This window comes from Lissotriton helveticus, chromosome 3_1, assembly GCF_964261635.1.
Source record: "Lissotriton helveticus chromosome 3_1, aLisHel1.1, whole genome shotgun sequence".
Classification (NCBI taxonomy): domain Eukaryota; kingdom Metazoa; phylum Chordata; class Amphibia; order Caudata; family Salamandridae; genus Lissotriton; species Lissotriton helveticus.
Window position 1 is genome coordinate 1,573,621,270 of NC_136061.1, and position 72,089 is coordinate 1,573,693,358.

The window sequence follows — 72,089 nt, forward strand, 5'->3', positions numbered from 1 at the left end:
AGTCCCCCATGAGTTTGTACACCCTGGAACCTCCATGTTTTAAATCTAGGTCACAAACACATTTTTGACAGGGCTGGATTAGCCATTTATTTCAGTTGTCATTTCCTCTAAAGGCTGGAGATATTTGAGGCCAGTTTTTGAAGGTTGATGGGTGCTACTCGTATCCAGCTCCCCAGGATTTATGGCAGCAGCAAAAAAGAGAGAAAGAGACTGGAATGGAGGAGAAAGAAAGGGTGCTGATCTGGTTTCAACATTTTAGCCAGGCTGTTTCGGTTCACAGTCGAGCCCTGATTGTTCGTCCTTCCCTATCAAGTCCATATTGGCCGCAATTCTTCCCTCCCTACCTGTTCTCCTTCTGCTCAAGCTCCACCCTCTGCCCTTTTCTTTTCCACTTCTTGATGTCCGCTGCTGTTTTTCACTTGCCGGATATCCCTCCACATTTTCCATGAGAGCAATCCCTTCTCTGCAAATCTGAGGACATGGAAACGTTATATCGATGATGTTTTCATAGTGTGGCGAGGGGACCAGGAAACAGCAGGCAACTTTGTGGAGTGGATTAACACCAAGGATCGACATTTGAGATTCACTCACTCCATGAATAAGAACCATGCGGTCTTTTTGGACCTCGACGTCCCGATGAGCATTGAGGGCATCAGCACTAAGGTCCACAACAAATTGACTGATAAGAACAGCCTGCTACTGTATGAAAGCCAAATGCCCTGAGGGACAACCTACTGGTTAGCCAGTTTCTCAGGGTTTGCAGAAACTGTTCAGGGACGGAGAACTTTCATGTACAAGCGGAGGAGCTTGAAGTGAAACTACAAGACCGACACTATCCCAGGAAGCTGATCAGGAAAGCAAGGAAGAGAGCAAGGAATGTGAATCGCGATGCTTTACTGGAGAACTACGAGAAAGAGAAACCTGACAGAGTAGTGTGCGTCACAACATTCACACCGGTCTCCAATACTGTACAAAAAATAATAAGAAAAAACTGGCATATCCTCCAAGGAGCAGAGAAGCATTGGGAACCACCCCTTTGCGCATTCAAAAGAAGTAAGAACCTACGGGATGAGTTAGCCCGGGCAAAAGATCCCTAACCTAGAGAAGAGGATCAATTGACTTTATGGAATACCCAAAGACCAACAGGACACTATGCCCGTGGTGCTTGTGTTGCAAGCCCCCTCACCGTGACCACCAAGACGGTGGACAGTGGCAACACACGCCCCTGGACATTGAAACAATCCAGTAACTGTAATACGGAAAACGTGGTATACCTTCTCACATGCCCATGCAACCTCAGGTATGTGGGCATGACCACCAGAAAAATGAAGACCGGTATCAATGAGCATCGCAGCACCATTCGCTGCAATAAAAGCAACACTAAACTTACCAGACATTTTCTTGAACAGAATCATAGAGACACGAACCTAAAATGGGTGGTCTTGGGGGTTATGAAAAAACAAACAAAAGACAGATCTCAGCTAACCACTCCATGTGAGGGAACAGCGGTGGGTCTACCGCCTTCGCACATGGAAGGAAGGCTTGAAAGACGACATTCCTTGGCTTCAATTAGCCCTGTAAAATCAGATGTCACCTATGTGTACACGCAACATGCATCCAGTTCATCACGTTACACTAGACATCTTTTGGCTCCAAATAGCCTTCCTTAGCTTCAATTAGCCCCGTGAAAATCCGATGTCACTTCTATGTACACGCGACATGCATCCAGTACATCACGTTACACTGGACATCCCTTGACTCCAAAACGCCTACCATGGTTCTTCTTAATACCACACCACTAGGAATCAGGTCCACTCAATGTGTGCACAAATAGCGCTGGGAACTAGGGTATTTCGGGTAACATGACCACCAGATTACCTCTCCCCATACAGCGCTTCAGAAACCTTTATATACAATATGTCCCCCGGTTTTTATCATCTAACCACCGTGTCTGGCACATTTGGGCCATTAAATGTTTTGGGTCAACCTTATAGTATGTCACTTTATGATGTCTCTGTTTTGTCTATACACTTTAGATCGGAGCCTAACTTTCAGACCCACAGCCTTTACCGCGCAGGTGCGGTTGGACACTCACTTTCACCCGAGCATTCTCATGTCCTTTACGTGCATGTGCAGCGCATAACCGCTCTTTGAACCACACTGAGAACCCAGTGCCTGCTCACAGATGCCGGGCCATCTTTTCACGCACGCGCGGTTAAGCAGCTCTCTCAACACAAGCTACACATAGCTCCCTTCAAATGCATTTGCTAGATGCTTACACTGTCCATATGATGATGAGGACGCCGGCCCCACCCATGGCATTTACTTCCTGCCTTCCAACATGTATTGAATTTCGCCGTCTGACACATCCGCTACCCATATTAGGATGGTCGGGCAAATCTCCGGACCTCCAGCGCACAATTTCGTTGGGACACCGGATCTCACTCTGCGATTCCCAATTAGGCGGTGATTACCAATTTAATCTTCATGCTGACACTATAAAAAACTGGGCGCCGACTCACTCACTTCACATCAAGGAGCGGAGGTGCACAGGTCTAGGCGCAGAGGCGGAGATCATGTCCAGTAACAGTAAGAATATGAGTGATGGGGTGAATGGTTTTCTTTTCCAGGTTTCATGCCTTGGATACACTACAGAACCCCATGTGCTTTTGACAATACCTCAATTGGTTTTTAACATCGTATTTTCCTGTGTTTTCTCCTCATTTTGCTTTTCTAGCATTCTGACCTAAGGGGTCTCCTGCCCTCACCCTCCTATGGGGCATACGTGTCCTCATTATAAGGTAAGCATTTTGGAGAGACTTTCTCCTTAGTTGGTGCACAGATTCCTATCACAAAACTGTTGCACTTATAGCCACTCACGATAGAATGATGGGTGTATGTGGCAGATTTTTATGCTGTTTGTGTCCTATGCTACTTGACAGTTTGTTTGTACATGTTGTTTTTTTCCTTTCAGGCTTAAGAATCTAGCCACATCACGGTGGAGTGTGATCTACATCACCCCACTGAGTGGAAATCCTCTTACCATAGTTTGGTCAGAGTGGAGCCCGTTGTTTGTGTTTTCGTTGATCACGGTCCTGATGAATGCCGCGGACCCAATTGGGCCTTCAGGCACAAACATGTCGACCCCATTAATAGCGGTGGGGGGACAATATTATCCCCATTACTCTGATCACCCTGTTTTAAACTACCATATAGATGCCAGCACTATTAAATTTAAGCTGACACCTTTAATAGCCTTTTAAATCACTACCTTTTCCCATGTGCTCCCACTTAGTTTAGAAGTGCATCCCTGTCGTCAGGTATATGCCCGCCCTCTATTAAACCAAATTTTTAGAGGGCGACGACTGGTCAATGATGAGGCATGACACCAGGTGGTGTCTGAGATCAGTCCTTCACTTTTTGTGAGATGCTTGCACTCACAGACTAAAACTGCACTAGCACTAGCGACACCTCACTGGGAGCGGCTTCATTGTGGTACATAGTTTATGTTGGAGGCTGCCGACTCCCAGCACCCTGTGCCTCTGGTTCCCTCACCCCAGATTTGGTCTGGATATTGTGGTTACACATGGCGTAGAGTTTACCTTTCAACAACCCACTGGACAAAGTAAATGAAGCTGCAGGTGCCATGAATGCCTTCAGGCTGATTTCAAGGCTAGTGTCCCGCCTCCGATCCCTGCATTCAAAAATCGTATTCCTCGGTGGGCGTCTGCCGACCGGGACTGGTCTAATGAGAGTCGTAGTTATCACTGCCAGTAACCTGCTCCTGCAGGCCAGAGCACAGCATTTTTGTCACATGCTCTCTGTCTACCATAGCACTTTCTCCATGCTCCTCACAGGTAAGGGGAAAAAAATGTATCTGCATTTCTGATATCCGTTCCTGCAGCAGAACACTTTCAAGTCTCATACATGACAACAGACCCGATTCACGCCTCGATATATAGCCAATGGGAGAAATACATTCTCCTGATTATTTTTCTAAAATCTCCCACTTTCCTCTTCTAAAACTTTGGCATGTATACTCTAGGCGTTCCCGTGCGTAGAACAGTATGACTCTGGGCGTCATGTCAATCTTTTTTGGCAGATCCTACCTTTTCTGCGTTATCACATGCCTGCGTAATATGAGCCTGCTACACGACCCTTTGAGTCCTCAAGGCCTCTCCTCATCCTCTGGTAGTGCTGTTTACAGTTTGAGTCATACTGCAGGTGCAGTGGCACAGCACGGACACAGGGTTGTCCTAAGAAATCGGAACCAGAATACTGCCTTTTGGAATCGGTGTTTATTTCCACTCTTTCTGGAAAATGAAAGCTTACTGCAGAATGTATCAAAAGTAAAACCATTTGCATTGAGCCAATCCCAGGAGGACTGCTAAATAAATCGCACGCATGGACTGACAGTTAAAATGGCCACTTTCTTCTCGGTTTATCACATCCAGGGTACGCTACAGATATATGATGTAGGTAGGTAGAAGTGCTTGTTTATTTTCTGGGTGTAAAAGACAAACGTTGAAAAGAGCATACATTTCACTTCTACACTGCCATTCGACAACCGTTCCTAGGATAGTCTACTTATGTGCAGCTGAGTTTTGGATGCGGTACCCACCTAATCTTTTCATAATTGTTTTTGGGAAAGATAGATAAGTCATTGCTTCAAAATATCCTCATAATAAAATAACTAGCAATGCAAGAAACAACAAACAAATATGCCACTGTAAAGGCATCGGTGGACCGGCAGATTCTGGATCGTAATGTGGTGTAAATTGATTACTAGGAGAGATTTCCATGTCTCGCCCATTCTCACTACAACTTCTCCCCTTGGCTTTCCTGTCTCCTTTCTCCTTTCGCCCTTTTCCACTCTTCTCCCCAGTGTTATCCCATTGCCTCTGCTCAATTTGTTTCACTCTTAGCCTCTTTTGACTGTCTACATTTGTTTTCCACAGAATACCTTGTGCAATCTGCTTAATGTTTCATCTGTCCTCTACTTCCCCCGTGCATCCCATCTTACCTCCAACCCTTAAATTCTGCCAAGTTCTGGCTTGTTTTACCTCCTCCTTCCTCTTATTACTTGATTACTCTGAGACTCTGCCCTTTCTCCTTTACCCATGTACCATTATCTTTACTCTACTCCTGTCTCCGACTTCTTGTTTCCCATCCTCTTCTCTATGCAACACTTGTCTTATCACTGTCCCCAGCTCTCAGACCCTCCATTTTCTGCTACTTCTCTCCACTCTCAGGTTTCTCACCTATCTCAACCATTTTTATTATCAACATGTCACATTATGCTCTCATTTCTAAATATTTCATCCTACTTTCAGTTTTCTAGGTTCCACCTCTATTTTCTCTGTAGGACACCCTCCATTTCTCATTCTATGTCAAAGTCTCCCGCCAAAAACTAGAAACTGAGCAGTTATACTAGAAATATACTAGAAACTGTCCCAATTTGCCCATTATTTAAAAAGGAGTTCACTGGTCCCTCCAGGTGGCTAGGTGAGAGGAGGCTGGCGGGATATGCTTGCTCACTACACTCTTGTTTATCCTGAATTTGGGGTACATTCTGTGCCTCACCACTTCCAAAGTTCGCCAGCCGCCATTGGTCCCTAGTGTTCTGATACAGTATTAAAATCTTACCCTAGGCAATAATGGCTTCAATACTTAGATTTGAACAAGCAAAAATGTGCCCTTCTTCAAGACCCTCACACATTCTTAAATAAAAGTTCCAATGCTTTTGATTGTTCCTTTATTGCCAAAAAATAATACAAACCATGTTTTAATAGACAGAAATTTCCTGAGACCCTTAAAAGGACCAAACTAATTGTATTCTTTGAGTTTTTCGAAAAATTATGTTTTGACTTATGGCTTCCAGATTTGCACATAAAAAATAATGAGCCCCCAAATCAGTGATAAAATTCGAAAAGCATGAAGAGGGCAATTTCTGCCCACTTTGACCAAAAACAAAGGGCCAGATTTTCAAATAATGCACGCAACGCAGCACAGCCCCGAAAGAATGAGGCTATGCTGAGTTGTGTGACAGGCAGGGAGCAGGAGAGCACCATATCTACAGAGCTATGGCTCTCTCCTCTCTTCTCCCTAGCGCCGGCGCTGATTACAGATGACGTGTGCCTGGCACACGACCTTAGAGCCATAGTGCTAAGGAGCGCCGGTTGTCATGCTCCAGGCTCACACCATGCCTAAGTCTAGCATTCGTTTTGTCGAGGAAGGGTACTCTTTCAGCACAAAATACTATGCCTAGACAAGTTTAAACACTTTTCCAACTTTGTGTGTGTGCTGCACAGTGCAGCACGCATGCAAAGTAGGAAAAGAAAGGAGAAATGAAAACATTTCTCCTCTTGACACCTCTTTTCAGTGGGCGTTAACGTTTGGCACTAAACCCTGTCTACAATTGTTTGTAGATAGGGGATTTGCATTAGAAGGTGTGGGTGGTTGCATGGGATTGCCCATGTACCACCTATGTATTGCCCCTTTGGTGCTGAGGTTTGCGTTGCTTTGTGTTACTTGAAGGGTACTTTCTAAAGCAAAACAAGTTTTGCGCTGAAAAGTAAATTGGTAAAATAAAATGTTGTGCTGGTTAGCATCACTTTTGTGATGCTAACCCAGCGCAAAATGTTACAAAATCTACCCCAAAGTGTGCTCAAAATCTGCTCTTACGTGGTCTTGAATTTAGACAATGGTTTTCAGATTATATTTAGAATGTACAAAGTTACACAGTCTAGCTACTCAAATTCACATTTTGTATTTGAATTTGCTAAACTCAACGCTTTCAAAGTCTAAACAAGCATTGGCACAGCCAATTAGTCCCACAATTGAGATTCCTTGACTTTTCAGTGCTTTTTGGCAAGGTAAAAGACCATCAGTAACAAACATTTGCAATGCAATAGGTCTCGCATTTGCAAAATTTTAAGCTATTGGCATTGTAAATGACAGTGCCTTTTATTTATATGTTTTCAAACCCAACACATAAAGGGTTGTCATTTACAATGCGAGTATCTCAAAGTCTCGCAAATGCGAGAACTACTGCATTGCAAATGCTTGTTTAATTTTGATAAGAATGTATCATATTTTTACATGAGGTGTGTTGCTTGATTTACATTCTGAATGTTTACAAGGCTTAGTTTGTGCACACTCTTAAAGCCAAGCCAAAGCCTTGGATTGACTCAGGCTCTGCTCTCCCTGTTAATCTGTTGGTCTGCTACAGCGACACACACAACCTCCCCCCATGCGTCTGAAACAGCTTTACTCCCTTGGCGTTTGGAATCTCATCACCTGAGCAAGCATGCCCTTTAGGTCGAACATGTCCTGCACTCACTGCCAGCAGCACATGCTTTAAACCTCATGTGGCCTACAAGAATTTACTTTAGGTTGCGATCTCCTCATGCTGTGCTGACTGGCCTCCTGGGATTATGGGATGGTATCCTTCATTTGACCAGGCAGTCTGTCTTTCAATGGCCCCTGAGATGGCGACTGAGTAGCAGATGCCATGGCCAGATAGATCTTGACCTTCTTGGAAGACCACTCCCTAATGGTTCAACAGGCAATCTTCAGCTCTGAGTGCTGGATGGTGCACTGGAGTGTCCCGTGGAGTTCCTCCGGGCCCTCATCACACTTTTGTGTACATGCACTGCTTGTCAATGTAGCTCCAGTTGAGCCGGTTTGGTCACAAAGGGAAATCTTTTTTTGTGACTTTATTTAGCAGAGAAAGTTTAGTCGGGCCTACAGTACTTATCACCGTTTCTGGGTTAGCCGGTGTTTGCAGTATTTGGGTATAATGTTATGTTCCCCAGGAGAAGTAGGGTCTCTGAGTTGTTTAATTTGAAAAAAGCAGATTGAATATAGCGCATTGAATATAGGGCAGCAGCAATATGAAGTTGTGGGCAAGACTCTGAACCAAGAAGATGTGGTAATTAAGATCCCTTTTCTGTAGGTGGGCTTGGACACCAGTTGGCACACCGAAAAAGATGAGAATTAAATACCTCTTACGTTATTCCAAAATGTGAATGTTGCTTTCTTTGAAAATCACAAGTTGTTCCTAATGGATGCCAGTAGATCATCCAGCCCAGTTGGGTTTCCTGACTTTGTATTCTGATGCTGGGATTCTCTTTCCCCATTATGGATACAACACTGCAAGCAAAGAACAAAATGGAGGGGTGGGGGGAGTGCACGTGCGTGTGCGCTAAAAGTAAAACAAGACATACGGCCGCGAGACGCGCTCTGTGGTGGGGAAGGGGTGGGCACAGTGTACTCGACAGAAGCGTTAGTGGCAGCATTTTACCAGCGGTGTTTATGCCGGAAGCACTAGGGCCATGCGGACTGCTCGCCTGCGGACGGCGGCCTGCAAGTTGCCACTAGTGGGTGCTGTTGCCACCACAAATACAGAAGAGCCAAGTCGTAGCCGCGAGGACAAGTGGCGTGTAAAGTCTGTGGCTGCCGCTTGACTGTGACTCACTGGCAGGCTCTAGGGAACGCAGGGATCACGGTCTCATAGAGCGCCGCTCCACGGTGGAAATGTCTCCGCTGCAAAAGATGGTCAGAGACCCTGGTAGGTAAGGAATCGCAGGCGCATGCTGCGTCTCTTCATAATTATAATCCAACACTAAAAGGATTGGTGGGGTGCGGGGGGCAGGGTGTGACAAAGCACCACGCAGAAGCTTCACAGAGCACACCATTCTGTGCAGGCAGCTAGAACACGTCCAATGTAGGTGTGTACACTATGAGCAGAGCACTCGTCTAGTTCCAAGTTAACCAGGCATGTCCTGAGTACAGTAAAAAAAAAAAAAAAAAAAAATAACGCGCGAGTGGTGCGCAGGACGCACCCGACGTGCACGACGAGCATGCACAAGACAGCAAAAGTGAAAGCAGCTGGCAAGTGGTGTGCGATGTGCGTGTACCATCACAAGAGAGGAAAGCCAGATGGCGCCTCTACTCGTCATTGTGCGCGTAACCGCATGCTCTATGCCACCCAAAAAGCTGTAGTAGGCTTTTTAAAGCCAACTAACTAAATGTCTCACAATGCAGCGCATGCGCTAGCTCAGGCGAGACCTAAAAAGCACAATGGATTTTTCTGATGCAGTTTAGCATTGGCAAAAAAAAAGGATAACGGCAGCTGTGGTTTTTGCTAATACTGTTCAGCTTTGGCAAAAAAAGTTTTTATGTCACTGCCGCTGTTGACAGTCATGTCTTTCTGTAGGTGCACACGTGTCACCACACATAAGAAAATCTAGAATGAAGCGGGCACCATTCTCTATGCGCATGCATGCCTGGTGATCCATCCGTGTAGCTACAGACATTTTAAGGCTGTGAAAACACTTTTGGTTGTAGAGCAGCGTCCTGCAGCAAATAGCAGCTTCAGGCCTCTCAAAATAAAAGTTAAAAAAAATAAAAATGACTGTGGAGGATGGGGAAGCAACCTGGGAGTTAAAATAAAAGAAAACCTAGATGGAAGGAGGAGGGTAAAAGCAGCACACAAGGGCATGGGTGAGAAATAGACGAGGAAGCAGTACACGAGGGTTGGAGCAACGGAGAGCATGGGGCAGTGGGTGTTTCAGAGAAGCACATGAGGAAAAGAGTTAAAACCATATGCAGGTTCCGTTCTGTATAACTCCACCAGCGAGAACTCAGACAATCCACTTTTTCACTAAATTAGGTGGAAGAAAAACCTGAGGCAAATCTGAAAGAAGTTAATTTGTGTTTCCATGAATGCTGCTTTTATTGCAGACAATAAAAATGTGCACTCCTTCCCTTGATTAAAATGCTGGAATGTTATTAAATTGCGAAATACCAAGCTTTCGGAGAGGAGAACAGGCTGACAATTTACAGACAATCCATCCTCCCCCCCAGTCCATCATTAATATAGTAAAGCAAAATAATTAAAAACAGATAACATACATAGAACATTGCAAATTGCTAAACTATTTTTTTTTCAATGGACAGGCTCTAGTCATGTTGTCTGCTGGCTTCTGGGTTACCCTCACTTTTACCCCCATTGACCTCTGCAGGCGATGCACAGACACTGCTTGATGGGGCACTGATGATACATGTCCTAACACCACGTATTCCCATCTTGTCCCACTGCAAGAACACACGGTAGCCATCTTGGTTCAGCTGATCCCTCCAAATAAGGCTGGGACATGAGACTGTAGGTCACCCACCCCAACCTGGGCCTCAGCTCTATGGGGTTATTTCCACCAATCTGTAGGTTAGGTTTAAAACAACACACAACTCTAAACTCGTATTGCCTTTCTCCATTCAGCTGCTTCCTTCCTTACATCAGCTTTTTCCTTGTATGAAATACATGGGAGACTGCTTGTGAATTTCCATTGGATTATTTGTTTCATTGGTTCTCATAGTGCACTAGGGTTTTTTGGACGCTGGTGGAAACAGCTGTGGTGCTGGGATGCTTCCTTTCAGGTACCTGATGGGAGAATAAATACCTCAAGAGTGGAGGTGTGTGGCAAGGAGTGTGATCCTATAGGAACTGCTCCACTGGGTCTTTATATTACTTCATGCAGATGTAACAAGCACTGCCGGACGCAAATGACCTTTTCACCAATGGGCATGAGTTCAGTGGTGGACTACGGTCTTCAGGACTTGAAACTCCCATCACTCCCCGAGGAAAAGTCACATTGGTGTCTTGAAAACACGGCGTGTCACTAGTGAGAGCAATATTGGCCCGACTTATTACTTACAGAAGTGAATGGATAATGTGTTAAAAGTCAAGAAAACAGAGGAACTTGTAACATGTATACACTTCGAAATTAAGTGATTTTAAAGGAAACTCTGAGCCCAAACACTAAACAGTTATTGTTGACTGACAGGATAAAATTGTATATGGCTTTGTTGTGAAAAATTGTGAGTTTCCACTTAACCACTCATACCAGAAAGGGAGGCAGGGCGAATGAGGATTTGTAGATGAAAATCATCAGAAGTTTAGATCTTCTTATCAAATTTGAATAATTTGCCGTGAGCTTTGGCTTTGACCGATGAATGCAACTACATTTTGTGAGTACCTGATGTTTATTTTCATGTGTATATGGGAAGTGAAAAGTTCCTGCAGGATGCTTTTTATTTATACTATCAGATTCCCTGATTATAAATAGACTATTTTGAAAGAGCAGGAAGTTTATATTTACCACTTAGCACACACACACACATATAAACAAATAGAGGCTTATTTACAAGCCCCTTGCACCACGGTGCGCCACTTTTTGTGACTCACCGATGGTGCATTTTTCTGCCCCATATTTACAAGGACAGGACAAGCCACCCTACGTGGTTTTTCCTGTCATTGTATATACGGCCCCTTTACACACTGAAAATGGGTGTTGGTGTGGGTGTTTGACACATTTCCAGATTTAAGAGAAATCGTAAACATGGAAATGCTTCTGAATGCTACGCCTGCCCAGGGAAGGCGTAGCATTCAGGGGAGGCGTATGGAGGCGCAACGAGGAGAAATGTATTAATTTCTCCTCGTTTTTTCCCTCCTCTTTCTATGCAGGCAACATTCTGCAGCACACATAGAACAATGAAATAACCTCTTATGATTGTTAAGGTGCAAGAAAGTATCCCTTCATGCTCAAAAACAATCATTTTAAAAAAATGGCGTTTTACAAGTTCTATGTTTGCAAATGTGTTACACATAGAAGTTGAAAAAGCCCATTTCAGATTGTTTATGTACAGGAAGGGACACCATCCTGCACATAAACATTCATCCCAGTGACGCAGACATCCTTGCACCATGGTGCAAGAGCGCATGGGATCCGTCATATCCTTGTAGATATGATGCATCACTGTGTTTTGGAAGTGCCGAAGCGTGGAGAAGCCAAGTGGCTTGTTGTACCACGCTGCAGCACTTTATTGTAAACAAATGAGGCCCATAATGTTATGTCACAAAAAAGGACTTACCTGCGTGGTAAAGTACTACATTGTAACCCTACAAAAGGACCATTTTGGTTCTTATTTATGCTATAACGACTTGCATGGCACTTTCGTGCATGTCAATAGCTGCATTGTAAAGGCTGCATACCGTTTCATGCAGATCTCAAAAGTGACATTTTCCATTTTAACCCCCTTAGGGTTCTTTGCTCCCTGATATAGAATAAAAAACACAACTGAACAGTATTACCCCAAACTTTGCACAAAAGTACAAGTTTACCCAAGTAAGTGACTCTGCTTATGTTAATCTAAATCCGTTCAGTAGTGTTTGAGAAATTATCGTTTCAAGAGTGTTCTGGTCTGGGCAAGAAAAGGTTACATTTTAGCCATATGTGAACCGTTAATTTGCGGCAGACCATGAACTAAGTTTCACGGAAAGGAAAAGCCTGATAAGATTGTAACACAAGTGATGTTGAACAGTTTCGGCAGGATGCCAATAGAATGGGCAATCTGAGCTCAGAATCAGCAGCAACCTTACCCTTAAAAGGTAAAGCGAAAATTGAAGGGGTTAAAAATAAATGTCTGGAACTGAAGGGTAAGGGGCGAGGTTGTCCCAATTAGCCACAAATCAGGTCGATTGCCAGATGCTTTCAGAGAGAAAGTATGGGGAAAGAAGTAAGATACTTACACTCTCTTTTCTCTAGTAAGCCCTGGGACAACACTTACCCTAAGCACAAACATCAGCTCTACCGATTGTACTGCTGGAGACTCGTTATGAAAAATAAGCATTTCAACTTATTAAACTCATTAAAAGTCTTGGCAGCAATTGTGACTGTCTATTAAGAGTAGTAAATGTGCTGGGGCAAACAGAATCTAAACTGTAGTGAGCCAAAAACAATCAGTTATATAACAGATGCTGAATTGCCGAATAGTTTGAAGAAAAATTCAGAATTTCTCCCATCAAAGGATGAAGAAAGCCCAATGATTATCACCAAAGATTCAAACACTGGTACCAACTGCTTACCCCTTATTTCTCCACAAATCAATCAAAAGAGAGCACTCAAGTTAATATCGAGACAGAAAGATTAACACTTTCAATGGTCAAATCAATGAACAAACAAGGCAGCAGGAAGCTTAAAACAGGGGCCTCCGTAGTCACCTCTCCAAATAATCTCTCTAACGCATGATGAAGAAAATAAGTCTTCTATTATTAGCAACACATTGCATAATTACTTGCCCATGAAGGAATCTACTTAAAACAGTAGCCCTTGATGGAATAAAGTGCTCAGCAAAAGTTTGCAGAGAAAACTTTTCCTGAGCACTTCATTCCATCAAGGGTGTATAAGGCTGAGGCATTTGCTCTTTGAATGCAGCACACAGAGAAAGAGCTAATCGCCATGAATAATTGTTATGTGCAGGGAGGTGTCCCTTCCTGCACATAAACAATCGCCCCTGCACTGCAGGGGCGATTGGCCCCTGCACTGCAGGAGCCATGAAACATGGCGGCAGGGTACACACGCTGGTGCTAGGCAGCCATTCTTGTGCCAGCGCTAGGGGAAACAAAGAGGAGCGCCGTATCCTTGTGAATACGAAGCACCGAGGAGGTGACTGTACATTGATACACATATATATAGCTTGTCAACTGGTTCACGCCTTTAGTGAGATGGATTTGGTGCACAGCACTCGCCTTGATTGGCTTAACAACCTATCCCAGCACTTAATGGTGAAATTGTAATAGAGCAATAGTTAAAACAATACATTAGTCGTGGACAGTTCTATTTTGGATATAGGGACTTCTCAATTTCAGGAACCCCCTTTGGAACAGGAGGAGGAGGAGGAGGAGCATTTGGCCACCTTCTAGTTGTATGGCCCCTTCTGAAGTTATCTTTAAAAAGAATTTTAAGAATTTTCTATTTTAATTTTCATTACTGGTTGATTTATTTAGTTTTTACTGCACAGTCTACTTGCAGCTAGAACTAGGATGCTTTTTCGGAAGCAGCTGTTTGCTTTATAAATTGTATTGTATTGTATTCTATTGTACTGTGAAAGGACTAGATTATCGGTTTGGTTGTACAATGTATTTTCCCTGAACTTGGACATGCCAGTGCTTTGATTTTTGCAATGTAGCGGACAATAATCCCAACAAGAGAGACTTCTTATAACTAAGCTGCTTGCATGCTTTGGGATGAGCTCAATGTGCTGCACTTCCTTGTGCCAAGCAGAAGTTGCTGTGCTTACTGACTGCATACTATGTGCAGCCAGACTTCTTATCCTGCCAACTTCATCATTATCTTCTTCAAAATCGCCACCTCCGTCTATAAGTTCTGGTTCTTCCGTTTTAGGGATACCAACCTTTTAGGTGCTATTGCCATAGGAATGAAAGGTTGTACGTATGGGCCAATTGGCCCTGGTACCAAGATAACTGGTTGGCCTCCCACGGTGCAATGCTTTGAAGCAAAATACACAGTCTGAGTGTAAAGAAGCCCCACGGCGAGAGGAGCTTTCTCATGGAGCCAAGAAAAACTTGTGGTGGAGCCAGATGGGATTTGCATATGCATAAGGAAGACTAGGGCTATGGTAGGGGTTGTGGTGCAGTTTTTTGGGATCATGTGATGATGAAAAAAAGTGGTAGTAGCATGGGAATAAGCCAAATAGAAGTGATTTGCCCTTCTATATTGCCACTCCCCACAAAACACTGACAGGCTCATTTTCCAGAGACCCAATTAGGCTTTCTTAGAGTTTCCTATTGTCTTGTCTCCCATCACCTTCATCTGAAGGGTAGAATTGGAGAAGATGGATGAATGGTATTACTGTTCCTCTAGGAGGAGATGGTATAGACAACGTGGGCAATGTTAGAGCAGGCACAATATCCTGCTGTGCAGTAACCCAGCTTGTTGATCAGCTCCTATCTCTGGAAGATCAAGTGCAGCAAACACTTCTTCCTGTTGAATTTACTTAGACGATTCAGTTTGCTGGTAGACTTACATTTCAGAGTCACTACCTTCAGCCAGGAATGTAGTCACTGCAGCACTGAGACACATCTCCTTTGGTGTTGGTGTTGGTACCGGTTTTGATCTGAGGTGATCCTAACATCTTCCTGCCTAGATGAGAAAGCAGCAGCTACAATATATTGCACAACCTGGGGGGAAAAGGAAGAGAGCCTGATGCCAGTGCTTTTTCCAGTGTTGATGTCAGACATCTTCTCTTCAATCGCTGCTATAGTGGCAGGGACCTGTTTCATATGTCCCATCTTTGTCCCTTCTTTTTCTTTACCTGTGGGGTCTCTGGAATCCAGTGTCAATTAATTTACAATCTTGTCTCAGTCTTGTCCTCTTGCAGGCAATAAGAAAGAATACAGTTGAATCTGACCATTCTAGTAAATGTAATACAATTCATCATAACCTTTAACAATAATAAACCCTTTGAAAAAAAAGTCTAAATGGCAGACCAGCTTACTACTTAAATAATAATCAATGAAAAACTCAAGGAAACATTAGAAAAATAATTTTTTAACACTAAAAACTGCCTTGATACTAACAGTTGATACAATACCTGTAGAGGTCTATGTTAAAGAACACAGTGATAATACATACCTGGTGTCTCTCTAGGGCCCATGAGACCATAATGAGAGCAATCAGAAGGCTGGCATACATTGATTAAATTAAATAAAGATAATACAGATGGAACAATAAAATATGCCCAAAAATGTCAACATACATTCTAAGGAATGGGTATAATATGCAGTGATCCTTCAGGGCAAATGGGACCCAAATGAAAGCAATGGAGAGGCTAGCAAAAATCAAATAAAAAAAATAACTATCGCTACATGGACTACAACTAGTCCAAAAGCAAAATAATGGGATCCCTCTCCTCCGCCACCTCCCAATCCTCCTCCACCTACTACTACTACCAGTACTCTCCCAGCTAAAGGCTTTTAAAAACAACAGAAAAAAAATGTTCAATAATCAACTATCAAAGACACACACAAACTGCTTTTATAAAATAGTGAACAAGCACATGGCTTAGCAAGAAAAGAATTGGCTTGGTAGTTTGGTCTGCCCTGTTCCCATGATGCACTGGGCCAGGGACAGACTAATTTGCATATAGCCAGGTTCTGAACTGGGATGGTGTAGTGAGCTAAAAAACGTTGATGGATCAAGCCCTGATCTTTTGACTGGGTATGAGTGTTCTGTTTAATTCAGATGCTCTGTCCATCACCACCCCCTTTTCTGAATCGTTTTGGCCACTATAGGAGTGGCAGGGTATGCTCAGATGTGAGTCCCTTGCTCACTGCACCATTAGGATTCAAGCAAGCCGGGCCGAAGACGGCTGCAATGCCAGAAACCGGTCCCCGGAAGCTTGTTTCCTTTCCAGTAAAGAATTGGCTTGGTAGTTTGGTCTGCCCTGTTCCCATGATGCACTGGGCCAGGGACAGACTAATTTGCATATAGCCAGGTTCTGAACTGGGATGGTGTAGTGAGCTAAAAAACGCTGATGGATCAAGCCCTGATCTTTTGACTGGGTATGAGTGTTCTGTTTAATTCAGATGCTCTGTCCATCACCACCCCCTTTTCTGAATCGTTTTGGCCACTATAGGAGTGGCAGGGTATGCTCAGATGTGAGTCCCTTGCTCACTGCACCATTAGGATTCAAGCAAGCCGGGCCGAAGACGGCTGCAATGCCAGAAACCGGTCCCCGGAAGCTTGTTTCCTTTCCAGTAAAGAATTGGCTTGGTAGTTTGGTCTGCCCTGTTCCCATGATGCACTGGGCCAGGGACAGACTAATTTGCATATAGCCAGTTTCTGAACTGGGATGGTGTAGTGTGCTAAAAAACGGTGATGGATCAAGCCCTGATCTTTTGACTGGGTATGAGTGTTCTGTTTAATTCAGATGCTCTGTCCATTACCACCCCCTTTTCTGAATCGTTTTGGCCACTATAGGAGTGGCAGGGTATGCTCAGATGTGAGTCCCTTGCTCACTGCACCATTAGGATTCAAGCAAGCCGGGCCGAAGACGGCTGCAATGCCAGAAACCGGTCCCCGGAAGCTTGTTTCCTTTCCAGTAAAGAATTGGCTTGGTAGTTTGATCTGCCCTGTTCCCATGATGCACTGGGCCAGGAACAGACTAATTTGCATATAGCCAGGTTCTGAACTGGGATGGTGTAGTGAGCTAAAAAACGGTGATGGATCAAGCCCTGATCTTTTGACTGGGTATGAGTGTTCTGTTTAATTCAGATGCTCTGTCCATCACCACCCCCTTTTCTGAACCGTTTTGGCCACTATAGGAGTGGCAGGGTATGCTCAGATGTGAGTCCCTTGCTCACTGCACCATTAGGATTCAAGCAAGCCGGGCCGAAGACGGCTGCAATGCCAGAAACCGGTCCCCGGAAGCTTGTTTCCTTTCCAGTAAAGAATTGGCTTGGTAGTTTGGTCTGCCCTGTTCCCATGATGCACTGGGCCAGGGACAGACTAATTTGCATATAGCCAGGTTCTGAACTGGGATGGTGTAGTGAGCTAAAAAACGGTGATGGATCAAGCCCTGATCTTTTGACTGGGTATGAGTGTTCTGTTTAATTCAGATGCTCTGTCCATCACCACCCCCTTTTCTGAATCGTTTTGGCCACTATAGGAGTGGCAGGGTATGCTCAGATGTGAGTCCCTTGCTCACTGCACCATTAGGATTCAAGCAAGCCGGGCCGAAGACGGCTGCAATGCCAGAAACCGGTCCCCGGAAGCTTGTTTCCTTTCCAGTAAAGAATTGGCTTGGTAGTTTGGTCTGCCCTGTTCCCATGATGCACTGGGCCAGGGACAGACTAATTTGCATATAGCCAGTTTCTGAACTGGGATGGTGTAGTGAGCTAAAAAACGGTGATGGATCAAGCCCTGATCTTTTGACTGGGTATGAGTGTTCTGTTTAATTCAGATGCTCTGTCCATTACCACCCCCTTTTCTGAATCGTTTTGGCCACTATAGGAGTGGCAGGGTATGCTCAGATGTGAGTCCCTTGCTCACTGCACCATTAGGATTCAAGCAAGCCGGGCCGAAGACGGCTGCAATGCCAGAAGCCGGTCCCCGGAAGCTTGTTTCCTTTCCAGTAAAGAATTGGCTTGGTAGTTTGATCTGCCCTGTTCCCATGATGCACTGGGCCAGGGACAGACTAATTTGCATATAGCCAGGTTCTGAACTGGGATGGTGTAGTGAGCTAAAAAACGGTGATGGATCAAGCCCTGATCTTTTGACTGGGTATGAGTGTTCTGTTTAATTCAGATGCTCTGTCCATCACCACCCCCTTTTCTGAACCGTTTTGGCCACTATAGGAGTGGCAGGGTATGCTCAGATGTGAGTCCCTTGCTCACTGCACCATTAGGATTCAAGCAAGCCGGGCCGAAGACGGCTGCAATGCCAGAAACCGGTCCCCGGAAGCTTGTTTCCTTTCCAGTAAAGAATTGGCTTGGTAGTTTGGTCTGCCCTGTTCCCATGATGCACTGGGCCAGGGACAGACTAATTTGCATATAGCCAGGTTCTGAACTGGGATGGTGTAGTGAGCTAAAAAACGGTGATGGATCAAGCCCTGATCTTTTGGCTGGGTATGAGTGTTCTGTTTAATTCAGATGCTCTGTCCATCACCACCCCCTTTTCTGAATCGTTTTGGCCACTATAGGAGTGGCAGGGTATGCTCAGATGTGAGTCCCTTGCTCACTGCACCATTAGGATTCAAGCAAGCCGGGCCGAAGATGGCTGCAATGCCAGAAACCGGTCCCCGGAAGCTTGTTTCCTTTCCAGTAAAGAATTGGCTTGGTAGTTTGGTCTGCCCTGTTCCCATGATGCACTGGGCCAGGGACAGACTAATTTGCATATAGCCAGGTTCTGAACTGGGATGGTGTAGTGAGCTAAAAAACGGTGATGGATCAAGCCCTGATCTTTTGACTGGGTATGAGTGTTCTGTTTAATTCAGATGCTCTGTCCATCACCACCCCCTTTTCTGAACCGTTTTGGCCACTATAGGAGTGGCAGGGTATGCTCAGATGTGAGTCCCTTGCTCACTGCACCATTAGGATTCAAGCAAGCCGGGCCGAAGACGGCTGCAATGCCAGAAACCGGTCCCCGGAAGCTTGTTTCCTTTCCAGTAAAGAATTGGCTTGGTAGTTTGGTCTGCCCTGTTCCCATGATGCACTGGGCCAGGGACAGACTAATTTGCATATAGCCAGGTTCTGAACTGGGATGGTGTAGTGAGCTAAAAAACGGTGATGGATCAAGCCTTGATCTTTTGACTGGGTATGAGTGTTCTGTTTAATTCAGATGCTCTGTCCATCACCACCCCCTTTTCTGAATCGTTTTGGCCACTATAGGAGTGGCAGGGTATGTTCAGATGTGAGTCCCTTGCTCACTGCACCATTAGGATTCAAGCAAGCCGGGCCGAAGACGGCTGCAATGCCAGAACCCGGTCCCCGGAAGCTTGTTTCCTTTCCAGTAAAGAATTGGCTTGGTAGTTTGGTCTGCCCTGTTCCCATGATGCACTGGGCCAGGGACAGACTAATTTGCATATAGCCAGTTTCTGAACTGGGATGGTGTAGTGAGCTAAAAAACGGTGATGGATCAAGCCCTGATCTTTTGACTGGGTATGAGTGTTCTGTTTAATTCAGATGCTCTGTCCATTACCACCCCCTTTTCTGAATCGTTTTGGCCACTATAGGAGTGGCAGGGTATGCTCAGATGTGAGTCCCTTGCTCACTGCACCATTAGGATTCAAGCAAGCCGGGCCGAAGACGGCTGCAATGCCAGAAACCGGTCCCCGGAAGCTTGTTTCCTTTCCAGTAAAGAATTGGCTTGGTAGTTTGATCTGCCCTGTTCCCATGATGCACTGGGCCAGGGACAGACTAATTTGCATATAGCCAGGTTCTGAACTGGGATGGTGTAGTGAGCTAAAAAACGGTGATGGATCAAGCCCTGATCTTTTGACTGGGTATGAGTGTTCTGTTTAATTCAGATGCTCTGTCCATCACCACCCCCTTTTCTGAACCGTTTTGGGCACTATAGGAGTGGCAGGGTATGCTCAGATGTGAGTCCCTTGCTCACTGCACCATTAGGATTCAAGCAAGCCGGGCTGAAGACGGCTGCAATGCAAGAAACCGGTCCCCAGAAGCTTGTTTCCTTTCCAGTAAAGAATTGGCTTGGTAGTTTGGTCTGCCCTGTTCCCATGATGCACTGGGCCAGGGACAGACTAATTTGCATATAGCCAGGTTCTGAACTGGGATGGTGTAGTGAGCTAAAAAACGGTGATGGATCAAGCCTGATCTTTTGACTGGGTATGAGTGTTCTGTTTAATTCAGATGCTCTGTCCATCACCACCCCCTTTTCTGAATCGTTTTGGCCACTATAGGAGTGGCAGGGTATGCTCAGATGTGAGTCCCTTGCTCACTGCACCATTAGGATTCAAGCAAGCCGGGCCGAAGATGGCTGCAATGCCAGAAACCGGTCCCCGGAAGCTTGTTTCCTTTCCAGTAAAGAATTGGCTTGGTAGTTTGGTCTGCCCTGTTCCCATGATGCACTGGGCCAGGGACAGACTAATTTGTATATAGCCAGGTTCTGAACTGGGATGGTGTAGTGAGCTAAAAAACGGTGATGGATCAAGCCCTGATCTTTTGACTGGGTATGAGTGTTCTGTTTAATTCAGATGCTCTGTCCATCACCACCCCCTTTTCTGAACCGTTTTGGCCAAATAGGAGTGGCAGGGTATGCTCAGATGTGAGTCCCTTGCTCACTGCACCATTAGGATTCAAGCAAGCCGGGCCGAAGACGGCTGCAATGCAAGAAACCGGTCCCCAGAAGCTTGTTTCCTTTCCAGTAAAGAATTGGCTTGGTAGTTTGGTCTGCCCTGTTCCCATGATGCACTGGGCCAGGGACAGACTAATTTGCATATAGCCAGGTTCTGAACTGGGATGGTGTAGTGAACTAAAAAACGGTGATGGATCAAGCCTGATCTTTTGACTGGGTATGAGTGTTCTGTTTAATTCAGATGCTTTGTCCATCACCACCCCCTTTTCTGAATCGTTTTGGCCACTATAGGAGTGGCAGGGTATGCTCAGATGTGAGTCCCTTGCTCACTGCACCATTAGGATTCAAGCAAGCCGGGCCGAAGACGGCTGCAATGCCAGAAACCGGTCCCCGGAAGCTTGTTTCCTTTCCAGTAAAGAATTGGCTTGGTAGTTTGGTCTGCCCTGTTCCCATGATGCACTGGGCCAGGGACAGACTAATTTGCATATAGCCAGTTTCTGAACTGGGATGGTGTAGTGAGCTAAAAAACGGTGATGGATCAAGCCCTGATCATTTGACTGGGTATGAGTGTTCTGTTTAATTCAGATGCTCTATCCATTACCACCCCCTTTTCTGAATCGTTTTGGCCACTATAGGAGTGGCAGGGTATGCTCAGATGTGAGTCCCTTGCTCACTGCACCATTAGGATTCAAGCAAGCCGGGCCGAAGACGGCTGCAATGCCAGAAACCGGTCCCTGGAAGCTTGTTTCCTTTCCAGTAAATAATTGGCTTGGTAGTTTGATCTGCCCTGTTCCCATGATGCACTGGGCCAGGGACAGACTAATTTGCATATAGCCAGGTTCTGAACAGGGATGGTGTAGTGAGCTAAAAAACGGTGATGGATCAAGCCCTGATCTTTTGACTGGGTATGAGTGTTCTGTTTAATTCAGATGCTCTGTCCATCACCACCCCCTTTTCTGAACCGTTTTGGCCACTATAGGAGTGGCAGGGTATGCTCAGATGTGAGTCCCTTGCTCACTGCACCATTAGGATTCAAGCAAGCCGGGCCGAAGACGGCTGCAATGCCAGAAACCGGTCCCCGGAAGCTTGTTTCCTTTCCAGTAAAGAATTGGCTTGGTAGTTTGGTCTGCCCTGTTCCCATGATGCACTGGGCCAGGGACAGACTAATTTGCATATAGCCAGGTTCTGAACTGGGATGGTGTAGTGAGCTAAAAAACGGTGATGGATCAAGCCCTGATCTTTTGACTGGGTATGAGTGTTCTGTTTAATTCAGATGCTCTGTCCATCACCACCCCCTTTTCTGAATCGTTTTGGCCACTATAGGAGTGGCAGGGTATGCTCAGATGTGAGTCCCTTGCTCACTGCACCATTAGGATTCAAGCAAGCCGGGCCGAAGACGGCTGCAATGCCAGAAACCGGTCCCCGGAAGCTTGTTTCCTTTCCAGTAAAGAATTGGCTTGGTAGTTTGGTCTGCCCTGTTCCCATGATGCACTGGGCCAGGGACAGACTAATTTGCATATAGCCAGGTTCTGAACTGGGATGGTGTAGTGAGCTAAAAAACGGTGATGGATCAAGCCCTGATCTTTTGACTGGGTATGAGTGTTCTGTTTAATTCAGATGCTCTGTCCATCACCACCCCCTTTTCTGAACCGTTTTGGTCACTATAGGAGTGGCAGGGTATGCTCAGATGTGAGTCCCTTGCTCACTGCACTATTAGGATTCAAGCAAGCCGGGCCGAAGACGGCTGCAATGCCAGAAACCGGTCCCCGGAAGCTTGTTTCCTTTCCAGTAAAGAATTGGCTTGGTAGTTTGGTCTGCCCTGTTCCCATGATGCACTGGGCCAGGGACAGACTAATTTGCATATAGCCAGGTTCTGAACTGGGATGGTGTAGTGAGCTAAAAAACGGTGATGGATCAAGCCCTGATCTTTTGACTGGGTATGAGTGTTCTGTTTAATTCAGATGCTCTGTCCATCACCACCCCCTTTTCTGAATCGTTTTGGCCACTATAGGAGTGGCAGGGTATGCTCAGATGTGAGTCCCTTGCTCACTGCACCATTAGGATTCAAGCAAGCCGGGCCGAAGACGGCTGCAATGCCAGAAACCGGTCCCCGGAAGCTTGTTTCCTTTCCAGTAAAGAATTGGCTTGGTAGTTTGATCTGCCCTGTTCCCATGATGCACTGGGCCAGGGACAGACTAATTTGCATATAGCCAGGTTCTGAACTGGGATGGTGTAGTGAGCTAAAAAACGGTGATGGATCAAGCCCTGATCTTTTGACTGGGTATGAGTGTTCTGTTTAATTCAGATGCTCTGTCCATCACCACCCCCTTTTCTGAACCGTTTTGGGCACTATAGGAGTGGCAGGGTATGCTCAGATGTGAGTCCCTTGCTCACTGCACCATTAGGATTCAAGCAAGCCGGGCAGAAGACGGCTGCAATGCAAGAAACCGGTCCCCAGAAGCTTGTTTCCTTTCCAGTAAAGAATTGGCTTGGTAGTTTGGTCTGCCCTGTTCCCATGATGCACTGGGCCAGGGACAGACTAATTTGCATATAGCCAGGTTCTGAACTGGGATGGTGTAGTGAGCTAAAAAACGGTGATGGATCAAGCCTGATCTTTTGACTGGGTATGAGTGTTCTGTTTAATTCAGATGCTCTGTCCATCACCACCCCCTTTTCTGAATCGTTTTGGCCACTATAGGAGTGGCAGGGTATGCTCAGATGTGAGTCCCTTGCTCACTGCACCATTAGGATTCAAGCAAGCCGGGCCGAAGATGGCTGCAATGCCAGAAACCGGTCCCCGGAAGCTTGTTTCCTTTCCAGTAAAGAATTGGCTTGGTAGTTTGGTCTGCCCTGTTCCCATGATGCACTGGGCCAGGGACAGACTAATTTGCATATAGCCAGGTTCTGAACTGGGATGGTGTAGTGAGCTAAAAAACGGTGATGGATCAAGCCCTGATCTTTTGACTGGGTATGAGTGTTCTGTTTAATTCAGATGCTCTGTCCATCACCACCCCCTTTTCTGAACCGTTTTGGCCACTATAGGAGTGGCAGGGTATGCTCAGATGTGAGTCCCTTGCTCACTGCACCATTAGGATTCAAGCAAGCCGGGCCGAAGACGGCTGCAATGCCAGAAACCGGTCCCCGGAAGCTTGTTTCCTTTCCAGTAAAGAATTGGCTTGGTAGTTTGGTCTGCCCTGTTCCCATGATGCACTGGGCCAGGGACAGACTAATTTGCATATAGCCAGGTTCTGAACTGGGATGGTGTAGTGAGCTAAAAAACGGTGATGGATCAAGCCTTGATCTTTTGACTGGGTATGAGTGTTCTGTTTAATTCAGATGCTCTGTCCATCACCACCCCCTTTTCTGAATCGTTTTGGCCACTATAGGAGTGGCAGGGTATGTTCAGATGTGAGTCCCTTGCTCACTGCACCATTAGGATTCAAGCAAGCCGGGCCGAAGACGGCTGCAATGCCAGAACCCGGTCCCCGGAAGCTTGTTTCCTTTCCAGTAAAGAATTGGCTTGGTAGTTTGGTCTGCCCTGTTCCCATGATGCACTGGGCCAGGGACAGACTAATTTGCATATAGCCAGTTCCTGAACTGGGATGGTGTAGTGAGCTAAAAAACGGTGATGGATCAAGCCCTGATCTTTTGACTGGGTATGAGTGTTCTGTTTAATTCAGATGCTCTGTCCATTACCACCCCCTTTTCTGAATCGTTTTGGCCACTATAGGAGTGGCAGGGTATGCTCAGATGTGAGTCCCTTGCTCACTGCACCATTAGGATTCAAGCAAGCCGGGCCGAAGACGGCTGCAATGCCAGAAACCGGTCCCCGGAAGCTTGTTTCCTTTCCAGTAAAGAATTGGCTTGGTAGTTTGATCTGCCCTGTTCCCATGATGCACTGAGCCAGGGACAGACTAATTTGCATATAGCCAGGTTCTGAACTGGGATGGTGTAGTGAGCTAAAAAACGGTGATGGATCAAGCCCTGATCTTTTGACTGGGTATGAGTGTTCTGTTTAATTCAGATGCTCTGTCCATCACCACCCCCTTTTCTGAACCGTTTTGGGCACTATAGGAGTGGCAGGGTATGCTCAGATGTGAGTCCCTTGCTCACTGCACCATTAGGATTCAAGCAAGCCGGGCTGAAGACGGCTGCAATGCAAGAAACCGGTCCCCAGAAGCTTGTTTCCTTTCCAGTAAAGAATTGGCTTGGTAGTTTGGTCTGCCCTGTTCCCATGATGCACTGGGCCAGGGACAGACTAATTTGCATATAGCCAGGTTCTGAACTGGGATGGTGTAGTGAGCTAAAAAACGGTGATGGATCAAGCCTGATCTTTTGACTGGGTATGAGTGTTCTGTTTAATTCAGATGCTCTGTCCATCACCACCCCCTTTTCTGAATCGTTTTGGCCACTATAGGAGTGGCAGGGTATGCTCAGATGTGAGTCCCTTGCTCACTGCACCATTAGGATTCAAGCAAGCCGGGCTGAAGACGGCTGCAATGCCAGAAACCGGTCCCCGGAAGCCTGTTTCCTTTCCAGTAAAGAATTGGCTTGGTAGTTTGGTCTGCCCTGTTCCCATGATGCACTGGGCCAGGGACAGACTAATTTGTATATAGCCAGGTTCTGAACTGGGATGGTGTAGTGAGCTAAAAAACGGTGATGGATCAAGCCCTGATCTTTTGACTGGGTATGAGTGTTCTGTTTAATTCAGATGCTCTGTCCATCACCACCCCCTTTTCTGAACCGTTTTGGCCAAATAGGAGTGGCAGGGTATGCTCAGATGTGAGTCCCTTGCTCACTGCACCATTAGGATTCAAGCAAGCCGGGCCGAAGACGGCTGCAATGCAAGAAACCGGTCCCCAGAAGCTTGTTTCCTTTCCAGTAAAGAATTGGCTTGGTAGTTTGGTCTGCCCTGTTCCCATGATGCACTGGGCCAGGGACAGACTAATTTGCATATAGCCAGGTTCTGAACTGGGATGGTGTAGTGAACTAAAAAACGGTGATGGATCAAGCCTGATCTTTTGACTGGGTATGAGTGTTCTGTTTAATTCAGATGCTCTGTCCATCACCACCCCCTTTTCTGAATCGTTTTGGCCACTATAGGAGTGGCAGGGTATGCTCAGATGTGAGTCCCTTGCTCACTGCACCATTAGGATTCAAGCAAGCCGGGCCGAAGACGGCTGCAATGCCAGAAACCGGTCCCCGGAAGCTTGTTTCCTTTCCAGTAAAGAATTGGCTTGGTAGTTTGGTCTGCCCTGTTCCCATGATGCACTGGGCCAGGGACAGACTAATTTGCATATAGCCAGTTTCTGAACTGGGATGGTGTAGTGAGCTAAAAAACGGTGATGGATCAAGCCCTGATCATTTGACTGGGTATGAGTGTTCTGTTTAATTCAGATGCTCTATCCATTACCACCCCCTTTTCTGAATCGTTTTGGCCACTATAGGAGTGGCAGGGTATGCTCAGATGTGAGTCCCTTGCTCACTGCACCATTAGGATTCAAGCAAGCCGGGCCGAAGACGGCTGCAATGCCAGAAACCGGTCCCTGGAAGCTTGTTTCCTTTCCAGTAAATAATTGGCTTGGTAGTTTGATCTGCCCTGTTCCCATGATGCACTGGGCCAGGGACAGACTAATTTGCATATAGCCAGGTTCTGAACAGGGATGGTGTAGTGAGCTAAAAAACGGTGATGGATCAAGCCCTGATCTTTTGACTGGGTATGAGTGTTCTGTTTAATTCAGATGCTCTGTCCATCACCACCCCCTTTTCTGAACCGTTTTGGCCACTATAGGAGTGGCAGGGTATGCTCAGATGTGAGTCCCTTGCTCACTGCACCATTAGGATTCAAGCAAGCCGGGCCGAAGACGGCTGCAATGCCAGAAACCGGTCCCCGGAAGCTTGTTTCCTTTCCAGTAAAGAATTGGCTTGGTAGTTTGGTCTGCCCTGTTCCCATGATGCACTGGGCCAGGGACAGACTAATTTGCATATAGCCAGGTTCTGAACTGGGATGGTGTAGTGAGCTAAAAAACGGTGATGGATCAAGCCCTGATCTTTTGACTGGGTATGAGTGTTCTGTTTAATTCAGATGCTCTGTCCATCACCACCCCCTTTTCTGAATCGTTTTGGCCACTATAGGAGTGGCAGGGTATGCTCAGATGTGAGTCCCTTGCTCACTGCACCATTAGGATTCAAGCAAGCCGGGCCGAAGACGGCTGCAATGCCAGAAACCGGTCCCCGGAAGCTTGTTTCCTTTCCAGTAAAGAATTGGCTTGGTAGTTTGGTCTGCCCTGTTCCCATGATGCACTGGGCCAGGGACAGACTAATTTGCATATAGCCAGGTTCTGAACTGGGATGGTGTAGTGAGCTAAAAAACGGTGATGGATCAAGCCCTGATCTTTTGACTGGGTATGAGTGTTCTGTTTAATTCAGATGCTCTGTCCATCACCACCCCCTTTTCTGAACCGTTTTGGTCACTATAGGAGTGGCAGGGTATGCTCAGATGTTAGTCCCTTGCTCACTGCACTATTAGGATTCAAGCAAGCCGGGCCGAAGACGGCTGCAATGCCAGAAACCGGTCCCCGGAAGCTTGTTTCCTTTCCAGTAAAGAATTGGCTTGGTAGTTTGGTCTGCCCTGTTCCCATGATGCACTGGGCCAGGGACAGACTAATTTGCATATAGCCAGGTTCTGAACTGGGATGGTGTAGTGAGCTAAAAAACGGTGATGGATCAAGCCCTGATCTTTTGACTGGGTATGAGTGTTCTGTTTAATTCAGATGCTCTGTCCATCACCACCCCCTTTTCTGAATCGTTTTGGCCACTATAGGAGTGGCAGGGTATGCTCAGATGTGAGTCCCTTGCTCACTGCACCATTAGGATTCAAGCAAGCCGGGCCGAAGACGGCTGCAATGCCAGAAACCGGTCCCCGGAAGCTTGTTTCCTTTCCAGTAAAGAATTGGCTTGGTAGTTTGATCTGCCCTGTTCCCATGATGCACTGGGCCAGGGACAGACTAATTTGCATATAGCCAGGTTCTGAACTGGGATGGTGTAGTGAGCTAAAAAACGGTGATGGATCAAGCCCTGATCTTTTGACTGGGTATGAGTGTTCTGTTTAATTCAGATGCTCTGTCCATCACCACCCCCTTTTCTGAACCGTTTTGGGCACTATAGGAGTGGCAGGGTATGCTCAGATGTGAGTCCCTTGCTCACTGCACCATTAGGATTCAAGCAAGCCGGGCAGAAGACGGCTGCAATGCAAGAAACCGGTCCCCAGAAGCTTGTTTCCTTTCCAGTAAAGAATTGGCTTGGTAGTTTGGTCTGCCCTGTTCCCATGATGCACTGGGCCAGGGACAGACTAATTTGCATATAGCCAGGTTCTGAACTGGGATGGTGTAGTGAGCTAAAAAACGGTGATGGATCAAGCCTGATCTTTTGACTGGGTATGAGTGTTCTGTTTAATTCAGATGCTCTGTCCATCACCACCCCCTTTTCTGAATCGTTTTGGCCACTATAGGAGTGGCAGGGTATGCTCAGATGTGAGTCCCTTGCTCACTGCACCATTAGGATTCAAGCAAGCCGGGCCGAAGACGGCTGCAATGCCAGAAACCGGTCCCCGGAAGCTTGTTTCCTTTCCAGTAAAGAATTGGCTTGGTAGTTTGGTCTGCCCTGTTCCCATGATGCACTGGGCCAGGGACAGACTAATTTGTATATAGCCAGGTTCTGAACTGGGATGGTGTAGTGAGCTAAAAAACGGTGATGGATCAAGCCCTGATCTTTTGACTGGGTATGAGTGTTCTGTTTAATTCAGATGCTCTGTCCATCACCACCCCCTTTTCTGAACCGTTTTGGCCAAATAGGAGTGGCAGGGTATGCTCAGATGTGAGTCCCTTGCTCACTGCACCATTAGGATTCAAGCAAGCCGGGCCGAAGACGGCTGCAATGCAAGAAACCGGTCCCCAGAAGCTTGTTTCCTTTCCAGTAAAGAATTGGCTTGGTAGTTTGGTCTGCCCTGTTCCCATGATGCACTGGGCCAGGGACAGACTAATTTGCATATAGCCAGGTTCTGAACTGGGATGGTGTAGTGAACTAAAAAACGGTGATGGATCAAGCCTGATCTTTTGACTGGGTATGAGTGTTCTGTTTAATTCAGATGCTCTGTCCATCACCACCCCCTTTTCTGAATCGTTTTGGCCACTATAGGAGTGGCAGGGTATGCTCAGATGTGAGTCCCTTGCTCACTGCACCATTAGGATTCAAGCAAGCCGGGCCGAAGACGGCTGCAATGCCAGAAACCGGTCCCCGGAAGCTTGTTTCCTTTCCAGTAAAGAATTGGCTTGGTAGTTTGGTCTGCCCTGTTCCCATGATGCACTGGGCCAGGGACAGACTAATTTGCATATAGCCAGTTTCTGAACTGGGATGGTGTAGTGAGCTAAAAAACGGTGATGGATCAAGCCCTGATCTTTTGACTGGGTATGAGTGTTCTGTTTAATTCAGATGCTCTATCCATTACCACCCCCTTTTCTGAATCGTTTTGGCCACTATAGGAGTGGCAGGGTATGCTCAGATGTGAGTCCCTTGCTCACTGCACCATTAGGATTCAAGCAAGCCGGGCCGAAGACGGCTGCAATGCCAGAAACCGGTCCCTGGAAGCTTGTTTCCTTTCCAGTAAAGAATTGGCTTGGTAGTTTGATCTGCCCTGTTCCCATGATGCACTGGGCCAGGGACAGACTAATTTGCATATAGCCAGGTTCTGAACAGGGATGGTGTAGTGAGCTAAAAAACTGTGATGGATCAAGCCCTGATCTTTTGACTGGGTATGAGTGTTCTGTTTAATTCAGATGCTCTGTCCATCACCACCCCCTTTTCTGAACCGTTTTGGCCACTATAGGAGTGGCAGGGTATGATCAGATGTGAGTCCCTTGCTCACTGCACCATTAGGATTCAAGCAAGCCGGGCCGAAGACGGCTGCAATGCCAGAAACCGGTCCCCGGAAGCTTGTTTCCTTTCCAGTAAAGAATTGGCTTGGTAGTTTGGTCTGCCCTGTTCCCATGATGCACTGGGCCAGGGACAGACTAATTTGCATATAGCCAGGTTCTGAACTGGGATGGTGTAGTGAGCTAAAAAACGGTGATGGATCAAGCCCTGATCTTTTGACTGGGTATGAGTGTTCTGTTTAATTCAGATGCTCTGTCCATCACCACCCCCTTTTCTGAACCGTTTTGGTCACTATAGGAGTGGCAGGGTATGCTCAGATGTGAGTCCCTTGCTCACTGCACTATTAGGATTCAAGCAAGCCGGGCCGAAGACGGCTGCAATGCCAGAAACCGGTCCCCGGAAGCTTGTTTCCTTTCCAGTAAAGAATTGGCTTGGTAGTTTGGTCTGCCCTGTTCCCATGATGCACTGGGCCAGGGACAGACTAATTTGCATATAGCCAGGTTCTGAACTGGGATGGTGTAGAGAGCTAAAAAACGGTGATGGATCAAGCCCTGATCTTTTGACTGGGTATGAGTGTTCTGTTTAATTCAGATGCTCTGTCCATCACCACCCCCTTTTCTGAATCGTTTTGGCCACTATAGGAGTGGCAGGGTATGCTCAGATGTGAGTCCCTTGCTCACTGCACCATTAGGATTCAAGCAAGCCGGGCCGAAGACGGCTGCAATGCCAGAAACCGGTCCCCGGAAGCTTGTTTCCTTTCCAGTAAAGAATTGGCTTGGTAGTTTGGTCTGCCCTGTTCCCATGATGCACTGGGCCAGGGACAGACTAATTTGCATATAGCCAGGTTCTGAACTGGGATGGTGTAGTGAGCTAAAAAACGGTGATGGATCAAGCCCTGATCTTTTGACTGGGTATGAGTGTTCTGTTTAATTCAGATGCTCTGTCCATCACCACCCCCTTTTCTGAATCGTTTTGGCCACTATAGGAGTGGCAGGGTATGCTCAGATGTGAGTCCCTTGCTCACTGCACCATTAGGATTCAAGCAAGCCGGGCCGAAGACGGCTGCAATGCCAGAAACCGGTCCCCGGAAGCTTGTTTCCTTTCCAGTAAAGAATTGGCTTGGTAGTTTGGTCTGCCCTGTTCCCATGATGCACTGGGCCAGGGACAGACTAATTTGCATATAGCCAGGTTCTGAACTGGGATGGTGTAGTGAGCTAAAAAACGGTGATGGATCAAGCCCTGATCTTTTGACTGGGTATGAGTGTTCTGTTTAATTCAGATGCTCTGTCCATCACCACCCCCTTTTCTGAACCGTTTTGGTCACTATAGGAGTGGCAGGGTATGCTCAGATGTGAGTCCCTTGCTCACTGCACTATTAGGATTCAAGCAAGCCGGGCCGAAGACGGCTGCAATGCCAGAAACCGGTCCCCGGAAGCTTGTTTCCTTTCCAGTAAAGAATTGGCTTGGTAGTTTGGTCTGCCCTGTTCCCATGATGCACTGGGCCAGGGACAGACTAATTTGCATATAGCCAGGTTCTGAACTGGGATGGTGTAGTGAGCTAAAAAACGGTGATGGATCAAGCCCTGATCTTTTGACTGGGTATGAGTGTTCTGTTTAATTCAGATGCTCTGTCCATCACCACCCCCTTTTCTGAATCGTTTTGGCCACTATAGGAGTGGCAGGGTATGCTCAGATGTGAGTCCCTTGCTCACTGCACCATTAGGATTCAAGCAAGCCGGGCCGAAGACGGCTGCAATGCCAGAAACCGGTCCCCGGAAGCTTGTTTCCTTTCCAGTAAAGAATTGGCTTGGTAGTTTGGTCTGCCCTGTTCCCATGATGCACTGGGCCAGGGACAGAATAATTTGCATATAGCCAGTTTCTGAACTGGGATGGTGTAGTGAGCTAAAAAACGGTGATGGATCAAACCCTGATCTTTTGACTGGGTATGAGTGTTCTGTTTAATTCAGATGCTCTGTCCATTACCACCCCCTTTTCTGAATCGTTTTGGCCACTATAGGAGTGGCAGGGTATGCTCAGATGTGAGTCCCTTGCTCACTGCACCATTAGGATTCAAGCAAGCCGGGCCGAAGACGGCTGCAATGCCAGAAACCGGTCCCCGTAAGCTTGTTTCCTTTCCAGTAAAGAATTGGCTTGGTAGTTTGATCTGCCCTGTTCCCATGATGCACTGGGCAAGGGACAGACTAATTTGCATATAGCCAGGTTCTGAACTGGGATGGTGTAGTGAGCTAAAAAACGGTGATGGATCAAGCCCTGATCTTTTGACTGGGTATGAGTGTTCTGTTTAATTCAGATGCTCTGTCCATCACCACCCCCTTTTCTGAACCGTTTTGGCCACTATAGGAGTGGCAGGGTATGCTCAGATGTGAGTCCCTTGCTCACTGCACCATTAGGATTCAAGCAAGCTGGGCCGAAGACGGCTGCAATGCCAGAAACCGGTCCCCGGAAGCTTGTTTCCTTTCCAGTAAAGAATTGGCTTGGTAGTTTGGTCTGCCCTGTTCCCATGATGCGCTGGGCCAGGGACAGACTAATTTGCATATAGCCAGGTTCTGAACTGGGATGGTGTAGTGAGCTAAAAAACGGTGATGGATCAAGCCCTGATCTTTTGACTGGGTATGAGTGTTCTGTTTAATTCAGATTCTCTGTCCATCACCACCCCCTTTTCTGAATCGTTTTGGCCACTATAGGAGTGGCAGGGTATGCTCAGATGTGAGTCCCTTGCTCACTGCACCATTAGGATTCAAGCAAGCCGGGCCGAAGACGGCTGCAATGCCAGAAACCGGTCCCCGGAAGCTTGTTTCCTTTCAAGTAAAGAATTGGCTTGGTAGTTTGGTCTGCCCTGTTCCCATGATGCACTGGGCCAGGGACAGACTAATTTGCCTATAGCCAGGTTCTGAACTGGGATGGTGTAGTGAGCTAAAAAACGGTGATGGATCAAGCCCTGATCTTTTGACTGGGTATGAGTGTTCTGTTTAATTCAGATGCTCTGTCCATCACCACCCCCTTTTCTGAATCGTTTTGGCCACTATAGGAGTGGCAGGGTATGCTCAGATGTGAGTCCCTTGCTCACTGCACCATTAGGATTCAAGCAAGCCGGGCCGAAGACGGCTGCAATGCCAGAAACCGGTCCCCGGAAGCTTGTTTCCTTTCCAGTAAAGAATTGGCTTGGTAGTTTGGTCTGCCCTGTTCCCATGATGCACTGGGCCAGGGACAGACTAATTTGCATATAGCCAGGTTCTGAACTGGGATGGTGTAGTGAGCTAAAAAACGGTGATGGAACAAGCCCTGATCTTTTGACTGGGTATGAGTGTTCTGTTTAATTCAGATGCTTTGTTCATCATCACCCCCTTTTCTGAATCATTAGCAAGAAAAAGGCATGGAGAAGAAAGAGAAAATTGCCACCTGTGAGCGACAAACTAGTTCCGCAAAATGGTGGACTAGTACATGGCAAAGAAAGAGGAGGCATGGAGGACGAAGAGAAAATTACTAACTGCACTAGCTCTACTTCCTCCTCCCACTTCCAACAAACAAATCAGACCACCCAGGATATTGCAGAATGACCTAGCAAATTTAGCGGCACAAATATGGAAATTTTGTGGCACAAATATGGGACTTTTACTGCATTTTTGCAGCACTTAATTTTGTCATTTTTCCTACAACAAATGCAGATATCTTATTTCTATGAGTTATTTTACAACATGAAGCTATGTATATTTTGCTTATTTACAATGTAGACAATTTATTTTGGGTCAAAGGCTACATATAGGACAAAAACCTGTTAATGAATAAATGCCCACGGAACCTGTATGCTTGTCTCCTTAGGTGTTAATCTTGGCCATGTATGTGCAATTCTTCTGAGCAGTCCAAATCTAGCCCAATATTGTGCTGCTGATTGTAATGCAAAAACAATAATGCCAGGATGGATTGTTCTGATAGGGACCGTCTTCTGGCTGACTCAATAATTTTCTAGATGCTGTTGGTCTTTTCAACATTTGTAGAACTAGTCACACAGTCCTTGTACACAGCTGCAAGCTGTAAAAGGGCTGGGATGTGGTCTGCCATTCCATGCCAAAAGAGGTTAGTGTCCTTCACCCCAGAAATTGATGCCTGTACTGCTTCTGGGCCTACATGTTCAAAGTAGAAGCAAAGCTCCTGATCAAGAACTTCACCCAAACCAGGGATGGCTATATATGTACTCCTGTCCTTAGGCAAGATGCAGAGTCGTTCAGGATTGAAACGGTGCACTTGTCTCAAGAATCCAATTCCAGGTTGGGCCTCCCTCATGTACTTGCCCATCATTTCAAGAGAATTTTCAAAAGCTTCATTACGCTGGGCTGTTAACTTTTTTCTGTGTCATAGTTAGCCCCTGCAGTGTTCTCCAGAAATGGTTGTAGTGACTCCAGAGTGAGGACTGAATTGTGTGTGAGGTTTATGTGGAGGTCCACTAGATAATCACACACCTTTATTGTCACTCATGTCTGAATGTGGAATAAGTCCATCAGATTTAAAATATTTTTGCATTTTTCTGCCACAATGTCCAGTTGAACTTTAATGAAGTTTTTTTTGGTCATGTTCAAAATCCTTTGCAGATCTTCAAGGGAATCTGGGGGAGACTTGCTGAGTTGCATCTCAGACTCAAAAAACCCAGCATAGGCATCAAAGTGCTTGCAGTGGTACTGGACAGCAGCAAACCAAGAATTCCACTGGGTACTGCAAGAGTCAGGTACCATCCGTGGTTTGAGCCCCTGGTTCTCAGCAAGATGTTGCAGGTGCCTTCTCTTTATGCTACCAGCCATGTAAAAGAGTCATGAGAAATACAGAAGGAAAGAATTTAGCTCCACAAAAGGCTTCCCAAAACGACTCTCCAATAAGGTTCATTATGCGTGCCACGCAGGTGATATGTATGGAGTTTGTATACAGATTTCTCAAAACAATGTTGTATGCCTTGAGCATGTATGCAGCATCGTCTGTGTTAAAGGAAATAACGTTCTGAAAGGCTATGCTGTACTCTGTGAGCACCTTCACAACTGCTTGTGCTACAGTCCCATGGTTGCACTTTGAGAGAAACATATTCAGCTAGATTCATCAAGCCGAAAACGGCTCGCAAAGGGCCAGATTCTGAGAATCTGGCCCTTTGCGAGTGAAATTTTTGCATTTGAGATTCATCATCCCAAATGCAAAAATCGCTAATTGCGAAATCGCATATTTGCGAGGAATTGCATTTAAGGAATCTCTATTTGAGATTCCTTAAATGCAATTCATTAACCATTTTCTAATAGCGAATTCGCTATTTCTGGCCGCGATTTACCATGAAGTCAGACTTCATCGTAAATAGCGAAAACTCAGAAAAATGCACTTTAGTGCATTTTTCAGAGTGGTATGTTAAACACACACATGTCCTTTGGACATGTGTGTGCGCAACATCTGGCTACATTTGCTTTTCAGGGGTGCTACAGGGTGTCCTTTGGACACCCCTGGCACCCTTGAAATCGCAACCTTATTTGCGATCGGCAATTTGCTAATCGCAAATAAGGAAGATGTAGGAATCGCAATATTTTTTGCAATTCCTACATGAATCCCGTTTTGCAAGTCCTTAATAGTGATTCCTTATGAATCGCTATTACAGACTCGCAAAACGGGACTTTGATGAATCTAGGTGTATGTCTGCTAGGTGGGTGTGGATCTGATGGCCACCCTGTGCAGAGACACTGCAAATAACACATTCAACACACACCACCCTCCGACATCATTTGTTTCATCAAATATAACACTGATCTTGTCATCTTGCAATTATTTCAGCTAGTTCTTGGCTCCTATATATCTCTCTGGGAGATAACATTCTTGAAGCTGATGACTTCCAGGTATCGCTCCACCATTCCATACTTGTTTGTGGAGAAACATGCACAACGCAGGGTGGTCGATTTTGCTGAGAGGAATGTTCAGCGCTGTGCAGACATTAACCCACTCACTCATTATTTCCTTGTTTGAGGTACCGACAGCTGTACTCTTTGTGAAAAGTGAGTTCACAGTCATCTGACGGGCATGTTTCGGTGAAGAGTAAGGGTCTGGGGCATCTGCACAGCGCTTTAAGTGTTTTGGGACCACACATGCATATCCACAGTGTGTTTCAGGATGTGGTCCCCGCCACATTGCACACACTGCAAAACAGCACTCCACCATCACATGCATCGAATGTATGTCGATAACACGCATGCTTTTACAATGCATGCCTTTACCATGCAACTTTTACAACGCAAGTCGTTACAACGACTTGCGTTGGGGGTGCTGGACAGTGAATAGTTTAATTTACTATTCCAACTCCAGTCCCCGTGGATAGTAGGGAAGGTTTTGGATAGTAAATTAAACTATTCCCTATCCTACAGCGCCCCCCAGCGCAAGTCGTTGTAACGACTTGCGTTGTAAAAGTTGCGTGGTAAAGGTAGTGCGTGGTAAAAGTTGTGTTGTAAACGCTGTTTACCCATGCATCACGGTACTGTACTGTCTGGCCCAATCTGCTGTAGTTAAATAAATAGGTAGATGTGATCGGTGCTTCACAGCCTTTACAGGCTGCAGAAACATCTCCATCCTGGCTTAAATACAGGTAGGCAGAAGTCCTTTGCAGTGCAATGGCACACTTGTGTGGTTCTTCTAGACAAGCTTGATTCCTCTGTGGAGAAAGTGAGGGGGGTTGGACCAACATAAAAAACATAAGGCAAAACGTATTTTTTGTTTAAACAAGCAACCCTGCTCCAAAGTGCCTGAAAATAAAAACTTACATGACAAAGGTTGCATGGGTAGAGCAAAAAGGACAAACAGGGCAAGATGAGCCACCTTCAAAGAATGGGAAACCTAAAACCGTCCAAAACAAATTTGTACAAGTGTACTTTGTAGGAGCACATAAGCACGGCATTTAGACTCGGGGGGGGGGGAGAATAAGAGCAGGCAACAGTGCTTAAAGGGTGTGCATGGAAAATCCACAAAATACCCCCAAACCACCCCAAAAAAACAAAATAAACAATGAAACCTACAGGACTACACAGAATCCCATCCCAAAACCATGGGTTGACATTAAGCTAGTCCTGTGAATAGGCATGATGCAAACTGTGTGGGGCCATACACAGCCCTCCCACACATTGCAAGTAGGACTTCACAAATATGGGTAGAGACCTCAAGGTTCTGCACTTTCCCAGTTGCAATATTCATCTCCCAGAAGTGAAAGGCACCCAAAACGTATCCACGCTGTGCAGCAGCAAGCATATATTGCAATTGCCAGACCACCCAATGGCTCTTGAACCAGTATATTCTTTCCTCCAAGAATCTATAAAAGAACAAAAAAGTGTTAGAACAGGCTAGGGTAGCCCGTTTCCATGTTACCAGGCCCACAACACTGCCACTTACCCCACCACACCACCCTAAAAACCACAGCCCTCCCCCCCCCCCCCCCCACATGGCCCCCTGGGCCAGCCACATGCGCGTTGGGTCCAAAACAACAATAACAATGCCCTTGGGCCTAACATAACTGTAAAAAAAACATGATGCCAGCAATGGCCTGCTACGTGCCCTGTGTGTGACGGGCCCCAAAACAAATAAAAAATGCCCCTGGACCCGCCGCAAACTGGGCACGTGGCAGGCCCAAAATAATTGTTTTTAAAAACATAATGCCAGCTAGGGCCCGCCGCATGGCCCGTGTGTGGCGGTTCCAAAACAAACAAAAAAACTCTTCTGGGCCCGTCGCACACTGGCCATGCGGCAGGCTCATCATAATAAAAACATAATGCCAGCAAGGGCCCACCATGTGCCCATGTGGGGCGAGCCCCAAAACAAACACAAACAATGCCCCTGGGCCTGCCGCACACTGAGCGTGTGGAGGGCCCAACATAATATTTAAAATGCCAGCCAGGGCCCGCCACATGCCCCGTGTTCAGCACGCCCAAAACAAACAATAAACAATACCCCCGGGCCCGCTGCGCACAGTACGCCCAACATAATACATTTTTTTTTAAATGCCAGCCAGGGCCCGCCGCAGTGACCCAATTGCGGCGGCCCAAACGCACAGGGCACAAATCAGGACAGCAGCAGGAGAACCTACCTGGATGGTGTCTCCACTCTACCTCCACCCCAGCAGGAAGATGATCCTCCAGGTCAGCACAGGTGAGCACAAAAAGGAATGAATAGCAGGGCAGGTAAGGAGTGTAAATAAACACCACTTCGCCTCCCTGCTGTGAGGACCCTGCTACTATTGACCCCAGGCAAGAGCCACGGGGTTAATAGAAGAGGTCCGCATTTCTTGAATTTAAAAGACACTTTTGCTAAAAAGCACCTCCTTTTTACAAAAGTGCTGATTTTGCAATTTAATTGTAGATCGCAAGATCGCAAAATCCTGGAGGGTCTGACATATGCAGCATTGCAGGTCACAGATTCATTAAATATATACCCACAATTTACCTAGGCCTCTCCACAGGCTCATGCATGACCAGTAAAGCAGCACCACAAAGTTTCCCCTGACTCTCCTTCTAGCTCCACCCATTACTCCCTTTCTCCTCCCCTGACCCCCCTACAATCCAATTGGCTGCACTCTCGAGAAGCACAGGTCGGCCCTCTTCCCTCCCCTGTGACCTCCTTTCCTATTCCTCACCCTTCACAGTATGCCCCATCCCACACCACTTCAGCCCTACCTCTAGCTAATATGCTCCTCGTCCAATCTGCACCATCCCGGTACTCCAATCTCTTCTCCTCCCCTGTTTTCCTTCCAGTCACCCCCCTTTTTAATCCACCTCTCCTTCAACCTTCTCCCCCAGTGAACTTTCCCTACGCTCCCCTTATCCCTTATTCCATCCCTCCTTTCCACCCCTCCTCCCCTCGCTATTCACCCGAATTTCTCCACAATCCCACTGCATCTCTCTTCTCCCTCCCACTCCTCCAGCAATGCTATGCCACTCCCTTTCCCCCCTTGGTAACCCTTTCCATTTCCCTCCCTCGGGTCCAGCAGTACCACTTCCTTTCCCCAACTTCCCTTTCTCTCAACCCCCCCCACTCTGCCAGATGCCCGTTCCCTCACAGCCACCTCTCCTAGCTGACATGCCCTCCACAACCACCTCACCTCTTTTCCTCCCAAACCTCCTACATTCCCATGACTCCACACAGTCCTCCCCTCTCCTTCTACCCTACAGCCATGTTCCGCACCCTTCTCCCCCTAAATTTGTCCTTAATTACTCTCCTTCTTGCAACACCAACAAAGACATCTCTCCCTTAACCTCTGATTCACTAACTCCCGCTCTCAACCTCCACCTTTCCCCACTTGTGAACCCTACACCCCAACTCACCTCCTGTCCCCCCACCTCTCCCTGCCTTCCACCACCAATTCCGCCCCCCCCTGTTTCCATCGAACCACCCAACCTTCCGTGCTCTGCCTTACTCTCTCTGGAAAATAAGCTAGGTACGCTTATCACCTCCATCTCCCAGCACACAGAGGCCATTTCACTTTTAAGCTCTAAGATTTCCACCTTTCCTTGCACCTCTACTCCTACCCAACTCCCCACGAGATGCACCTCGCCCCCTCACCCCAATATAGCCAAGCTCAACCTGTGATCTGCAAACTTCGTTAACTCACACAAGCCCTTGAACGCCGCTCTTCTTCAACATTCATACCCTAGCAACCCTACTATCTACACTATTCTGACCATCTCCTCTGTCAGAACCAAGCATCCACCTAAACCCTCCCGAGCACCCCCGCATAAGTACAACATCCCGATCACCCTTCAGAGCCCAAGTGCCCCCGTCACCAAAACAGTCTTGACAGAGCTGCGCTGTCTGCTCCACAACTGCAGATCTGCAGTAAAACACAAACTTGATATCTCCGATACCATCACCCATCACAATATTGATATGCTCTTCCTCACAGAGACCTGGTTCAAAGATACCTCTCACTCTATGTTTGATCTCCTATTACCCACAGGCTATTCTATATTCAGGAATGACAGAACTGACAGCACGGGGGAGGTGTTGCAGTCATCTTTAGAAACTCCCTTCAACTTAAGGCTTCTCATATCAGCTCCTCCCACACCTTTGAATGCCTTTCTCTTGAGCTACAATTGCACCACCGTTTGCCCCTCAGATTCTATGTCATTTACCGCCCGCCTCGTAGTGGCCCTTCGTTCTTGGAGGAACTCACTGACTTCATCAGTGATCAATACTCGCAAAGTGACAATCAGACTTTCGTGGGTGACTTCAATCTCCACTGGGGCCTACCCCAAGACTCTTCTGCAAACTTCCTGGCCACCTTCCTCTCTGCAAACGATCTTATCCAACACTCCACAGAATCAACACACTCTAAGGGCTCAATCTTGGACCTCGTTATTTCTAAAGCAGGCATGCTTTCTATCACTACCCCTATTCATGTAGCTTGGTCTGACCACCTCCTCATCCCATTCTGTCTTCAACTATCACACTTTATAACTCTTGGCCAACCCAAGAGGGCTATCTCCTGGTTCGGTGATGCAAAAAATATTGATGTCGGTCCCCTCTGTGAATCAGCTTTGTTATCACTTCCAAGGCTGGACCCAAACCTAGATGTTGACGAACTCACCTCCCAATGCCTCACAGTTCTTGCAGCCGAAATCAATAACGTCGTTCCACTCAAAAGCAAAAGGATAAGGCCCACTCCCTCAGCAACCTGGTTCAACAAATCCCTCTATGAAGAAAGGAAGCAGCTAAGATTCCTGGAGAAACAATGGAGGCATGTGCCCTCCACCGATAACTTGGCCACGCTTCGCTCAGCAAGATCCAAGTACCACAAGCACATCTTCCTTGGGAAAGCGGCGCACTTCAAAACCCTCCTTGACTCAGCCAAAAATAGACCTAAAAAACTATTTGTTCTCATTAAGATTCCTAACTACTCTCCCTCAACCTCCAAGTTGGAGGATTCTGCAAAGAGAGCAGCGGATTTCGCTATTTTCTTCGATGAAAAAGTGAAATCACTTGTGGATCAGGTCGCTCACCCTACCCCTCCAGAGGAGTGCAAATCCTTAGCCATTAGGCAGAACTTTGACCCCATATCTGAAGATGCCCTTCTCAAGTGCATCCGCGAAACAAAGCCCTCCAACCATTTTCTGGACCCCATCCCCAGTGCCATTGCCATTGAGTTCTATACCCTTTCCCTTTCCTATTGGACCACTCTGGTCAACCTCTCCCTCCATCAAGGCTCCCTTCCTGTCTCCTTCAAAACTGGGCAGGTCACCCCTCTGCTTAAAAAACCAACTGCTGATGCGACTGACCTTAACAACTTCCGCCCCATCACCAACTTACCCTTTCTTGCGAAGATCACAGAAAGATGTTTAGCGAAACAACTCTCTCGTCATATCAAGGACAATGATCTTCTTGACAATTTCCAGTCTGGCTTCATTCCAAACTGCAGCACTGAAACAGCCCTGCTGCAAGTAGTTGATGACGTGCTGAGGATACTCGACTCGGGGGGGGTCCTGTCTTCTAATTCTCCTTGACCTTTCTGCAGCCTTTGACACTGTCAATCATAACACCCTCCCCAACATTCTTCAACAGAGAATGGGCATGGAGGGCACTGTGCTTAAATGGTTTGCTTACTTCCTCTCTGAAAGATCCCAAATGATCAAAATAGCGAACAGTCTTTCATCCCCTGTGGCGGTAGGTCAAGGTGTTCCTCGAGGCTCTATACTTGCACCCACATTGTTCAATCTCTATTTAGAACCACTGGGAAATCTCCTAAGTAAATCCGGGATCCACTATCATCTCTATGCAGACGACACTCAAATCTACCTCAAGGTTGCCTCCACTCACGATCTCTCCTTCCTAAGCTCTACTCTCGACTCCATTCAAAACTGGATGTCAACTCATCAACTGATTCTGAATCCCTCCAAAACTGAATTCCTCCTCTTCTCCTCCTCACTCTCTCCTCCCCCGGTGCAATCATGGATGGATCAGATGAATCTACTTAACAATAAACCCATCATTGTCGATAGCGCAAAATCCCTTGGTATCATACTCGACAAAAAACTCAATCTAATCTCCCACATCAATTCCATTGCAAAGTCTGCTCGATACCAACTGCGCCTTCTTTCTGGAATCCATCGCTTCTTCCCGGAGCAGGACCTTATAACCCTGATGCAATCGCTGGTCCTCTCCAGACTAGACTACTGCAATTCTCTTCTTACTGGCCTCCCCAAATCCCACTTGTCCCCCCTTAAATCTATTCTCCATTCAGCAGCTCGTTTCGTTTATGGGGCTAATAGAAGCGACCACATCACACCGATGTTATCCACCCTCTGCTGGCTTCCCATCGAGGCTAGAGCTATTTACAAGACTGCTTGTATCACCCACAAAGCCTTACACTCCTCCCCTCCTCGCTACCTGGTGAATAAACTGAAACTCTCTGGAGGCTCTAGACCATCACGTAATGCGGAAGATCTACTGCTTGAACCTCCCACTTTCAAGAAGGAAAGAACGATGGCCCAATCCTTTTCAGGCAACGCAGTGAGAATCTGGAACTCCTTTCCGCCTCAGCTCTGGACCACCGCCTCCTCCCAGGCCTTCAAAAGGGACCTCAAAGTTCTCCTCCTCCAAAGACACCTCCAAAAGTAATTCACGTCCTCACTAAAAGTAATTCACGTCCTCTCTATTACCTGAAGGAAGACCTCCCATTACTGAAAATTCTACTCTCCATGACTATGGAAGTGCCTTCCCATTGTGTTCTTGTGGTTGGAGTGTTTGCCATTTATTGCAGTATTATCTTTGTACTTGTGTTTGGTACTCTTTTGTAACATACGCACACCCCTTTTCCCCTGTAACACTCGGTTTGCTACCTCTCACATTTTGTTTGCCTTTGATACTTGCACAAGTGCCACCATTGCCGACGTAACGATTGTTCTTGTGCCTGAGTGTCTAGCATATATTGCAGTATTATACCTCTAATTGTACTTTGTTTTCTCCTGTAACCTGCACACTTGTCACTTTGTCCTCCTGTGCACTTTTTGCTACCTCATGTACTTTGTTTGCTCACAATTGTCACTTTACCTTATGTAACTTAACGTCTGCTTTTGTAATCTGTTCACGTGTAATGTTCTCCTCATGTATCAGTTTTGTTCCTATTGTGAAGCGCTCTGACACCTTCGGGTAAAGTCTGCGCTATATAAAAATGCATAAATAAATAAATAAATAAAATGGAAAAAACAATTAAGATTAAAAAAAAATAACAGCCATCAACATGGAAACGAACAGAAATTGTTAAAAATAAAACTTAAAAATGCTTCAAACAGACCATGAGTCTCATTATGATGACGGTCGGATGAGGGTCTGACTGCCAACGTTTCAAGCATGGCACCGTCCGACAAGGAGTCGGTGTTCCGACAGCCCAATTACAATATGACCACCATGAAGGTGGTTGTAAGTATGCCTTTTTCTACTGCGGCTTGTGCTGCGGCCCAGAAAAAAGGGCCACAGTACAAGCAACAATAGAAAAAGGGATGTTTTCAAACATTCATGCACTGTGTGCTTAGCACACGGTGCATGGATGTTTGGGGGGACACATGTGGTGCAAACAAAAACAACTCTTCTGGGCCCGGCGCACACTGGGCATGCGGCAGGCCCATCATAATTTAAAAAAAAACATAATGCCAGCAAGGGCTCGCCATGTCCCCGTGTGCGGAAAGCCCCAAAACAAAACACAAACAAACAATGCCCCTGGACTGCACAGGGCACAAATCAGGACAGCAGCAGGAGAACCTACCAGGATGGTGTCTCCACTCCACCTCCACTCCAGCAGGAAGACGATCCTCCAGGTCAGCACAGGTGAGCACAAAAAGGAATAAATAGCAGGGCAGGTAAGGAGTGTAAATAAACACCACTTCGCCTCCCTGCTGTGAGGACCCTGCTTCTATTGGCCCCAGGCGAGAGCCACGGGGCTAATAGAAGAGGTCCACATTTCTTGAATTTCAAAGACACTTTTGTTAAAAAGCGCCTCCTTTTTACAAAAGTGCTCATTTTGCAATTTAATTGTAGATCGCAAAATCGCAAAATCCTGGAGGGTCTGACATATGCAGCATTGCAGGTCACAGATTCATTAAATATATACCCAAAATTTACCTAGCCCTCCCTACACGCTCATGCATGACCAGTAAAGCAGCATCACAATGGAAAAAACAATTAAGATAAAAAATACCCACAGCGCTGAGGCCCACAGTGCACGGGGACCCTGATACAGGCCACTGGCTCCCAAAGAAGTCCTTACCATCTACCTTTACACGGCAGTCGGACCGCCATGTAAAGGCAGAAGGAAAGGGGCATTCTGATCCTTACGACAGTGACTCCACAGGCAACTCTCCCGTTGTAAGGATTAGGCTTCGACCATCGCCCTGGCGAGCTCCTCGACCTTGTTGGATATGGTGGTCTTTCCCCCTGCCCGAAGCATTCCGACTACTCACATCCTAATCCAGCAGTCGGACCCCTGCCTCAGATGTCGGACAGACCGCCAACGATGGCTTGCAAGTGGCGATCCACCCGACATCATATTTAGGCTCCCTAGTATAATTACCACAGCGAAAAACTTTTAAAAGATGTAGAAATGGACCTTAATCAACAATCACAGGAAGGCAAAAAATCTGAGACATTAAATGGGAAATAAAGTAGCTGAGAACAAAGGAAAATTTCTTGCTGATTGGGTCTGGATTCCTTGAGCTGCCAAGCCACGAACAAGAACATGCGGACAAAAAGTAACCTAAATTTGGACCCCTAAAATATCTCTAGCACAGCAGCAGTGAGAATGTGAAAAAACCAGTAACAAAATTGAGGAAAAAGTAACATCAACGGCTACATCAGACAAGGATGCAAACAATAAACTACCACAGTACAATCATGTATCTGAAGTAAAAATAAGGGAGGAAATAAATCCCCTCGCCTCCATCACCTCAAAATGCCCATTCCCCTTACTCTCTTTTCAGGTAATACCCACATGGGCATTCCCTACAGCCCCAAGTCCAAACTCCGGGTCAGCACGCAACAGACAGTGACAAAAATCAAATTAAAATTAAAACTAGAATGGTGCCTACTCGTCCTAAAGCATCAAATGTTTTTGGAAAGAAGTGTACTTACTTGATACATTGTCTCCCGTCAGGAGTTGCTGCTGTGTGTCCATCCTCACTCTCCATGGCCCGTTCCTTAATATAAAAGCATAATAATAAAAGAAGTTGGATTTTATGTTAAAGTTGCCCAAACTGTCCACATGGGAAAAGAAAACAAACTTCAATTTCACTCAATAATTGTTGGCCAACATAAAAAGCAACCAATGCTCGTGTTCGATAAAGTCTTTTAGTATTGTTCCTGTGCACCCGCAGTACGTTTTTTGCACAAAAATGTCTCATTCCTGTGACTTAGAGTAAAGACGTAATCTCTGGCATTATAAATCATGGGCCTTATTTATAATTAAATGATACAGCGCTGAAAGCCATTCTGCTGCGCCAAGCTTTTTCATTTTAAAAGCACAGGGATGCGTCATATTTACAACAATATGACGCATCCCTGTGCTTTTCCCTGCACTGGCGCACAATTGGCTGCCATGCGCCAGCGCAGGAACCCTTGCACCATTGTGCAAGGGTGGGGTGCCTGCGTTACAGGTCTGATTGTTTTTGTACAGGAAGGGACACCTTCCTGCACAAAAACAATCACAAGAGGCTTTTTTCACTTTTTCTATGTACTGCAGAATGCCGCACACATAGGAAGAGGAAAAAACGAGGAGAAAGAACAGTATTTCTACTCGTTGCACCTCCTTATGCCTCCCCTGGGGAGGCATAGGATTCTGATGCATTCCCAGGTTTACAAAATGTTGTAAATCTACACCCACAGCAACACCCATTGCATGGTCCCTTTCACCCACAGTGATGCGTGAAAAGAGACCATATTTACAAGGCCAAGAAAAGCCACGCAGGTTGGCTTTGCATGGCCTTGTAAATATGGGACAGCGCACTGCGCCACTGGTGAGTCACAAAAAGTGGCGCACAGGCGCCGCAAAGGCCTTATAAATAAGCCCCCCCCCCCATATCTAACGCAAAAGTACCAGACATTGTGCCAGTTACACGGGTATAAAGGTAGTTTCTTCAAGGCTTAGTTGTTGGGTCCACCCAGAAACCTGATAAGACCACAGACACCACTTATAGATGAGTCTATGTTATCAAACAAGTAGCAATGAAAGTGTATCTACCAGTATGGATAACATTAGGAACATAGCAATGTGGCTGTACATCAGGGTATCTGTGGGAGGAAGGTCTTAAATTGCAGGAGGTGAGAAATGAGATAGTGGGAAAACGTCTCAGACGAGGAGTGAGAGGAAGAGGCTCTAGACCTGATAACATTCCAAAGAAGGACTCCATTTAATTCTTCACCCTTTTGCATGATGCTCGGGCTGGACGCCCTAGGGTAAGATAAAATAGGAAGGAGAGGTGATCAAATGATAAATGTAGTCAACTAGCACAGTTGCATCCCTTTTCTCTGGTCACCTGGGCAGGAATTATGAGACAGAAAGAAGGAAACCTGCAAGCAAACCAAAGTACACAGTGGTGAAGGAAGGTTACAGAGAAGAGACCACATGTAAATGAATGCAGGTCTCCAGCAGAAATAGAGGGTAGGGAAGTTTTCCTCAGGCAGAGGCACTCCAGCTACACCAAAGGTCTTTGGTGGACAACCTCCTCTACCCACAGGAACACGCAGTTTCATAGAGATGGGATGTTCACATGCAAGTTCCAGTGTATGAGATGGATATTACCAGCCAAGCATCCAGCGACCCTCATTTTGTGTAATGCCGCCCTTCCAGGTGTAGATGTGAACCCACATATGCTAACTCAGGAAGCTCTCAAACATGTAGGATCCCCAGTTAAACGTAGCTGCACAGACATTAGTCTAGGGACCAAAGGCATTTTCACATGCTTCTCTCATCAATATAGATATAAAGGCCTCTTCCTTCACTGTAGATTACATTGCCATCCCTGTAAGTTCACCCTTAGCTTGGTTAAAGGGACAGCAATCACATTGTCAAAAAAGATTGCACTTTGGGTGACCCTTCAACATCAGTATTCCACTCTGATGTCTCGCATTTTTAAATTGGGAAAACTCCAAGTGCTTCCATGATTGTAAAGTTCTACGGGGAATTACCCTATAGTTCTATCCTGTAAACAGTGCAATATCAGGACGGCATGGCTTCACAAAGCTAGGATAAGACATTTTGTTCCAACAATCTAAATAGTCTGCACAGTGGGGCAGAAGAACAACTACAGGCATTCTCTGGTATTATGGAGCCTTCGTCCTAAATTCTTAATCATCATGCTGGCATACAAATGAATGAAACTAGACAGCCTGTGAGTGAAGTAGACAATCAAATGCAACAAGTCATAAGTCAAGGACTTTATGGCCTAATGGCCAGCTCATTGAGTCCTAATCAGACCTCGATCATTGATGATTGCTAGTGGCAAGCAAGTTGGAGCATCATCCTGTTCAAGTACATTGCTTATGGGATATACTTAGGAGCAAGAGTACAGCTGCCAGGGGCATGTACTCGATGAAGACAGCCAGTGCAGATTCTCTATTGAGTCCCTCAGAGTATCCTGGTAGAACAAAGATAAAGGGTACCAGGTATTCGCGAGTAATTGTGTAGGTAGCTGTGTAGTGCAGTGGAAGGAGCATCATTTGTAGGCCAGCAGAACTGAAGGACAGTTGAGGGAAGTATCTGCATGAAAGGAATGTCAGCAGGCACGGGGTCTGGCCATAGGTCTCTTCAGACTCAAACGGGGAAACCCCCACAGAAATAAGCCGTTAACCTAGCCTTAACCTAGGCTCCCTTTACCTGGAAGGCAGAAGAGGCTAAACAGGCTGAGTGGGCACCTCAAAGGGTGGTTGTGAATGACGTCTGGAAAAGGAAGTCCTTTGGCAAGGGCTGGGAGCGCTACCTCCACCCCAACAGGGAGTCACCTGGTAGATAGAAAAGAAAACAACTCTTAAACTGCAGCCACAGTTTGAACACAAAATCAAAGGGAAGTAGTCAGTGTAAGGAAAAGTGCAGTACACCCGTATAATTCCAGGTGGCTAGCAGAAAAAAAAAGAAACTATCACAATTACTGAATGGCCAGAAGATCTCCATCGTTTTACTGGATCATCTCCGGTTGCACCACTCTGGTGTTGGATACATTGAGCATGAAGGATGCCATTGATCCTTGTCTGAGTGTGACATAATGCATCTTTTCGTTTCCAGAAGGGAACTTTCTCTGGGAAGAAGGATTACTTGTCTGCATTGATCTGCAAGTCTATGATCAATTGCCACCCTCATGTCGTGACATAGTGCATGGTTTTCGTTTATGTGTAGAACAAACAAAATAGTTATAAATGCAAAATCCCTAGCAGTAAAGGTAAGGTGCTACGAGTGCAAATTATTATAGATAACGCTTAATGCCAATAAATGCAGTAAACATCTACACTTTGTACAAATGGGAATGTAGAACTATACTCCCTGCAGCACTATGGCACCAGTTGTCCTTCTGAAGGTGAGGCAACATATGAAGAAGAGACAGCACCATAAACTTTGCTCTATTGTTCATCATCTTCAAGTTCAGAATGAGGTAATTTCTGTTGTGGGACCTTCACTCTTACCAGAAAGTAACAGTGTTCAATATTCCTGCTCATTTGATGTTTTGAAACCTATCCTACATTGTTCTTTATCAGGTAGTCCTCCACCTTTGTCTAACATTATAGGTGGAAAGCTTCACCTCCTGAATTTAGTTTCGGATGAGGAACTCGAAAATCTGGATTTGTATTCATTATGCACATTGTAAGCACCCAACTGTATTTGGCTATCCTCGTCAATGATGGGTGAAGTTTGGATAGTCTTAATCCCACAGTTGTGCTATTCGAGAGGACAGTGTGAGTCTTCTGGGGTGCAGGAGGCCTTGCTTGTTTCCTCTACTAGACTGAGATTGGCAGGCAGAATGTTGTTGCTTTCAGATGTCTTTTCCAATTGGGCCTAGTTGCTCAATTGCCCTTCTCCCTAATCTTAAAATTGGACATTTGGAAAGTCATTACAATGCCTCCTCAGACCCGAGGGTCTATACATCACTCTTCATTCCTTCAGAGTTCTTCAGCTGCTTGCAAACCCAAGAGAGTGGAACCGCAAATAGGAATATCAAGGTGCTTCTTTTGACTATGTGCAGTGGCGAGATACAACCATGATGATTATCCCACTGGAAAGGTCTTGGCTGCAATCAACTGAATTGAACCCTGCTGAATTTTTGCAAGTGCTGATGTTACTGTCCAAAATAATCATCTATCCCCCAAGTATTTCTTACAAAGCTTTCATTTTGTCTAAATTGAGTAATTCATCGAATTGTTCTAATGAGTGTCTTTAAGGAATGGCCATTACAAACCAGCAATAACTGCAAACACAACAATGATGGACAGAATGTGGATCAAAGTCACACATTCACCCCAGTCCAAAGATCTGGGCCCAAATCCATCGTTTTTCCACTCCACACCACCCTGGGTTAGACAATGGCGATATGCAAATCAGCGCTGACCCTGTGCCCCATGGGAACAGTCCAGTCCGAACTACAAAAGCCATGTCCTTCCCAGAACGGAAACAAGCATCCGAGGACCGGCCCGGTTTCGAGGTAACACCTCTCTTCAGCCCGGCTAGCTTGATTCCAGTGGTGTGGAGTGCCTGGGACTCACGTCTGAGCATCCCCAGTACACTTAGAGCGGTAACTGCAAACACAACAATGATGGACAGAATGTGGATCAATGTCACACATTCAACCCAGTCCAAAGATCTGGGCCCAAATCCATCGTTTTTCCACTCCACACCACCCTGGGTTAGACAATGGCGATATGCAAATCAGCGCTGACCCTGTGCCCCATGGGAACAGTCCAGTCCGAACTACAAAAGCCATGTCCTTCCCAGAACGGAAACAAGCATCCGAGGACCGGCCCGGTTTCGAGGTAACACCTCTCTTCAGCCCGGCTAGCTTGATTCCAGTGGTGTGGAGTGCCTGGGACTCACGTCTGAGCATCCCCAGTACACTTAGAGCGGTAACTGCAAACACAACAATGATGGACAGAATGTGGATCAATGTCACACATTCACCCCAGTCCAAAGATCTGGGCCCAAATCCATCGTTTTTCCACTCCACACCACCCTGGGTTAGACAATGGCGATATGCAAATCAGCGCTGACCCTGTGCCCCATGGGAACAGTCCAGTCCGAACTACAAAAGCCATGTCCTTCCCAGAACGGAAACAAGCATCCGAGGACCGGCCCGGTTTCGAGGTAACACCTCTCTTCAGCCCGGCTAGCTTGATTCCAGTGGTGTGGAGTGCCTGGGACTCACGTCTGAGCATCCCCAGTACACTTAGAGCGGTAACTGCAAACACAACAATGATGGACAGAATGTGGATCAATGTCACACATTCACCCCAGTCCAAAGATCTGGGCCCAAATCCATCGTTTTTCCACTCCACACCACCCTGGGTTAGACAATGGCGATATGCAAATCAGCGCTGACCCTGTGCCCCATGGGAACAGTCCAGTCCGAACTACAAAAGCCATGTCCTTCCCAGAACGGAAACAAGCATCCGAGGACCGGCCCGGTTTCGAGGTAACACCTCTCTTCAGCCCGGCTAGCTTGATTCCAGTGGTGTGGAGTGCCTGGGACTCACGTCTGAGCATCCCCAGTACACTTAGAGCGGTAACTGCAAACACAACAATGATGGACAGAATGTGGATCAATGTCACACATTCACCCCAGTCCAAAGATCTGGGCCCAAATCCATCGTTTTTCCACTCCACACCACCCTGGGTTAGACAATGGCGATATGCAAATCAGCGCTGACCCTGTGCCCCATGGGAACAGTCCAGTCCGAACTACAAAAGCCATGTCCTTCCCAGAACGGAAACAAGCATCCGAGGACCGGCCCGGTTTCGAGGTAACACCTCTCTTCAGCCCGGCTAGCTTGATTCCAGTGGTGTGGAGTGCCTGGGACTCACGTCTGAGCATCCCCAGTACACTTAGAGCGGTAACTGCAAACACAACAATGATGGACAGAATGTGGATCAATGTCACACATTCACCCCAGTCCAAAGATCTGGGCCCAAATCCATCGTTTTTCCACTCCACACCACCCTGGGTTAGACAATGGCGATATGCAAATCAGTGCTGACCCTGTGCCCCATGGGAACAGTCCAGTCCGAACTACAAAAGCCATGTCCTTCCCAGAACAGAAACAAGCATCCGAGGACCGGCCCGGTTTCGAGGTAACACCTCTCTTCAGCCCGGCTAGCTTGATTCCACTGGTGTGGAGTGCCTGGGACTCACGTCTGAGCATCCCCAGTACACTTAGAGCGGTAACTGCAAACACAACAATGATGGACAGAATGTGGATCAATGTCACACATTCACCCCAGTCCAAAGATCTGGGCCCAAATCCATCGTTTTTCCACTCCACACCACCCTGGGTTAGACAATGGCGATATGCAAATCAGCGCTGACCCTGTGCCCCATGGGAACAGTCCAGTCCGAACTACAAAAGCCATGTCCTTCCCAGAACGGAAACAAGCATCCGAGGACCGGCCCGGTTTCGAGGTAACACCTCTCTTCAGCCCGGCTAGCTTGATTCCAGTGGTGTGGAGTGCCTGGGACTCACGTCTGAGCATCCCTAGTACACTTAGAGCGGTAACTGCAAACACAACAATGATGGACAGAATGTGGATCAATGTCACACATTCACCCCAGTCCAAAGATCTGGGCCCAAATCCATCGATGGATTTGGGCCCAGATCTTTTGACTGGGGTAGTGTGTGACATTGATCCACATTCAGTCCATCACTTGTTGTTTTTTGCAATTGCCGCCCTAAGTGCGCTGGGGATGCCCAGACGTGGGTCCCAGGCACTCCACACCACTTGGAGTCAAGCTAGCCGGGCTGAAGAGAGGTGTTACCTCGAAACCGGTCCGGTCCTCGGATGCTTGATTCCGGTCTGGGAAAGATATGGCTGTTGTAGTTCGGACTGGACTGTTCCCATGGGGCAACAGGGTCAGAGCTGATTTGCATAAAGCCATTATCTGACCCAGGGTGGTGTGGAGTGCAAAAAAACGATGGATTTGGGCCCAGATCTTTTGACTGGGGGAGTGTGTGACATTGATCCACATTCAGTCCATCACTTGTTGTTTTTTGCAATTGCCGCCCTAAGTGCGCTGGGGATGCCCAGACGTGGGTCCCAGGCACTCCACACCACTTGGAGTCAAGCTAGCCGGGCTGAAGAGAGGTGTTACCTCGAAACCGGTCCGGTCCTCGGATGCTTGATTCCGGTCTGGGAAAGATATGGCTGTTGTAGTTCGGACTGGACTGTTCCCATGGGGCAACAGGGTCAGAGCTGATTTGCATAAAGCCATTATCTGACCCAGGGTGGTGTGTAGTGCAAAAAAAACGATGGATTTGGGCCCAGATCTTTTGACTGTGGGAGTGTGTGACATTGATCCACATTCAGTCCATCACTTGTTGTTTTTTGCAATTGCCGCCTTAAGTGCGCTGGGGATGCCCAGACGTGGGTCCCAGGCACTCCACACCACTTGGAGTCAAGCTAGCCGGGCTGAAGAGAGGTGTTACCTCGAAACCGGTCCGGTCCTCGGATGCTTGATTCCGGTCTGGGAAAGATATGGCTGTTGTAGTTCGGACTGGACTGTTCCCATGGGGCAACAGGGTCAGAGCTGATTTGCATAAAGCCATTATCTGACCCAGGGTGGTGTGGAGTGCAAAAAAACGATGGATTTGGGCCCAGATCTTTTGACTGGGGGAGTGTGTGACATTGATCCACATTCAGTCCATCACTTGTTGTTTTTTGCAATTGCCGCCCTAAGTGCGCTGGGGATGCCCAGACGTGGGTCCCAGGCACTCCACACCGCTTGGAGTCAAGCTAGCCGGGCTGAAGAGAGGTGTTACCTCGAAACCGGTCCGGTCCTCGGATGCTTGATTCCGGTCTGGGAAAGATATGGCTGTTGTAGTTCGGACTGGACTGTTCCCATGGGGCAACAGGGTCAGAGCTGATTTGCATAAAGCCATTATCTGACCCAGGGTGGTGTGGAGTGCAAAAAAACGATGGATTTGGGCCCAGATCTTTTGACTGGGGGAGTGTGTGACATTGATCCACATTCAGTCCATCACTTGTTGTTTTTTGCAATTGCCGCCCTAAGTGCGCTGGGGATGCCCAGACGTGGGTCCCAGGCACTCCACACCGCTTGGAGTCAAGCTAGCCGGGCTGAAGAGAGGTGTTACCTCGAAACCGGTCCGGTCCTCGGATGCTTGATTCCGGTCTGGGAAAGATATGGCTGTTGTAGTTCGGACTGGACTGTTCCCATGGGGCAACAGGGTCAGAGCTGATTTGCATAAAGCCATTATCTGACCCAGGGTGGTGTGGAGTGCAAAAAAACGATGGATTTGGGCCCAGATCTTTTGACTGGGGGAGTGTGTGACATTGATCCACATTCAGTCCATCACTTGTTGTTTATTACAAACCAGCAAGGCACTCATTTTTTTTGTTTGAATATCTTTTATTGCATTTCTTATTTGGATTGCATAACATATCAATGTATCTTCAATTAAACATATCTTTACAGGTTGTAATCAAATAAAAACATACTGTAACAACAACAGTTTGCTGCGATGGTATTATTCATGCTCGATATTGTACAAATCAAATGCATGGCCTAAGGCACTTATACCTATGAATCAGTCTTCCAAGAAGTGGCAGGCACGTGTAACAATAATAAGGAAGATACAATTCAAAATACATCCGTGCCACATTGCCTAAGGTGCCGAGAGGTGTAGAGGACACATGAAATAAAGGAAGTGCGAGGTATGTATGGCATCGCGGTTTATCCAGTCATATGTTCTAGCAGCCGGTGATTCTGTCTCAATGGTGTATTTTCAGTCATACACCTCTAGTAATGTGTATCATCATATAGTTACAGAATCAGTGTAACAGAATCCACTCAAATAGTCATCGGGGCGAGCCCAAAGGGGTACTTGTACAATTCTATATTCAGAACAATGTAACTTTCTTCAAAAACTGCAACAAGAACTTAATAAATGATAATAACATAAAATATAAGAAATCAAAAGAAGAGAAACAAAAGAGAGGCTGGTTGTCAATATTGTGCTACCGCTAATATATAGTGCCTAGTGCGTAATGTGACTATTCTGGGAAGCAGGAGGACATGCAGGTGGTGCGGTCCGAGGGAGGGGGGTGGCCACCGAGAAGGAGCAAAGGGTCAATAACGGTCCCAGCGCCGGTGGTGGAACTCCAGCATACTAGGGACCGAGCTATCGAAATTCAATATGCGGGTATGTCAATGTTGCTCTGTCAAAGGCTATTCCCTCTGGTGGGATCAAGGTGCAAGGAGATAGCACTGAACTACTTCTTGCGACAGTGTCTTGCTCGAGGGCTGGGTCAAAGAGAGTGCATGTATGCGATGCTGCATTGGAGGCATGCCCGGTGAAAGGCAGCTACGGTGTCATCCCAGGACTGTGCTATGGGATATGCACGTAGTCCTGCCATTTCTTCCCTATGCAGTGTTATGCTTTCCGCTCTTGCCCAATTATCAAAAGAGCTACGCCAATGCGCCACCCGTGGGGGCTCGCAGTTTTTCCAGCGTTTAGTGATTAACCTTTTCGCTGTGATTAAACCAAGGTCCCAAAATCTAGTGGGAACTTTTGTCTGCTTCATCCTTTTGTATAGACCTAGTATGCATGTTTCCTATGTGTATTGCAGTTCCCCGCCCACTCCTGCAGCCAATGAGGCTGTCACTGCATGCCAGTAGCCGTGCAATGAGGGGCAGGACCAAAGCATGTGCAAAAGATCTGCAGCAACTAGTGCGCAGCTTGGGCATGCAGTCGTTGTGAGCCCGAAGTAGCGGTTGATCTTGTCCGGAGACAGATATGCACGGTGAATGATGTAGAATTGGATGAGTTTAAAGCGGGAGTTGCGCTGTATATTTGTTGCACCAGCCAATACCACCGCCCATTCCTTGTCCGTCCACTCCCGTCCCCTGTCCTCCGCCCACCTGTCCCGCAGGCGCTGGGAAGAAAATTGTGTGTGGATGAGGAGGGCCTGCGCTAGCCAGTGCACCACATGGGACCCGTACCCCATGATGTGCAAATATTGTATCAGCAAATGGGTTGGCAGCTCTTCAGAAAGGTCGCCCCAGGCCCGTGTTAGTGTGCGTATGAGCGTTGCGTGTAGCAGAAACTGCCCTACCGGGAGGCCTGTGTCAGCGGCTAGCGTTCCAAAAGGGACCAACATCCCCTCCGCATATAAATCTCCTACAGTCTCCACCCCAGCTTGCGCCCAACAGCCCAGTGTTGTCTCTTTGATCACGACATTCTCCCTGGGTGTCCCCAGCAGAGGTAGGATTGGAGCATACGGCCTCGTGGAGCTAGTGAGTTTCAAGCTTCTCGTATAGCACCTACGCGCTACTGCTAAATGCAACTGTGTTGGGCAACGGGTTTTGGCCAAAGGGTGGAACAATGCGTGGATTTGTGTGAGCGTCATGACAGTGGTATTTGTGGCGCTGTCGCCTACGTTTTTCCCGCTCAGCCAGCCAGCTACCCACTGTAGCTGCGCCGCTAAATAGTAAAGTTCCTGGTTGGGGACCGCCAGGCCCCCTGCACCTGTAGAGGCATATAGCGTCCTCAAAGCCACTCGGAGCCTTCCCGCATTCCAGATCAGGTTCCGGATCGAGGTTTCTAGTTCTCGAAATATGTGTGTGGGGACATATACCGGGAGGTTAGCATAGTAATTCAGTAATCTGGGCAGCACTATCATCTTTGTCAAAGTGACTCGGCTGGGCATATTCAGGGGGAGAGTCTTCCAGAAAGTCATCTGTGCCTGTAGAGAGGAAATCTCCCGCACTAGGTTGTCCTCCAACACATCCGTGGGGCTCCTATAAATATACACTCCGAGGTAACGGAACGTGGTGGGGTACCAGTCGAGCCTTTCTCCAAGGATGTTAATTGCACATTCCAGTGTGGCAGCATCAAAGGAGTACACGCCAGATTTAGCCCAATTGACCTTGAGCCCCGAAATCGCCTCGAAGGTGCGGAAGATGGTAGTGAGCGCCAGTGGGAAGCAGGTTAGGTCTCTGACATAGAGCAATAGGGCGTCAGCATACAACGATACTGTGTGTAAGCCATCAGCTAGGGGGATACCCCAGTCCGAGCCAGAGGCTCTCAACTGCGCTGCTAGGGGCTCCATCACCAGTGAAAAGATCAGAGGGGACAGAGGGCATCCCTGCCGGGTTCCTCTGCGCACTCGAATAGCGCCCGAGAACAACTTGCCCGTACGAACCCGCACGTTGGGCCTCTGATATAACAGCTCCGCCATTTGGGTCAAGTCATCACCTACGTCATATTTCTGCAACACCGACACTAGGTAAGGCCATTCTACGAAATCAAAAGCCTTTTTTAAGGTCAAGCACCAGGCATCCGGAATGGGGCCATCGGTTTGTGGCAAAGCTCTGTACCCTGAACAAGCGCCGGATGTTGTGTGAGGTGCTACGAGCTGGCACGAAACCATTTTGGTCGGTGTGGACAAGGTTAGGCACCAGGGGAGCGAAACGTTGGGACAGTGTGGAAGCTAGAATTTTGTAATCCGTGTTGAGGAGGGCCAATGGGCGGTACGATCCCAACTGGGCACCGTCTCTGCCAGGCTTCGGGCGAGAGATCAGGTTGGCCTCATTCAGTGTGGGCTGGAGGGCAGAGTCGGCAAAAGCCGCCTCATACATCCGTAATAGTTCCGGAATCAAGATGATAGAGTAATCTTTGTAAAATTCAGCGGGTAGCCCGTCGGGACCCGGGGATTTACTGTTGTAAAGGGAAAAAATGGCTACACGCAGTTCTCCGGACGTTAGCAAGGCGCCTAGTTCGTCGCGCTGCGCATCATCTATCCCGGGCAAGGGTATGACAGAAAGATATTCCGTTATATCAGTGGTGGGAGCCTGCAGTCGGACCGATTAAGGTCTGTATAATGATCCACAAAGGCGTCATGAATAGCCCTCAGCGTGTATACGGTGGTGCCTTACCAGCAAGGCACTCATAATAAGAAGTGACAAAGACACTAGATCTGGCCTTGATATAATTTTTTTTATTTTTATTTTTTAGAAATAATGTAATAGATATCAAAAGTTTAAAGCATTCAGTAAAAATTATGCAATCTAAAGCAGACATGCATTTGTTTTAAAAGATGAGTTAAACTAATACCTTATTGCAAAAACAAATAAAAAAAATTATGAAGTGAAAGCAGAAGTTGGCCTTCCAGCTCTGGCACACAAGTGTACAACTCTTTAGTGCATGGTCACATATACACAAGAAATATGCCATCACTTGCAATGAAAGGAACCTGTGGCTAAAATGGACTGACTCATGGCCCCCATCCTGAATGCTATGTTGGCCAGAACCAACATGTGAATGAAATTTGAACACGGTTGACTGAAATCTCTTCTATGTATATATAAATCTATATTTAATATGATTTTTTTGGTAAAATATGGGTATGGTGTTAGGTGAGAAAGATTAATCAGTTTCTCATTCATAGGTATTAACGCTCGAAGTCTGGCACACTTTTTTACTGCAGCATCTAATGGAGTGAAAGGTTGCACCACCTCGAAAGTGGCTGGGATTTGCACTAGAATATTGGCTGAGGGCACTGGTGGCTTTCAAAAAGGTGCAATGAGCGTAATCTTTTGCACGCCTTGTACAGTCTGAACATTTAGCTCAAATGAGATACCATAACTGATTAGAGAAGTCCTCTTGAGATCAAGCCAGAGTGCTCTAAAGTATGTGATATTGAGCGCCTTGAATCATTCAATGTCGAACACTTTAACGTCCACTAGAAGCAAAACTTGCATTGACACAGAAGCTTAGAGATAGAACCCAGGGGAGTTACAGACCAGGGGGCATATTATCAACAACTAGCGATATTTATCGCTAAAGAAGCTTAGCAAAATTTTTTTTATCGCCAAGCATGACGTACTATTAGCAACGTTTATCTCCAATGCGATAAAAAAATGACGATAGCGGCGGAATGCGTGAATATCACTGGAAAACCAGCGATATTCACGCATCATCGCCAATAGGGTCTTAGCCAGAATATCCACTTCCCATTGGATATAATGGCTAAGAACTGGTCTGAGCAGGTATTAGTTTTAGAGCGCCTAGCGCAAATTTTTTTATCACTGCGCCTGCCTTGCTAATAGGCGATAGCGACGTTATCGACTGCTTTCAGTCGCTAACTGGTTGGGTACGCCCACTTTGCATGTCATTGGCGATAAATATCGCTGACATGCAAAGCGGGCCCCAAACCGCTCGCTATCACCTAAAAGCTGTCGTAACTGATGTTAGCGACAGCTTGCTAATAGGGTGATGAAATTATCGCCGCTTTGCGGCCGAAAAAGGCCGCAAATTCGGCGATAATTTCATTTTGCCTGCCTTGATAACATGCCCCCAGGTTCTTTCATGAGAGGAAGAGAAGGAGGAAAAACACCCACTGCTTGCTTAGGCTGTCAAGAGACTCTGCAGAATTAGGATTTCTGTGTTTTCCAACTACTCCACATCAGAATCTAAAGTGAACACTGCGGGGCCTATTTACAAACCTTAGGGCATATTTACAAGCCCCTATCGCAACTGGAACGTCACTTTTTGCGACGTTCCTGTGGTAATACACCCTTTGCCTTATATACAAGGCGGCATTAAGCTACTTAACGTTGCTTAACGCCGCCTTGTAAATAAGGACCCTTAAAAGCTACACTTAGTGTAAAAGGGGAGCGCAATGCCCATTGATTTTGACGCTGCCCCCTATTTACAAGCGTGGCGTGAAAAGGTGGCAGCACGAAAATTAAGACCAGGGAAACCCTGATCTTCACATGGCAGGACAAAGAGAAATCCTTTATTTCTCCTTGTTTTTGCTGTTTCTTTGTGTGCTGCATTGTGCAGCACATATAGAAACAGCAAATTGCCCTGAATTATTATTAATTTGCAGGACGGTGTCCCTTCCTGGACATAAAAAATTAGTACAAAAATGATGATTCGCAACTTCTATGTGTGCTGCACAAGGCAGCAAACATAGAAGTTACAAATTGCCATTCGCCATTCTAGATTGTTTATGTGCAGGAAGGGACACCTTCCTGCACATAAACAATCATTCCCTCAATGCAGGCACTGTTGCACTAGGGTGCAAGGGTGCCTGCGTTGGCACTAGGCAGCTGTATTTAGCACCAGCGTAGGGAGAAAAGTAGGGGTGCACCATATCATTGTAAATACGGTGCATCCCTGTGTTTCTAAAGTCACTGAGCATGGCGTTAGCAAATTTGGAGCTAACCAGCACTCTGCCCCTTTATTTTGTTTTCATTTAGTAGAACTGCTCACATACTACAAAAAGCAATTCATGAACCTACAAGTGGAGATCTCCACATTGCCTGTCTTTTTTTATGCAGAGATCTCCACCACAAGTGCGGAGGTCTCTTCACATGGAGGGCTACGTTTTAGTAGTAAGTGTGGGAGGGGCTGTGGAGAGAGGCTGGGAATACTTACACCTAAATGGGAAGGGGTTTAGGTAGGGCTAAGAAGAAGTTTATGGAGGGACATGCAAAAACAAAACAACCACCCACACAAGAGTAAGTCCACTGCTATTCACAAACAGCACTTTATAAGTCACAACAACCAAAAAGGTCCTAAAAGTGTTGTAAATTTACTCCTGCCTAGTGTTGGAGTATGTGCAGCACCATACATGGCCACTCAAAGGTACTGCAACATACTCTCATGAAAACAAAAGTGATAGTGTTAACAGGGGTATTCTTGAATTATAAAGCATCACTTGTAGCAGGTTTATTGTAGGTATAGGGGATCCCATCCATCCACGTCAACTGCCTCCTACTTTGCCTGCTCACATTCCCCTAACCATTCAAAATGGCCTAATAATGTCCCATAAAGAGAATATATAGAGAAAGGGTGGATACAGCAATACAGAAATAAAACAAAATATGATATATACAAAATACCACACAAAGGGCCTTAAATTAACACAGTTTAAATAAATAAAATGATTGTGATTTTTAAAATAAATATATACATTGTGTTTAATTTGAAAACAAATATAATTAATAATTTGTACTTTTTAAATAATACCTATGTTAATAATAAAGTTTTATAAACTGTAAATACTTTGCTGATAATTTCTTATTGTATAAAAATAATTCTATACATAATGTTTAATAAATGTTAATACATATTAAATGTTTAAAATAATTTGAGTGGGATCTTTTAAATGTAATCTTTAGAGGTATTTAAAATTTTAAATAAAGTAAATAATGATTTAATACACATTTGTGTTAATGTGCTATAATATTTCTTTGATTAATTCTAGATTTCAAATATATAAATGTATTTCATATTATTCTTTTTTTTACAAATTTCATTGAAGTTTGTAGTACATCAAAGCATGGGCGGCCCTTGCATGAATGTCTAGACATAATTGCAACAGGTCTCGATGATACCATTATTAGCTAATCCCGCAGAACAAGCACAGATAGAACACCCCCCCCCCCAGAACCCAGTACACTATTGATACCCATGGCCTCATGTATCGTACCAAAAGTAAGGACCCACGACTGTATCTCAGAGCCTTATGATTGTACCTCCATCTCAATGAAGGCTTTAGCTGGCCATACAGGGGATAAAACAATACCTCGATAATCTGCCCACCGCTTCCAGATCCTACCATGCTTCTGGGGGCAGCCCCTCGCCTGGAAGACTGCAATCTCCATCCCCATGCCCCTGTCCATGGCTGTCTTTCATACTCCCACCAAAGGCGGAGACTCCACCCTCCGATGCTGGGCAATGTCGCGTTTAGCTAATATTAGCCCCAAAAACAAAATATGCTGTTTATATTGGTTCCCTCCGATCTCCTCCCTGCTGTGGAGAAGAAACAGCTTGGGTTCAAGAGGAGCCTCCCACGACAACACCTGGGGCAGGCAAGAGGTCACACCTCCCTAAAAGGGCTGCAATGCTGTACAACTACAAATATTAATAAGTTGTTTTTTTAGTCTAGTAAACGTTAATACATTTTCATATACTTCGCCTTACAGAAAACTCTACCTGGTTACGGAGATCTCCACCTGCATGTGAAAAGTTAGTAGTAGTAACTTTACACGCCTAACTCCTGTTCTAGGAGGCATCATCTTTGGGTGGGGAGTCCTAAGTCTGTACCTGGGAGTAAATTTACATTCGACAATGGTAAACACCAAAAAAGTGCTAATTTACTCTTAGTTTCAAGAGTAGATTTACATAAGACTAAATATAAACATGCAAATTTAGGATTGTGAACAGGGCCTTACCTATGTCCCTCATAGCTCTGTAGGGTATCGCCTTACAAATATCACATCCCTTTATGATGTTGAAAGCCAAATGGAAGCCTTTGATCGTTTTCCCACTCGGGGACACTTCAAGATCCTGCAAATTGATTGAAGAGACAGAATGGTGTTTTAAAATCTCAAAATAAAGGAAGGAAAAATGCTCCTTCTTGAAAATAATTTGGTGAAACAGATGATAAAGGCAGCAGTGTAGGTTAGAAAGGCAGCAGGATTTCTGTTGTGAACAGAACAAAAGAACGGGCACGTGAGCTTATGACTGGCCTCATTTCTCCAAGGGTGTGGCAAGTGGTTTGACAATCTAATACTAAATGCCATCTGAGGCGTAGGGGCAGGGGCAGGAACAAAGATAACATCAAAATCAGGGAGAATGAATGGATACGGTTATTGTGAAGAAGTCAAAATGAAAGATATATGTGTAAATAAAAAGCACCTGGGTAGGAGAGGCCCGGGAGGCTCAGACTTTTACAATTGTTTTACTGTTTGAAATTAGCCGAAGCATGGAAAGGATGTTCGTAGTGTCCGTGATCTCATATCCTTTTGCTCCTAGGAAAGAGAGTGCCACTGCAAGCGCAGGAAAGCTGGATCCGTGTTAACTTTTCAGAAAAGCCCCTGACAATGTAAATGAGTTCCACTTAGATTCATTGGGCCTCTTTATGAGGCCATGCGTCACTTTTACGCCGCCGGTGCGTCACTTTTTGTGACGCACCAGCAGCGTAAAAAATGTTCCCTGTTGCACCATATTTACAAAGTGACGCATCTAGGTAGATGCGTCACTTTGTAAACCCCTGCGCTACATTATTCCTACGCCAGGTATAATGTATGCAAGGGGGGCATTCTGATGCAAGAAAGGGTCATAGAAGTGACGCAGTGAAATCTAAAAGATTTCACTGCGCCACTTGTAGGACACAAATGCGCAAATTTCTTACGCCTGCCTCACAGCAGGCGTAAGACTGACGCATGCCCTTTCACATGGGGCTTGCCCCGTGTGAAAGGACACATTGCTGGACTTGCGTCACTTTTGTGACACACTCCTGCAATGCGTCACTTTTGCACCATACAGATACGTCAGAAATACTGACGTATCTGTAACTCCTTGAGTCATGATGCGTCATACTGTAAATATGACGCATCATTGGTGTTGCAAGGAGGGCGCAGTGAAAAGTGACGCATTACTGTTTTCACGCAGCGATGCGTCACTCTTCATAAATGAGGCCCATTGTATGTAATGTATCTTATGTAGATGCTTTGAAAGTCTGCCACGGTTCTGGTGCTGTAGGGCCCAAGTTAGACTGCACTGCCGTATGGCCGGTGTGTGTTTTTATAATTCTGCGTCGTAACATGGAAACAACACATCATAAATGTAAAAAAAAGTTTAAAGGATGATATATTTCACAGCTTTCGATCAGTGCATGACATAACGTCGCACATCTTAAATTGAGGGGCGTGGGGGAATTGGAAACGATTAAAAGGGGTAGAGTGGTTCAAATAGAGAAAAAGAGGCCAAGGGTTGCCTCATGGTAGACGTTATGATGGGCTGAATTACGGGGTGCGTCACTGAGAAACAAGTGTTTCCAGGCTGATTGAATGCAGCTGGCAGCATCAGTGAGTCTTTTCCCCCTGGCGAGCAGTTTGGCCATTTATTTTATCGTCAGAACTTCGAACAAACACACAGTCACATCACAGTAATCCATAGTTGACCGATAGAAAGGCTCAGTGAGATAAGATTCACTAATATTTATGAAGGTCTGTAAGTCACACAGCACATTCAGACGTTCATGCTACTGAGGTGGGCTAATTGACGATCATTACATTTGACACTAGGGGCCCTATTACAGTGCTTAGAAACTGCGGAAGTATTGTATAAAGTGCTATTGAATTGTGAAATTTTGTTGCTCTTCTTATTGTTATTCTTAGCAGTATGTAAGTATGTGATAAGGGCAACAATAAGTTTCAGAACATCATTATCTCATGGAGAAACAACCATGGATGGAATTGGTGTATCGATGAGTTAAAGCACATGGACTTCCACGCTCTTTTATTTGTGAAGCAGAGATGGGAGGTTGGAGCGGCAGTAGGAGTCAGAACTTCTACACTAAAGATGAAAGAGGGGTACTGTGGAAAAAAAGTCTCAATTGTGAAGTATGTCATCATTGTCTACCGCAGGCTATCATCTCTGGTGGGCAGACTGGTGGCCATAGATGGGACAAAGTGACGAGGTCAATGGTTGTTGTTCAACTCGTGCAAAGATGGTACAGGGGAGAATGCACATTGATGACCAGTGCTCGTAGAGGTAGATGCCGACACATTTTCCTCCTTGCAACCTCACTTAAGACCGGCACTGTCCAGAAGTATCATATCCAAGCTCGATTTGCTGGATAACCACTGACTATGTAAATGGTTTCCATTCATATTAATAATATGTAGGTACTTTGAAAATATGCTACGCCTCAGGCCCTTGCAGACCTACACTGGGCAGCTTGACTTCAGATACACCCCTAAAATGGGGAATGAATGTCACTGGGTTCTAAAATGTGAGGCACAATAGAAGGGGGGAGGAACTAAGCCTACAGGAACATGTAGGTTTTCTGCATCCAGTAAATTTGGTTACCCATACAGGGTTTCCTTCTGCGCCATTCTCTCACACATATTCTATTTATAGTACACACGATAGAGAAAATGATATCAACCCAGTGGCTGAACTGTTTCAAACTCAGCTTCCCCACATGTGTGATCTGGGTGAAACCACTTGACTTTGCTATCCCTCAATTCTCTTGAACATTGCATTGAGAGCATTCAATTCAGGGTGTGCCCTCTACAAAAGTATATTGCCAACATGGTTTAGTAGACTAAAATGTTGCTTCATCTATAATGGCCATATTAACCCTATTTAAAGGGCACACTTGTTTCTCAGTTCACTCTTGACATGCCAGTCAGAGTGAAGGGCTTTGTTAATGTTTAGAAAATTTCACTTTTAATAAATGTTACCCAATTTAGTACATTGCCTTACTATATTCAAACACTCCCAAATGTTAAAGAATAAACTTGGCAACATTTTTAAGTATTATATTTTATGTTTGTTACGCAATTCACAAACCAAATAATTGTATTGCTCCGCTTGGGCTTTTGTTCTTGGTGCCACACAAGACCCCTCCTCAGTGCTCGGTGTTAATTTGCTGGCCTGTCAACCTCTAAAGCTAGGGAGGGTATGCTCTGGAGTTACTTGTGCAGCATAGGAGATGAGCAACAGACATGAGTGACCTAAGCAGGATCAGCTGAGTGATTGAAGGGGGAGGAGCTGTGCATAAGTAACCAATGCAGATATGAGTCGCACTTGTAGAGAACAATGCTGTCCCGGATGCTAGGTGTGCAGTTTAAATGAGTTGTACATGGCAGGAATTTGAGCTTTGTTTGTATCATTGTCTCTGGAAGCAGCATGGATTGTTCCAGGTGTGGGCTGTGCAGAATCTGAGCTGTGCAAGGGGGATAATCTGGCTTGGAAAAGATAACTGTGCCCAACAAGAGATGCGCAGGGCAGGTGCTGTGTAGATTATGAGCTGTGTAAACCACACACATTTTGACTTGCTGATCAGGTTGATTGTTGATCTCACTTGAGCTTAACCTCACACCTTGCTCAGCCTCTATCAGTAAAAGTTCTCTTAAAATGACAATGACAAATAGGAGGTCCATGAATTAACTTCAGTTAACAATTCTACACTTTGTAAGTAGCCTGACAGTGTTTTGGTTGTACGGCTTTACAACGTGTGCTTTTACACCGCGTGGCGTTACAACGCGTTTTTTTCAACGCAAGTCGTTACCACGACTTGCGTTGGAGGGGTGCGGATTTAGGAATTTTTTTATTTACTATTCTAACACCAGCCTACGTACAGTAGGGAAGGTGTTGGATAGTAAATTAAAAAATTCCTTGTCCTGCAGCGCCCTCAGCGCAAGTCGTGGTAACGACTTGCGTTGAAAAAAACGCGTTGTAACGGCACGCGGTGTAACAGCCGCGTCGTAAAGGCTGTTCCCCCAGTGGGTTACTAGGCTAATCCAATATAGAGAATTACAGTACAATCTCATGCCAACCATAAAACGCTCTTCATAGACAATGACTTATTTGTGCTTCTTTCACCAACTCAGACACCCCACAAAAGGCTGGGTCAGGGAGGATTCCCAATTAAGCTGAGAGGGTCAGATCAATAGATATATGTTTGGAGAGCAAGAGTAAGGTGTTCATGGTGTGTTAGCAAAGTCATCTTTTGCTTTAAATGAGGGTGGTGACGCACTCACTGAGGCCTTTGAGACGTGTTGACTAAATCATGTTCCATGACCGCATCAAAATGTTACGCTCACTGCCCTTTTACAGTGTTTACTGCTGCACTTTTAGCACTAGTGGATTAACTGTCATGGCAGATAAGCACTCTATAAACTCATTATGGTCTATAGTTGAATAGTGAATGATGAAAACATGCAGTAATCGGAAGATACCAAAGTCCAAACATGGCGGCTCGGCCTGCCATCCTTCCAAATACCAGTAAATTCAGTTTTAAATTGGTTAATTGTAACACCAGCTTTCAGAGCTTCTTAAAAGCAGGAGAACTAAAAGGTAAGTGCCTGAACCATTGCACTAAGGTGTTATTTCACCAACCATTAGTGACCTGTTCCCGGTTTTCTGTCTGGTAGCAGTATGATGGCCTGCAAATTTATTTGGATGCCATGGCTGCTAATTGCAACAATGTTTTTAGGGGCATATTTACAATCCCCTTTCGCCACCACGTCACTTTCAGTGACGTTTTTATGGCGATCGGTGCTTCACATTATTTACTAGGCATCGTTAAGCCACTTAACCTGGCCTAGCGCAGCCTTGTAAATAAGGCACGGTTTCAAGCTGTAATTAGCATGAAAGGGGAGGGCAATAGGTGTTGCAGTGGCCGTTCCAACGCAACACCCATAGGTTTTGATGCTGTCCTCCTATTTACAAGGGTGGCGTAAATAGGAGGCAGTGCCAAAAGTAATACTGGGGAAAAGCTGGTCTTAAACAGGCGAAACGAGGGGAAATGCTTTCTTTCTCGTTTTTGCTGTTTCCATGTGTGCTGCAGTGTGCCGCACACATAGAAAGAGCAAAACGCCATTGATTGTTTAAGTGCACTAAGGTATCTCTTCCTGTACATAAACAATCAAAAAAAAGAAATTACATTTTCAAACTTCTATGTGGACTGCATTAAGCCTTCATACATAAAAGTTACAAAACGTCATTTAAAGATTGTTTATGTGCAGGAAGGGAGACCTTCCCCTCAACACAGACACCCTTGGACTATGGTGCAAGGGTGCCTGCGTTGGCGCTAGGCAGCTAAGTTTAGTGCTAGCCCAGGGAGAAACGCAGGGCTGCACCATATTTTTGTAATGCAGCACTCCATCACTCCACTGTAAATATGCCCCTTAATTTTTTTTCGATTCCATTTGCTGTGGTGGTTTAGAAGGAGACTCACAAATTCTCATTTCACTGAGAGAAAAGCATCAGGGAAGGTCAAGAAATATTGAATGGGGCTGGATGACTAAGCCTCTCCTACAGTGTGAGGTAGACTCTTCTCTACAGTTGCCTTGAAGGTCCCTTTCCTGTGACCAAGGACTAACTACTGTACTGCATTTGTTGCTAATCCTCGAAACTATGTTCTAGGTGTATATATGTACTAGCTGCACATCTTGCATAAAAATCTTCAATCCAGAAAATTATTACATTATGGTGGGAAATTGACCTGAGGGTACTTTAGATTGAAAACTGTGTCAAATATTAGCACAATGGTGAAGGCAATAGTCACGGGGCTGAGTTTAATATTTGTCGCCTTAGGACAGGTAGCAGTTGTTTCAATGACATTGTTCTGGATGCTGGTTTGTGGTCTGGTTCGAGGAATACTCAGAGGCTGACATTGTTTTCCGAATCTAAAAAACTGGAGAAAGATGACAAAAGTGCAGGCGAGACTTCGACAAGACAAAAACATTGGGCAAAAAAAATTGGGAAGGGTACACTTATTTGATATTATTGCCTTTGAAACAATTTTGTTATGACTTGTCAAAGTGCCTTTTTCTAACTTATCCTAACTAGGCCTCAAGTAAGCCTTGACGCCATCTTGTTCAAAGTGGATGTCTCGTCCTGCACACTCACTGTTTATTTTTTCTGCAGTGCACAGTCAAGTGTTTGTTTCTTCCCATTGGGGGCCTTCTTGCCTTTCTCAATGAAAACTTTTCAATATAGACAAAGTTATATTGCAGATACCCACAGTCTCTTCCATTGCCTGCTGTCCTGCATTCATTCACAATAACTCACTGTTGATTGTGTAACTAGTTTGTTCTGCCATCTACGGATGATTTCATTCCCCCTGGTGGAATCAATATTCATGTAGTGGGATAGTGCTTAGATGGCAAGGCAATACGACATTTATGAATCCTGTGCTCTGATTTGCTGCATTACAACCTTTTTTGCTGACAGCATGGTGATTTTGCAGTTTTAGTTAAGTTCTAGGTGTAGATTTCCTATATAAACCTCCTGAGACTTTTCTGATGCTACTAGTAAGCAGCCTGATTTCTATTGAAGTTGCTGCTCCTATGGGACTTAGAATTTCTGTATTGCTCTATTTTCAAGAGCCTTAATGGCAATGGCTGTGTGCATTTGCTTTTACAACTTCTGTACCTCATTCTTTGATTTTGTGTAAAGAATCTTTCTAAAACTTCCAATTCTGCTCTAGTAGTCAATTATTGAGTCTGTTGTTGAGGTGTCATTTTGAAGTATAACATTTTTAGGGGTTCCCTGCACCGACACTAGTAAAGGGAAAGGGTAATCATTGTGGTGAGTTACAGAGCTAACATTAAAATAGGAAAGGATTGGTTTGAGAGAGGTGAGGCATAACGTCTGAGATTTACCTTGAAGCCCCTACCAAAAAAATCTGACATTTAGTAAACCCCATATAGCCAATATGCCTCACACAGGGGAAAGAATGTCTACTAGACACCAGGGAAAAAAGGTTTAAAAAAGGAATACAGCCACCCTGGCCATGCATTGGGCCGTGCCCCCAATCCATAATGGCCTCAGCAGTCTTTCTGCACCCTCTGGGTGGGGGAGGAGGGTGGAAGGAGGCAGAAGTCCACTAGGCATGTGTTTTTTTTGGACGAATATTGGGGTGGGGACTTCCCACCCAGACCACAGGCCTGATACCTACCCCTAAACCATTGGTTCCCAAACTGTGCGCCGTGGCTGCAGGAGTTAGAAGCCTGCAGGGGTCACACTGATGTGCTACATCCTGCAGGAATTTGATGGTGCAGGGGTCAGGCCAGGCGATCCAAGCTGCAGGAGTTATATTTATATTTGTCAGAAACATAGGTTCCAGAAGCTTCGAGGAGTCCTGGGCTGTGTACAGAGTCTGTCCACGGTGGGAGGGAGGTAGGAGGGCAGCAACTGGCAGTCAATCGACCATGATGTGGATTCTAGAAACAAACACCTGTTAATGGAATTGTAAAAGGTCGCCTCTCGAGGGACTATTCATGGATTCTTCTGAGAATGAGATTTAAGTTCTAAAAGGCCACACTGCGGTGATGGGCCTGTGGCCTTTGAGCTTGTAGAAAGCTGCTGTGGGTCCTAGCTCAAGCTCTGAAAATGGTCCGGATACCTTGGGCTGGCAGTTAAAGAGCACCTAGAGTTGGGGTCGGAGAGCAGTGGGTCCCTCAGTACTCTGGGCCCTAGTGCCTCTGCCCCGGCTGCACTACTGAACGTTATGCCCCTGCAGTGGCATCTGAAAGGCAGGAGAAAGGGCACATTGCCTCAGCTCCTCGGAATAAAGCCAGGAATACAGAGAACCTGGAAGCTGAATTAACTCAATAAAGAAAAGTCAGAACTGAGAACTGATGTACACATTCGACATTGTTCTGCGACATGGTGATAGTGGCAGCATATTATAAAGCGCGGGGGCTGGGGTTACCACAGACACCAGAGGCCTCTTCGGACGAATGGAGAGGTTTAACCAGTGTTTTAAGGGGGATTCAGAGGGAGGCTGTGGAGTGTGGGGGGGAGTCTCTTAAAGAGGTGTGGTAAAAAAATGGTCGGGAGCCACGGCAAACTGCCAATTAGGTCAAGGGAGCCACCGGTCAAAAAAGTTTTGGAACCACTGCCCTAAACCATCTTGCTGCCCTCTCGTGGGGGGACTGGAGGATTTGACCCCAGAAAGTTCGCTAGATGCCAGAAATATATATTTTTTAATGGTGTGGGGAACAGTGAATCCTGACATCAAGCCACACACCCTATCATAGAGCCCAAGCAGTATTTCTGCCCCTCTGGGTCCTAAAACATCCCCACTGCAAGCAAGATATGAAATGTGGATTCTTTTGGGCATAGGTTTAACATATAGGCTGTCAGAAAGGGGATACATTCCAATTTTCTTTCTTGCATGGTGAATGACCACACTGCTTGGGTTCTGCGTGAGCCAGCAACCAGAGAACCCAGCGCATCTTGGGCATTTCTGAAATGTAGAGATGCAGGGGAGTCCACAGTAGTGTGACTTGCATGGATTACTCTATGTTTTCTTACCCAAAATGCCTGGCAAACCTCGAACTTTGTGTTTGGGTTTGATATGTTTTCCTGAGATTTGGCTGAGCCTGGACCCAAATTTCACAGCCTCCCACATGGCCAAATTAATAATTTTTCATGATGAAAATTCGATGTCTTCATATTTCGTTTTGGAGCCCTTCTTGACTCAAGCGATAGGCCCAGGGACACAGGTGGGGTCCTGTTTTTATCAGGAGAAGTGAGGGAACACTGGGTGGCACAAATGTTGCAGATCCCTGCAGATTCTGAAACTTTTGCTCGCAGAAAAGTGAGAAAAATGCGTAATGTTAGTCAAAGTTAGACGTTTGCAAAGCATTCTAGATAGGAAAACTTAATTGAATCCATGCAAGTCCCAACAACCTTGACTTTCCTGGGTATCTAGTTTTCAGAAATGCCTGCGTTTGGTGGGCTTCCCTGGTTGGTGGCCCAAACTAGGTCCAAGTACCACAGCAACCCACAGAGCCAAAATGAGTCAATTTGGAGCCCACAATGTTGATGACTCCATGTTGCATTTTGAGGCCTTTTCTTTTGCAGGCGATAGGCCCAGCCACACCTTTGGGGCACTGTATGTGTATGCCTACAGACTAGTAGAACACTGATTATCTACTATCGAATTTTGCTTAATTTTTGGCATCTAAGTAAGCCTGTGTTTCAAAACGAGTGCATTTCGCCGAATGCTGTCTGAATCACATGACAGTATAAAATTGTAAATTGATACTTGTGTAGAGCACTACTCACCCGCAAGGGTCTCAAGGCGCTTGTACGAATACCGCTGTGGAACCCATCCTGGCTTTCCCTGTGAGGTGTCCACTCCTGGGTACCCCCAAGGTGGAGGCCAGGCATCCTTAGCGTTGTGGGGGCCGTTGTGGAGATTAAGCAAGCTATTGCCCAGAGGTGCAGAGTGGGACTCCATGATTGGAATAGGTACCGAGGCGAGAATTATCAGGTCCATGGAATTTTTGAGCCCAAGATCCGCCGAGGCGGGGAATTGAACCCTGGTTTCAGGCTAGACCTCTGCATCGGGGTCTGCTGCTCTACCCATTGAGCCACACTTCTCCACCATATGTACAAATAACCCCTACTGTTCCTAAACTCAGCATCTCAGATACGTTTAAAGATGCATAAGTTTCGTTATAGCCAATTTTTCGTTGATTACATTTTTCCATATGAATTTCTGCATGGTTGGCACACATTAAAAAATCATTACAAGCTGCAGCTCAGCTTTGGTTTGGGATATCACATGTTTTGTGTCTAACATCAAAGACTGTGACCAGAATGGTATGAAGAATGTAATGGCATATTATTTTTGTATATCAGCCATCAGTACAAAAAAAATACAAATCGTAACATTGCTAACAATTACTATTTTTCCGTTTTTTTTATTATTTATTTCAATGCTTTCCAGTGGAACTCATACACGAAAAGTGTATTACTCTGCAGCAAAAAGACACAACAAATCAAAATAAAAATGTTCACGAAATAAATGTTGCCAGAGGTGCTGTCTTTCGAACAATGAAAGTGCAGAGGAATTCAATGTTTTCTAAAGTTACTATTCATTTGTTATTATTGATTACCACTTGTATAGCACGCAATCTGCCTTAGTGTGTCCTCCCAGCTATTTTTGGTGGTCCTCGGTATGACTTTCCAAACATTTTTAATCACAGACCCAGTCTGGTACTTTGTTGTCGAGGTCTGCGGTCCGTGAGGTGAGTGTCGGTTCTAATAAGTTGTTCCACTTGCCTTCTTTTTTAACTTCTGTCGAAAAAGAGACGACGCTAGACACCATAGGGCGGGAGTCTATGAGGCTGAGCTCAGACAGGTTGGGTTATTTCTGAGGGGATGATTGTCCTAATGAGGCCGGCTTTGTAATTGAGGGCGGCGACAGCTGCCAGGAACTCGCGCTGGCCCTGAGCCCGCGGTAATGAGCACTCACGTGGCGCGGTCTGCTCTCTCAGGAAGAGAGCGCTCTGACGCGCAGCTGGAAGCCTGCCCCCTCCCCTGCGCGGGCCATTAGCAAACAAAGACAGCAGCTTAGCTTGGAGGCTTTCAGGTCAGCTCCCGGTATTCCGAGGAGACAGGGGCAGAATTTATGAAATGGCGGATAACTGGTTCAAGCAAAGGTCTGATAGCCCCCACAAATGCTGGTCGTGACCTTTCACTGTTCACCCTGCAGTTCAGGGCTGAGTCATTATAAAGAGACTGCCTGCTGCACCCACAGTCCAGGAATTACCAGCCATCTTACAGAAATAGAAATTGATCCCCTCTCTCTTTTTCCTCTCGTTCCTTGCACTGGTCCGCCATTGCGTTTTGAATAATAATGTTATGTTCTTTCATTAAGCTCTTCATAAGGTACTGTCTCCAAGGACTGTAAAATAGATATTGCCACCTGACCCCCTTTCG